This window comes from Nuphar pumila, chromosome 15 (genome assembly GCF_984573655.1).
Source record: "Nuphar pumila chromosome 15, dmNupPumi1.hap1.1, whole genome shotgun sequence".
NCBI lineage: Eukaryota > Viridiplantae > Streptophyta > Magnoliopsida > Nymphaeales > Nymphaeaceae > Nuphar > Nuphar pumila.
In genome coordinates this window covers 27,021,507-27,093,595 of record NC_143263.1, presented here as the reverse complement: position 1 = coordinate 27,093,595, position 72,089 = coordinate 27,021,507, and the positions used below count along the sequence as shown (strand labels likewise).

The 72,089-nt window shown below is 39.9% G+C and overlaps 1 protein-coding gene across 6 annotated transcripts; it reads right to left on the bottom strand.

Annotated features, from left to right (window-relative positions):
• Positions 1 to 25,360: 25,360 nt before the first annotated feature.
• Positions 25,361 to 65,197, bottom strand: LOC149814909 (uncharacterized). 6 transcript variants are annotated; one of them, XM_089989480.1, is made up of 8 exons: positions 64,959 to 65,197; positions 64,306 to 64,352; positions 63,454 to 63,483; positions 54,738 to 55,282; positions 53,531 to 54,632; positions 32,802 to 33,098; positions 27,020 to 30,121; positions 25,361 to 26,908 (listed from the first exon to the last, which is right to left on the bottom strand). In XM_089989480.1, exons 2-8 carry the CDS (start codon positions 64,348 to 64,350, stop codon positions 26,468 to 26,470), a joined length of 5,562 nt encoding a protein of 1,853 aa, XP_089845606.1. In that variant the 5' UTR covers positions 64,351 to 64,352; positions 64,959 to 65,197; the 3' UTR covers positions 25,361 to 26,467. The 6 variants fall into 6 exon arrangements, with proteins under 6 accessions (XP_089845606.1, XP_089845608.1, XP_089845609.1 ...); XM_089989482.1 differs by lacking the exon at positions 63,454 to 63,483; XM_089989483.1 differs by lacking the exon at positions 63,454 to 63,483 and having other exon boundaries at positions 64,966 to 65,197.
• Positions 65,198 to 72,089: the final 6,892 nt, after the last annotated feature.

The window sequence follows — 72,089 nt, the reverse complement described above, 5'->3', positions numbered from 1 at the left end:
CCTCTTTAATGTGTTTTCTTCAAAAAGCCCAACAGGGAGAAGGTTCGTTCATCTGAGTCTTGAAGGAATATAGCTCTTGATCATTAAATGTCCCAAGGGCCCTCAAAATGATAAGGAAAGCTACAAGGCAAATACTCAATTGTCCTAAAATCATTTGTATTATAGTATCCACACATTTCTAAAATGAATAATTGATAAAACATTTTCTATGTCGGGCCGATCTTTCGAAATGGGGCATGTACAGTACGAAGTTTTACTGAGTGAAAAATGCATCGAGTGTAGGAACACACAGTATGTGCTCGCTTGATCAGTGATGTGCGGTGGTAAAACGACATGCGATAGGCATCAGTATCATCGTTAGTACATCGTTGTATGGCGGCACAGACGTGGAGCGTTGTTGGGTTAAGCAGTGCCAGTAGATCAGAGGATGTTACCTTTGAAGATTTGGTTAAGAACCTCTCGGCTTGCAAGAGTCCCCACGCATAGCGATTGGATGAACGAGGGTGTGTATGGGTTAGCGCTAATTCTCCCAAGAATCTCCTCAGGTGATTCCAACCAAATATGGTGACTCGGGGCTAGGCGAGTGAATGCCTAGGCACCAATGAATGAGTTTGGGTGGGGCTCTTTGCTATGGTGATCAATCATCAACTGGTCTTCAGACTGGAGGCTGCAAGATCTTGTCCCTTCAGTGGCGAGGTTTTGCTATGGCATGCATATGGATCCACAATATGTTTCATGGCACATAAGGCTAAGGCAAAGTTTGTAACTCTTTCGAAAGTAATAGCTGGTATGACACAATTATTAACTAAGCGACATAGGCTACATGGAATGCGTATTTTGAAGTGTGCTTGACCAGCTTCCGCAAGGCAGCTACGCACGTGGTGGTGCGTAAGGCCAATGAAAATGATTCAGCATATGAAAATGTGTTGGTATACGATCTTTAGCCGTTAGGCTGGCCAACTTGGGTAATTTGGCGCGTCACGGGTTTGCGAAGCATTTTATGCATGTGACAGACCCATAGAAAGGCTTGTGGTTGTAAAGAAGAATCGTCGCACCGCACTGACTTATTAGAGAAAGTAAGCCCATGACAAATTATCATCAGAGTAGAAAGATTCATAGAGACATTGTTCTTCATTATGTGTGACACTGAAGATGACAACAATGATTTATCTTAGTTACATAATTTTGCGCAGCTGAAGTGTTATTGGCCGAGCAAAGAAGAAAGATGTTGGTAGGATGGTATGAGGCATCTTGTCGATGATAAGCAGAAGTGTAAGGTTATTGCTTAGTTGGCTAAGAAAACGTAGATAAGCCAAAGATTCTTAACAATCATGCATTAGGCTCACAGGTGGAGCGTGAGGTTGGTCTTGTACATGCAGAAAATACACGTTGGATTCGGCTGAATGAATTTACACATTTAGGTATGAGAAACTCAATTAAACTTCTAGATACTCTTTCAAGATTGTGGGTTAGCGAAGTGCTCACGTTGAGCAGAAGGCTCATTGTTATGGTCCCTTGAGTTGGCAAATCCTTAATGGATTATGTGTATAGCAAAAGTTGTTCGTGGCTTATTGGTTCCTGCAGAAACGTTTTGCTGACTCTGAGATAGTACATCGTGCTGGATTCGGGAGAGGGGTTTCAGCATTGAGACAAAGGTGCCCATGTAAGGATGAAAGTCGAGAAAGATGCTTTGAAGGACCACTTTGGGGTGATATGCAAGAAGGTGTCCCCTACTTGAAGACTAGTTTGAACCATTGTAAAATCACAAGTTGGTACTTTTTAGAGTTAATATCCCTGCGACACATATTAGTGATTGTCTTTCTCTATGAGAACCATAAAAGGCTTGGACTTGCCCTTGCTGGGGTTGGAAGGCACCCCATCCATGAGCATAAAGACAACAAGTTTGTCATGCGGGCGAGGATGGATTGTTTGTGTTTGAAACTGTAATGGGGTCTCATGAGTAGAGAATGCTTGATGTTGATAAAGCAGAAGACTATTGTCTAAGTGATCAAAGATGCATTAAAGGTATGTGTCTTGACGTGTTAAAGGTTGTAACAATGGTGAATGTAAATTAAAACAAGTTGAGTAGGCTAAAGCAAAAAATAAACCAAAGATAAGTACAAAGAAAAACTGACATATCAGTGAAAACTATATCCTGGGCCAATCTTTCAGAATGAGGCATGTGCAGTGCAGAGCTCTACTGAATGAAAAATGTATCGAGTATAGAAACACGCGGTATGCATTTGCTTGATCAGTGACGTGTGGTGGTAGCACGACATGCGATAGTCATCGATATCATCATTAGTGCATCGTTGTATGGTGGCACAGATGTGAAGCGTTGTTCGGTTAAGCAGTGTCAACAGATCAGAAGATGTTGTCTTAAGAGATTTGGTTAATGACCTCTCGATTTTAAAGAGTCCCTTGCATAACGGTTGGACTTATGGGGGTGTATGTGGGTTAGGGAAAATTCCCTCAGGAATCACCTTAGGCGGTTCCAACCAAGTATGGTGACTTGGGGCTAGGCGAGTGAGTACCCAGGCTCCGGCGAATGAGTTTGGGTGGTGCTCTTTGGTATGGTGTTCAATCATCAACTTGTCTTCGGAATGGGGCCGCAAGGTCTTGTTTCTTTAGTGGTGAGGTTTTGCTATGTTGTGCACATGGATCCATAATACTCTTTATGACATGAAAGGTTAAGACAATGTTTGTGCCTCTTTCAAAAGTGATGGCTAGTATGGGATGGCTATGAACTAAGCGACATGGATTACATGGAATGCACATTTGAAAGTGCGCTTGATAAGCTTCGGCTAATAAGTTGTGCATATGATGGTGCGCAGAGCCGATGAAAATGATTCAACATATGGAAACATGTTGGTACGCGGCCTTTGGCCATTATGCTATCCAACTTGGGCAGCTTGGATAGCGATGGTTTATCTTGGTTACGTAATTTTGCGCAACTGAAGTATGGTTGGCCGCGTATAGAAGCAAGATGTTGGCAGGATGGTATGAGATATCTTATCGATGATAAGCAAAAGTGTAACATTACTGTTCAGTTGGCTAAGGAAACATAGATAAGCCAAAGGCTCCTACCAGTTATGTGTTTGGCTTATAGGTGGAGCGTGACATTTGCTTTGTGCATGCAGAGAATGTATGTTGGATTTAACTAGATGGATTTGCACCTTTAGGTATAAGAGATTCAATTAAACTTCTAATTACTCTTGCAAGATTGTGGGTTATCTGAGTATCCACATTAAGCAGAAGGCTCATTATTTTGGTCCCTTAAGTTGGCAGATCATCATGAATGGATTGTGTGTGCAGAAAAAGTTATTCATTGCTCATTGGTTCCTGCGGGAACGTTTTGCTAACTCTGAGAGAGAGTACAGTGTGCTAGATTTGGGAGGAGAGTTCCAACGTTGGCTCAAAGATGTCCATCTAAGTATCAGTGCCGAGGAAGATGCTTTAAGAAACCACTTTGGAGTGGTACGCAAGAAGACATTTTCTACTTGGGGACTAGTTTCAACTATTGAAAAATCGCAAGTTGGTGCTTAAGAGAGTTGATATCGTTGTGGCATGCATTGGTGGTTGTCTTTCTCTGTGAGGACCACGAAGGGCTTGGACTTGCCCTTGCTGGGGTTGGAAGGCACCCCAGCCAATAGCATGAAAACAACAAGTTTGTCATGCGGACGAGGATGACCTGTTTGTGTTTGAGAGTGCACTGGGGTTTCACGAGTAAAGAATTCTTGATCTTGATAAAGCAAAATATCGTTGTCTAAGTGATCGGAGATGCATTAAAGGTATGAGAGTTGACGTGTTAAAGGTTGTGACGATGGTGAATGTAAATCAAAACAAGTTGAGTAGGCTCAAGAAAAAAAATAAACCAAAGATAAGTGCAAAGGAAAACTGACATATCAGTGAAAACTATGTTCTTACCTCCACCAACATTATCGAGGACGACAATGGTTTTGGGTGGAGGAAAATGTCCTGGGTTGATATTTCAAAATGGGGCATGTGCAGTGCAAAGCTCTGCAGAGTGAAAAATGCATCAAGTGTAGGAATACGCAGTATGTATTCGCTTGATCAGTGATGTGCGATGGTAGCACGGTATGCGATAGGCATCAGTATCATCGTTAGTGCATCGTTGTGTGGCGGCACAGACGTGGAGCGTTGTTCGGTTAAGCAGTGCCAGTGGATTCGAGGATATTGCATTTGGAGATTTGGTTAAGGATCTCTCGGCTTGCGAGAATCCTCGGGCATAGTGGTTGGACGCACGTGGGTGCGCATGGGTTAGGGCTAATTCCCCCAGAATTCACCTTAGGTGGTTTCAACCAAGTATGGTGACTCGGGGCTAGGCGAATGAATACCTAGGCGTTGGCGAATGACTTTGGGTGATTCTTTTCGCTATGGTGTTCAATTATCAACTGATCTTCAGAGTGGAGGCCGCAAGTTCTTGTTCTTTCAGTGGCTAGGTTTTGCTATGTCATGTACATGGAGTTGCAATATGCTTTATGGCACGCAAGGATAAGGCAAAGTTTGTGCTTCTTTTGGAAGTGATAGCTGGTATGAGAAGACTATGCACTAAGCGGCATGGACTACATGAAATGCACATTTGAAAGTGCGCATGATCAGTTGCGCACATGGTGGTATGTAGGACCAATAAAAATGATTTAACACATGGAAACATGTTGGTACATGGTCTTTGGCCGTTAGGCTGACCAACTTAACGTATATATTGTGGGTTTGTGAAGCATTCTATGCCCGTGATAGAGTGATAAAAAGGCTTGTGGCGGTAAGAAAGGATCATCACGCCGCACTAGCTTATTGAAAAAAAATAAGCCCGAGACATTTCTAATAATCCACCGAACGCCTTTGTCTTGCAAAGGTAATTACTGGATGCCATGCATCTCATCCCTTCCCCCTCCCACTCCTTTCTAGTGATTGGACACATGGCACTTGGTGATTGGAGCAAGGTACTGTGGACCTACCAATTTTTGGAGGTCGGCTTTGGTGTTGAGATTAGGTGTAATCACGTTACACAATTGCCCTGCTGCACCTGCTTGAGTTTTGTTAAGTAGAAGGGGCTTGCTTGGCCACTTGACGGGTGGTCATGGTTTCATTCCCATAAGTGTCAAACTTCTCTCATTAATGAGAACCCCTTTTCATTTCTCAGTTAACTACCTCAGGTTAAGGGGTGTGCTACTGATTTACACTATTGCATTTTTGTAATGTATTGCACCTCATCTTGCCTCTGACCTCTGCCGAAATTTGATCATATGGCACTGATTGAAACATATTTACCACAGAGGCACCTATGACAGATTACCATGAGGTAGCCCAAACAAACACTATGGTTGGATAGTTAGCCTCTCACATGAGTCCCACTCAAACTTTCAGAGTCATTCAGTCGGTAGATGAACGACATTTAAAGAATAAAAACTGAAGGGCTGAAAAACAAAGAAAATGGTGTACATTCTCAGGGGCGCAGATCAGGTCATGCTAACATGAGCATTTTTGCTCATGCTGACATCGTGGCCGTGTGTTTGCATTTTGGATGAATGCCACGTGGTTTTGTTTGACTTTTGAGCTTTTTAAAATGCAAATCGGATGGCCACGATGTCAGCATGAGCAAAAACGCTCATGTTCAGCATGACCTGATCCGCTTCCCATTCTCAGTGGTATCTACGTCATCTCATCTCATGGATGGACGGCATCTGAGGCACCATTGACGGTACAGGTGCCATTGACTTGGTAGAGATCTCTTTACCACTCTGTCCCTAATCTGCCATGCGTGTGGCTAGACATTGCTGCCTATAAATTGTTGGAGGTCCTCTAGTGTAAGTCACTCCCAGCATCCCTTTGAAAACCCTTTTTTCCTGAAGCAGGTTATATGTTCCCCCCCGAACAGGGCAGTTAGCTACATCTCATGATCGGGGGTCCCAAAGAGCACCACGTATGTAAGCATGTGCGTCTCGTATCCCCATGTTTGTCAGCATTAATTAGCGTTGGAGTTTGATGCGATTGCAAAGACTTAAGTACCCTCTCCTCCATTGGTGCAAAAAAAAATGACGGTTCTTGAAAAGGAGTGGTTGTAAAGACTTAAGTGCCCCGAAGATGATTATTTAAGACCCAGTCTCTGCACTGCAGGATTATCCGAGAAAGAAATCTCCCCTGGAGGAGGCCATGAACATCAACCCTCTTACTCTCCCTCTCTCCCTTCTATTTCTGCTTCTGTGCACATCCATTAGAAGATCATACATTTCTCCATCAAGCACCGACTGACCTGCACATTGACTGTTGTGGAGCCTGATTCAAAGTTTTACCCTTACAGGAGGAGGGTTTGGGGGCTCATCCCAGCGTGGGTAGCATCATTCAACTTGAAGACTTGTGGAGTCTGATTTAGAGTTTTTACCCTTACAGAAAGGAGGGTCTGAGAGCTCCTCCCAGTGTGGGTAGCAGCATTCAACTTAAAGAGTTATGGAGTATGATTCAGAGCTTTTACCCTTACAGAAGGGGGTCTGAGGGCTCCTCCCAGCGTGTTCATGGCCTTTTGCCCTTACAGGAGGCTCATCAACCCTCTCGCTCTCTCTCTCTTCTATTTCTGCTTCTGTGCACATCCATAAGAAGATCCTACATTGCTCCATCAAGCACCGACTGACCTGCACATTGACTATTGTGGGTCCTTACTGATGAGCTGCCTCTAAATTTATTCGACGCTGGGTCCTTACTGCACTTGAAGTTGAGTCGTTGTATTTTTTGTTATTCGGTGGGTGGTGATGCCCTCCTGTACTCTCTCAAGACTCTTAGCTTGGGCAATCTTTTTTTTGATGATTGTGGTTGTAATGTATCGTTGAAGTTAAAATGGGGAATGAAATGACAGCTTTAGTTGAATATGTTTTGATTGCAATGTTTGAAGCATCTCTTTCTTGCTTTGATTGTTTGTGTTTGTTGCTTAAGTGCTTCTCAGTAAGCAGAATCTGGCCCTCATGCTCATCTCGATTGGATTACTGAGATTCCACCAGTAAGATCCGTAGTCCTTCTTGCTGCTAACTCTTTACATTTGCAGGTTGTTTCTTCAAATGATTATAATAATGACAAATATGCGAAGGAGTTCAGTATCAGTGTTTCTAATGCGCTTGCTACTTGTCCTGCTCGGGTTTTGCCAACTCTTCGTGTGAGTTGATCATATATATGCAAGAAAGAAGAAGAAGAGGAGGAGCCTTCCATGCAAGAGAACCAGGTGTTCTTGGTGCTGTGGCTGTGCCGCAGCGTGATCTGCTGCTCGAGGGGGCAGTGGGTGAGGAGGGGAGTCTTCGAAATGGCGGTGCGCCTCTCTCTAGGCCACTCCGTAGCGCTCGCTCCGGCCGTGCTCTGCCTCATTTACGACGTTCGTGAAAATAACAAAACTGCCCTCCATCGATATCGCGTGAAAACGTTCCGCAGGTGGTTGTAATGTATCGTTGAAGTTAAAAAGGGGAATGAAATGACAATAGAAATCACTGAAAATTTACAGAAACAAATGCCCTCCTTCTAGAAAACTGAATCGTTGGTTCCTCTTTCTCGGACGGACATAAATGCCCTCCTTTTAGAAAACTGAATCGGCGGTTCGTGAAAATGACAAAACTGCCTTCCATCGATATCGCGGGAAAACGTTTCGCAGGTGGTTGTAATGTATCGTTGAAGTTAAAATGGGGAATGAAATGACAATAGAAATCGCTGAAAATTTACAGAAATAAATGTCCTCCTTCTAGAAAACTGAATCGTCGGTTCCTCTTCCTCGGACGGACATAAATGCCCTCCTTCTAGAAAACTGAATCGTCGGTTCGTGAAAATGACAAAACTGCCCTCCATCGATATCGCGGGAAAACGTGCCGCAGAGTTTGCGTATGTAGCAAGCGTTATGTTGTATGATACAAATAGTTCCAAAAAATCCTTTCTCGCTCTAAGCACTCTACCGGAGATTCTTTGCTTTCATCTCGAGTTGCCGGAGCATCCTTTCCTTTTTACTAGAGCATCTGTTTCCGTCTTACGTGCAGTCGCAACATCGTTGCCACCTTCTGTTGCGTATTAGTTGTTACTGTTGCTTACTCTACAGTTGGAATATCCAAATTCCCATCGTTTCGGTGAGTTTCGTGTAAGTTTTCTTTCTTCAATCTGAAGATTGGTTCTTATACAAGGATTTGTATTATGAATCCAAATATTCCGACGATTTCTAATGATGATGATCGTGTATTGTGTTGTGCAGGTTAGCAATGTCTGCGCCTCATCAGATTAGAGATACCCCGTCGTTCTATGGGTTGTCTATTAGAGAAGTGATCCGCCAGTCCCATCTATCTAAAGTTTTTGAAAGATACCAAAATATACTTAAGATTGAGAACGATGAAGACAGGGAAAAAGCCTTGGAATCGTATTTTGCGGAGGATTATCCATCAGATATCGAGGCTGCGGACCAAAGGAAGAACTCTGAAGAACGAAAGATGCAGAACAAGGATGACGAAGAGAAGGCAAAGGCAAGAAATATTGCTGAGAATTTGAAAAGAAGGCTGAGGATTGATGCACAGCAGATGGAAAAGAGGAAGAAGAAGGCGGATGAGTGGGAAATGGATGTTAGCAATATGATGGCGGAGGCTCAGAGGATAAACTTGGAGAGTAGAGCAATGCGACACAAGGCAAGGCTACTGAAGGAGGCGGAGGAGAGTCGAAGGCAAATGAATAAGGAGGAGGAAGAGCAGAAACAGAATATTCCTCAGTTTGAGGAAGAAAACGAAAGGCGAAGGAGGGAGTTGGAGTTCGAGGAAGCTAAGGAAATGCAAAGGCAGCAGAAGGAGAATGAGGAAAAGAAGGAAAGGCAACAGAAGGAAAAGGAGGAGGAGGTAGAAAAGGAAAGAGAAAGGAAGAAGCAGGAGGAAGAATTGCAGGAAAGAAGGAAACAGCAACTACAAGAGAAAGAAAGGCGGCGGAAGGAGGAGGAAGAAAAGGAAAGGGAAAGGAAGAAGCAGGTGGAAGAACTGCGGCAAAGAAGGAAACAAGAAATCGAAGAGAAAGAAAGGCGGTTGAAGGAGGAGGAAGAAAAGGAAAGGGAAATGAAGAAGCAGGAGGAAGAGGCGAAAAGGGAGAGACAAAGGAAGCAGAAGGAGGAGTAGATAAAGGAGAGAGAAAGGAAGGAGGAGGATGCGAAAAAGGAGAGAGAAAGGATGCAGAAGGAGAAAAGGGAGAGAGAAAGGAAGGAGAAGGAGGAGGAGAAAAGGCAGAGAGAAAGGAAGCAGAAGGAGGAGGAGGAGAAAAGGGAGAGAGAAAGGAATGAGAAGGGGGAGGAGAAAAGGCAGAGAGAAATGAAGCAGAAGGAGGAGGAGGAGAAAAGGGAGAGAGAAAGGAAGGAGAAGGAGGATGAGGAAAAAAGGGAGAGAGAAAGGAAGGAGGAGGAGGAGGAGCGCGAGCGAGAAAGGAATCAGAAGGAGCAGGCGGAAAAGGAGAGAGAAAGGAAGCAGAAGGAGGAGGAGAATAGGGAGAGAGAAAGGAAGGAGAAGGAGGAGGAGGAGAAAAGGGAGAGAGAAAGGAAGGAGAAGGAGGAGGAGGAGCGCGAGAGAGAAAGGAATCAGAAGGAGCAGGCGGAAAAGGAGAGAGAAAGGAAGCAGAAGGAGGAGGAGGAGAATAGGGACAGAGAAAGGAAGCAGAAGGAGGATAAGAAAAGGAAGGCGAGAGAAAGGAAGGCGACGGTGGAGCCGGTAGAGATGGAGATTGAAAGGCAGTTCGAGGCAGTGGACCCACCAGAAAGTCTCAGGTTGGAGCGAGAACAACAGAAAATAGCGACCAAGGTAAATATATCCGTCCTGTCTGCGAAGATTTAATAATATGTTTAGCGATATTGGTATAGCGATTACTGTGTTAGGTATTGATATTTATAGCGATTACTGCGATAGTATGTCTGCAACCGATATTATTTATAGCGGTTAGTAGAATAGTATTTATAAGTACAAATGGAAGTAATTTATAATTTGTAGGAATAATATGTTATTTTGTGTTACAGGGAGGTCACAGGAGAAGTAGAGCACCAGGTGAAAAGCTCGGAGGTCGCTGTCAATGGCCTGTAGTTTTGTCTTGGTATGGTCAACTGAGTGCATATTAGAAGGACCGACTACGAAATATGCACTTCGGTGGCCTTTTGGACCAACAATATTTTGAAACTTGTGTTCTGCATCGGTTGTGCTGGGACCCACCTCAGCTTGTGTTCTCCACAGCTGACGTCCGTACCAACCTTGAAGTCTTGAACTTTTGGTCGATTGATGTTGGATTCCATTAGCTCTTGATTTTTGTGATTGAATGAATCAAGAATTTTAATGGTTGGATGAAATCTCAATTTTTAGTGGATTTAATTGTATTTTCTGAAAAAACTGATGAACAATACCCTGAATGCAAAAAGTTTGTGATTGTGATGCTATCGGTGGGTTTTGTTTGCCCAAATCAATTGTAATCTGGTCATTTTTTGGTGTGTGATAGATTGGGACTGATTTGAAGGGCTATTTGGGTGTTTGGGTGCAATTTTGATGATAGATTTGGGTTCCTAGTTCAGGCGGTAACCCATTTTCTGTAGTTTTTCTCTGTTTCGACCAGCATATTGTGTTGGGTTGCTGGTGCTTTCGACCAACACAAGTACGACCATCATATTTTTCTCTGGCGAAAGATATTTCTAAATATCGCATTACGTGAACTTATCAATAAGAAAGGTTTGTTCTTAGAAATCGCTGTATTGATGAACCGACGGTAAATGTACACCTAAGGCGATTTCTTTAGACGTACTTGTGGATTTATTTGAGACCAAAAGATTCGGTCCAATCGCATTGACTACCATTCAGAATAGCCCTCTGGCATGACATTGTTTTCTTTAATGCGGAGTGCTTTTTTATTTAAGATTTGCTTTTGGTTTAATGAAACTGACGTATATACTCGAAAACTGACGGAGGGTGATAGGACGTTTCATTAATATTTGAATGACACAACACACAGTTCCACTTTGCTTCGCGAATAAGGAACTGACATAATCGACAATTCCTGCATACACGACTTATTCTTCAATCGAGTGCATAGGCGACTTCGACGCAGTTGTCGTATCTGTCTATACCTTTTTCATAGGTCTGTAAGATCATAATTGAAGAAACCGTCGTTTAAAATTCAAGCAATTTTCAAATGCTGGCACAGGTTTTCATGGTCGTAGCAGTGTAGTTTGACGTTAGACCACCAAGCGTATCGCTTTGTACTATTCGTAAAATAAGAACGCGACATTAAAGCGATGTTTAAGCATACAACATTTCATAGCGATGTTGAATATTATCATTTCGAACATTAGAAGTCTTTGTTCATTGCACACATCGCAGTCTCACCCTGTGACTGTCAATCACGCGGGTTAAGCGCACATCTTTTATCAATTACAAGCCTTTTAGACCTCGCCTCCGTCAGTTTCTCCTCCGAAATTAGAAAGGACGTCAACTTTTTGCAGAGTTCTTCGCGGAATCCGGGTATATTAACCTGCAAAAACAGATTGTAAACTAGAAGCAATATACATGCCCTTAATTGCCAATAACAGAGGCCAAGGAATGACATACAACGTTGAAACAGGGTTCTGCACCATTGTATATCGCTTCAATGTACTTCATTACAAATACGCCGCAATCAACGCCATTATCTTGTAAAGGAGCATGGTATGCCGTGCGAAAGATCCACTCGCTGACATCGACTCCCAAAATGGCTATGAGGAAACCGATCTGAAAATAATGCGACCGAAAGTAAATTCATGACCCCAGTACACTACACGATACTCATATAGATGGAATCTTACGAGATGAGAAATGTCTAGCCGTAAACCACTGTCAACTTCCAACGAATTGTAACACCATAGTTGTTTTTCGCGTAAATCCATCACGTATAAGACCCAATGCTTTTCAGACTGCCAGAGTGTAGGAATCAGTATCTGCAAATATATCGAAAAAATGTTGTTACCACTGTCAAGCTGTAATATTGCACTGTAGGTTTGTTTGCTTACCTTTTCACTTGTCATAAGGTCTCTGCAGTGATTACCGTTAACTCAATAAGGTTTGCCGTCTTGAAATCCACTGGAGTATGGCAAATGTCGTAATATAGTCTGTAAACCGAAAGAAACATTGCTAACACCAACGTTAACATATGAATCAATTGGACTAAATCAATAATGAAAAGCAACATAAAATACAACCGATATACCATGAAATATGGGCTGACGACGCTCACAGTCTGGCTTGGTGCGTTGCTTTTAATATAATTTACGAAATCGGATATAGTCTGTTTGCAGCAAATATGGTGTTGTATTGATCATACGTACACATGGCTTACGTTTATAGACAACTACTACTAGTTTAATACTAACAAAATTACTGATCATGTTGCATTGTGCGAATTCACTGCGCATTCGGTTGATGTCCTCCAGGAGTGATTGACTAAGTTTTCGCCCAACTTCGTCGGTGGATGTTCGACTGAAATGAATGTGGACATTGCAACGACCGATATTTAAATTACATTATATAGTACACAAAAACAAATCGCAAAAAACGCATGAAAGAGATGGATTTTGCTGAACATGTAGACTATGTGTAGACAATATACCCAGGATTCGCCATTGTTGGTCGTGTAGTTGTTTTCGTCTGCCTCACCGACTATAATTTTCTATGTTCGAGGGCGGATCTCCAGGTTTATGAAGGAACCGTCGGTTTGGTTGTTGCTGGTTCACGAAGTAGAAGACAAACACACATTCCAGTGCTTGTGCGACTATTTATGACCTAAAAGATATACTGCTCAACCAACATGATCAATGAATATTGTACGACAACTTAAACATTTATGGGTATCCGTTGGAAAATACACATTGAGTAGCCTTTTATTTATAATATATGGATACAACTTTTCACAAGATAACTGACAATAATGATTTCAAAAGGTAAGTGGAGGTGTCGAGAACGCGAAAGATTTGCTGGAGAAGAAGTTCACTGGAGGTGTATGGCGATTTGTGGTTATCGTTGAATAGCGATCTGTGGCATCATAGCACAGTGATTAACAGTCCTATGTTGCGATGCCACACATCGCAGCACACTTGAACAATCCTTCGCATCACGCTAAGATTGACAGTCCAACAATAATCAACAATGTTCTACGCTGCGATGCCACATATCGCTATCCACGTGTGATTAGACATTCGAACAATACCCAAAAATCACCATGCTGCGATGCCACGGATCGCTCTCCGACTCAAAGTACGAAGCTAATTAATTGATTGCGTTTAAAAAAAATATAAATACGGCTTTTCGCATGCCGCCTTTTTTTGATAACCGCCGCCAAATTAAATGCTTGCGTTCGAAGTATTCAAAAATACGTCTTTCCATGCCGCTTATTAAGTTTTAAATATTCAAAAATACGTTTTCCACGTGTGATTTGACATTCGAACAATACCCACAAATCACTATGCTGCGATGCCACAGATCGCTCTCCGACTCAAAGCACGAAGTATCCAGCGATGGCAACAAATCCTTTCCTTATCTATTGATTATTTGCATCGCTGTAATCAGCGATGACAAACAATCGCTGTATTTGTCTTCGCCAATACTTTGTGCGCTATTCTTTCTAGGCGAAGACAAATACAACGATTGCGAAGACAAAGATCTCTGTAATAGTAATTTCAATTGTAATCATCTCATTTTTTGGAAAAATGAGAAGCTTGACTTTTGAACAAAGATCTACGTTTACAAACAAATCTTTTGAACTTGTGCACTCGGATTTATGCTGTGATGCCACAGATCGCTCTCCGACTCAAAGCACAAAGTATCCAGCGATGGCAACAAATCCTTTCCTTATCTATTGATTATTTGCATCGCTGTAATCAGCGATGACAAACAATCGTTGTATTTGTCTTCGCCAATATTTTGCGCGCTATTCTTTCGAGGAGAAGACAAATACAGCGATTGCGAAGACAAAGATCTCTGTAATAGTAATTTCAATTGTAATCATTGCATTTTTGGAAAAATGAGAAGCTTGACTTTTGAACAAAGATCTACGTTTACAAACAAATCTTTTGAACTTGTGCACTCGGATTTATGTTGCGATGCCACAGATCGCTCTCCGACTCAAAGCACGAAGTATCCAGCGATGGCAAAAAATCCTTTCCTTATCTATGGATTATTTGCATCGCTGTAATCAGCGATGGAAAACAATCGCTGTATTTGTCTTCGCCAATACTTTGTGCGCTATTCTTTCGAGGACCGACACCCGTAGTATCTAAGGGAGGATTTGCTTACTATGTTATTTTTTTTATGATTATTCAAGATTTTGTTGGATATACTTCCTTAAACATAAGCATGAAGTCTTTGCATCGTTTAAGACATATCATATGATGATTAAAAATCAATTTAATGATAATTTAAAAATCTTTAGAGTTGATTCCGGAGGAGAGTATCTTTCAAATGATTTTAAAAACTATCTTGAAAACCATAGAATAGTTCATCATAGATCTTGTCCAAAAATACCACAACAAAACAGTTTTGCTGAAAGAAAACATAGGTATATTATTGAAACAACTAGAACAACTATAAGCAAAAACCCGCTATCTATCGATTTGAACAAATTCAACCACGAACCGCAAGTCGTCAATGAAAAACGACTATAAACTCTCCAAAAATCCGGCATTGTGGAGATCGGGTCATGCAAAGAGGCATGCCAACTAAGTTAATAGCCCACACGAGATTCCTGTGTCCCAAACCTATCTGTCGACTGCATCGTAGCCTGTCATGAAAGAGAAAATATTAGACACTGAATTAAGTTTCACAAGAAATGCCTACCTCCTCGCAACATCAATAACATACCAAAAGCCTTGTAAAACTGTAGCGATCGTTGCCGGAAATCTGGTCGGGAGGAATGTAGGTTTGAACGTTTACTGGTACTTCTGCAGGGTATTGCTGCATGATGGACATTACACGAGTTAGCTATTTGACAAGCTTCACGCAATGGGGAGAAATATAATGTTTTACATACCTGTTCATTCGAAGGGCTTTGTTGTTTTTTTATTACAGGTTGGTTGTTTCTTAGTCCTTTTTTTGCCAACCAATTCTAGTGCACCCTTTACCCTCCGACGACTGCGATCAGAGGCATGTTTTCTTTTGATACCCTTTGCTTCATGAATATGTCCATCATAATCAACAACGTTCACTACTGACTTGTTGAAGATAATGTTTACGCTTCGGCGCAACTTCTCGGGAATGTCAAGCGAGACATGATTTTGACCTACGTTGTTCGATCCCATTATCTTCGGCTGGTATTCATTCGCTGCAAAAGACTTAATGTGAATTAACTCCACGTTTTCAAGTAACTCCGTTGCAGCTTTTCTCGCACATGCATAGCCTTCTTCACTTCTCGATGCCAAATCAGCAACATGCATGAATGACCTACACAGTTGTTGGTAACGGGAGGCTATGTGGCACTTCTCGTCAACACCAGATTTACTCGCATTGTCCAAAACGAGCATTTCAATCTTCGCGCGTCTCGTCCATCTTCGCATTACGTAAGACTCAGGTATTTCTTGTATCTTCTCTTGATTGAGTGCCTTTAATGCATGACAGCATAGGTACCTTTGAATTCATACATTTTGCACGAACATTCTACCCTTCCGTTGTCGACATTGTACGTGACATGCGCTTCTTGCCTTTCCTGATGCTTTTCGCCCTGACAAAAAATATGGTATTTGTGCATATTCTCGGTTTGCACCAGTTCTTCTATTCTGCAATTCATGACATGCAACACCTCTTTCTTGATCCATTCAAATACAGTTAGTATATACAGAGCTGCAGGTCACATCAATATTTTCATGCCAAAAGTTAGAGGTCGTGTATTGAAGCATTTCACGTCTTGTTCAAGCTCATTCTGTCTTAGACCGTCTACAAATAATTCATATTGTTTCATGAAACGAAACATTGTTAAACATGAATACAGGGTTTTCTTCAGCGTGGCATGCATAGATTCGGCTCTTTGTGTGCTTATCATACCTGCACAAAAGTATTGTCTTCCATATGCCAATGCCCACTTCTCTTTTTCTGTATATAAATTTTGTAACCACAGACAATCAGCAAGGTCGTATGTCTTAATCATTTTGTCCCAATCTGACTTAAAGGTGAACTCGTCTACGCTATGAAGTACACACCTTGTAAAATGTTTGTCAAACCCTGTATTCTGATTAAATATGTGTCCTATGTTCTTTGCTGCATTTTGAAAGATATGCCACAAACACAGGCGATGATGTGCATCTGGCCACACATGAAGCACTGCAGCCGCAATTGCGTGATCACCATCTGTGAGTACAGTTTCAGGATGCTTCCCGTTCATTGCCTGTGTAAATACTCTGAACAACCACTCAAAGGTTTCCTTGGTCTGGTCATACACAAAAGCACCGCCTAATATACAACTCTGTGCGTGATGGTTCACTCTCACAAACTGCGCAAATGGCCACTGTTCAGTGTTAATCTTTACTGTAGTATCAAACACAAGCACATCATTGAAGCATTCATAATCTAATCTAGACCTTGAATCTGACCAAAACATATTCACAGCATATCCATCTGCGTTCATTTGCATTGCACTAAAGAAACCATGTTCATTGCTTGATTTATTCTGTAAGTAACGAACCAAACAACATATTTCTCCGTTCTTCATGTTATCTGTCCTCTTCCTGCTCAAGTGGTTTCTAAGATCCAAAGGTGTGAATGACACATTTTCGCGACCACCATCTATGCGGGTAAACAAATTGTATGTCTTCCTTGGTGCAATGCCGGCGCTATCGGCTATTTCAGACATTGCAGCATGAGCTACAGTTACTTTACGATGTGACCTTAGCATAGGAGTCATAAATGATGCAGATAAATCATGATTATGATCACTGATTAAAGTACGCACGACAAATTTCCCATTCGGATGTCTTCTCAAAACCAATCTCGCCTGACATCCACATCTTGATTCTGGCGTACTCCTAGTTGGATTTCCCATTGATTTCTTCCAACCTTGCTTGGAACAGACATATGTCTTTCTAACCAAGACACCCTGTGCATTTTTTGACCAAGAAAACCTTCTCACACTGAAGCCAACTTTTAAGGCATAATCATTGTAAAATTTATATGCATCTTCTTCGTTATTAAAATGCATTCCTTCTACAGGAACATAGTCAAGTGCAATTCCATGTACATTCCCAGTTCCTACGGTTTTATTAAGTGTACTGACATCAAAATCAGGATCATTATTGAATTGCATTTCTTCTCCTGGAACATTGAAGTCAGGTGTACTTCCGTGTACATTCCCGGTGCATATACTTTTATTATGTGCGCTGTCATGGTAGTCTACCTCATCATTGAATTGCATTTCTTCCACTGGAACATTCAAGTCAATAGTGGGTCTAATGCCTGCACCCTTCTTTTCATGTGCATCGTTAGTGCAGATGTTCAATTCTTCAGTTGGGTCATAAGTATAGATATTCAATTCTCCAGATCTTTCTATTGATTGAGCTACATTGTCTTTATTACAACCTGATGATAAGCTCAATAATGTTTTAAGCAATATATCAATTTGTGTTTGCAGTAACATGGCAAACAAGTCGATATTATCTCACAAAAACGAGAGTCTGTTACTAATACAGCGGTTTGAGATACAATGCATATGATGAGTGAATGTAGGATACCTGATGGGGTAGAGGCCCTTCCTAGCATCTGCAAACAAGCATTCCTGTCAACAGGTCCCAACGTCTTACAAATATCTATAAGTTTCCAACCTTCGTAAGAACAAGATCTACCTGCAATAACCAAACAAAGCCTTAATGACACACAAGACGACATGCCTTCTTCATCGATAGCATGATGCTGGGAAGCTACTCACGCTGCCTTGATGGAACTGGTTGGAATGTTTGTGCATCATTGCTTTCTTCCTTAATGCCTAACAACAACGACAAATAAAAGAAGACAGTGGAATGTTTTGTAAGCAATATATCAATTTCCGTTAGCAAGCGGCATAGGTTTACTACGATTTAATCAGGATGCATATAAGAACGGATACCACTAGGGTTACGCAAGTCAAAGCAACGATTTAATGAATGAAAGTATCAAAGCAAGTGCGGTTTGATGTTTGCTTGTGCTGAGCATCGACGTGTCGCTTACCATGCCAATAAAATAAACATGTCGTACATGTGTGTTGACGATAACGCTCTCATAATATCCACGAGGCTCTAAAGAGAGTTCAATAGAAGTCGCTGAGAGAGCAACGATATGCATGCGAAAATTGCCCCGCCATGCGTGTCAAGATGTGTTTCTGCACCCAAACGTTTTCAAAGTCTGTGTACAAATATCTTACAAATACATATTACAAAACATATAATATCTTACAAAACGATATGTATAGCGATTTGTCAGATATTGAAAATCGATACGACAGTTCAGTTTTTATAACTTATAACTCGACGATACAAAAACATACTATCTAAAAGGTCGATAAATATATCGCACAATAAATTACAAATCGATAAGGAAGAACTTGAACATAATAGCAAACAAATCGATATTAACTAACAAAAATGTATCTCACAAAAACGAGAGTCTGTTACTAATACAGCGGTTTGAGATACAATGCATATGATGAGTGACTGTAGGATACCTGATGGGGTAAAGGCCCTTCCTAGCATCTGCAAACAAGCGTTCTTGTCAACATGTCCCAGCGTCTTACAAATATCGATAAGTTTCCAACCTTCGTAATAACAAGATCTACCTGCAATAACCAAACAATCCCTTAATGGCACACAAGACGACATGCCTTCTTCATCGATAGCATGATGAGATGAAAAGCTACTCACTGTGCCTTGATGGCACTGGTTGGAATGTTTGTGAATCATTGCTTTCTTACATGATGCCTAGCGACAGCAGTAATGAAGAGAAGACACTGGAATGTTTTGTAACACTGGAACGTTGATAATGGGAGCACTGTTACAGCAGATGGCGTAGGCGAACGTCTCCACTTTAAATGGTTAACATCAAACTTTCTGGAAGGAGGACTTTTTTATCCTTTTCCCCACCCGTCGTTTCACAACTTTTGCATGGAGGATATTTTTGTCATTTCCTCGAACCGTCATTTCAGGGCAAGAAAAGCAAGTAAGGGTGATTAATTCTTTGCAATAGCACCAGAGTCCGATGCAAAGTTATGTCAACATACACGGGAATACGAGCCCCATGTGCATGAATACGTGGGGCGCTCATTCGATCCCCCGAACATGGACGTGGGATTCACTGAATCATCGGGGGCGAACATACACAACCCTCTCCTTTTTTCCCTTCAGTCCCTTTTGTTTTCCTGTGTTTGGTATCATTGAGAATGAAGCTCGCATCTTATGTCCTCTTATTCTCTATCATCATGGCTCTGCATCTGGGCAGTCTGTCTCCTTGCTTAGCTCAGCCTTGTGATTTCTCCTCACTTAACCCGTGCGAGGGTGCATACCAAGGTGCAATACCAAATACAGTTTGTTGCGCTAGGGTCAGGTCTCAGAGGCCTTGCTTTTGCATTTACGCAAGGAATCCTACTTATCGGGCCATTATCTACTCGCCCGCGGGACGAAGGATTGCTGGTTACTGCAGGATCACTATTCCAGGATGTTGATTCGTGTTTTCTACTGCAGTTGCAGTTGTAATCAATAAGGCCACCGAGATTATGCGCCAAGAAGACTGTGTTCCTACAACTTGTTGAGAGAAAGTTCTCTTTCTCTCCTAGTAGTACCATTTTCTGCTTTTCCAATAAACATTTAGTCCAGTTATGTTTGAGATAACTTTCTGCTGCATATAGCAGAATTTTCTTTTTTGTGCACAATGAAATAATATAATATTTTAAGATTGTCTCAGTCATGAAAAATAACATGGATTACAGAGTGAATATTGGTGTTGGGTCTCATTGTATAGCCAAAGTTGTTTTTTTTCTTTCTTGGAGTAAACTGCAAACTGTCTAACTTATCAGCTATTCACAAAAGGCGACGTGATCTTTTGATTATTACATTCAAACTCTCCCCTTTAGTTCCATCATTGTTACACCTCCGATGGGTATATGAAATGCATTCGGATAAAAAAATAGGGGTAAAAAAAAAAGTGCAATAACTGAAACCTGAGGTGGTCTTCTGTAAATAGATGATAATTTTTTTACTTTCATACGGGTACGCATGATAATGAGCATTGATCGTGCTATAAATTGTTCCTGGCTCCCGAAAGCATGTATTTCTGCAAAATAAGGAATGACGAACTTGTTTGCAAATCTGTGGAGGACCCTCTAACCTACCAAGAAATCTGTTTGCAAGTCTATGGAGAACCGCCTAACCTACCAAGGGAATATGTAATACTTGTATATGAACTTCATGACACCTATCATCTCTCAAGTCTCGATTAATGGCTACTTTGGTTAGATTTATGGAAAGCAATTTTTCTTCTATTAATTTACAAAAAAAAAAAATGCCCAACTTATTACAATTTACAAGAAAACTGATCAACATTTGCGTTATTACAATTGGCTACTTACTTTGATCACTGCATTTCAAATGCTGACCTGAGGTATAAAATGATATTTCTGTCCTTTTCTTTTAAAACAACTCTCATCATGTCATCTTATGGTTTTCTGTTAAATACAGAGCATTTTAGCCACTTGGTTCGACTAAACAGTGGCCAAGTAAGTGATTTTAAGACCAAGCATGCTTCTGTATAAATTAAAAAATAAGGTAGCCAAATGTAATAACTGAAATATCTGATTAATCAGCCACATCTATACTCTCAACAGGGTTCACCATTTTCTGCAAAATACAGAAGAACAAAAATCTACTGCACCGGGCTAAGCTTGTGCATTCGTGCACACGCAAACAATAAATGATGATGACGATGGTCCCTTGTTGTGAGGTAGAAGCTGGTTGTACAATTTACCTGAAGAAGTGGGAACTGTTGGGTAATGAGTACCTGAAGAAGTGGGAACTGTCAAATCTTGTATTTGGCAGCTACCTGTGAATTTCATTCTTTAGTTTAAATACAACTCAAATGTATAAACACCTATCCCAACTACCAGTTTCCAAACAACTCTCACAAGGTAATTTGATTAAGTTTTTGCCAAATGCAGTAACTCCTATCCCAAACGAAATTATGTATATTATATATAAAATATATATTATGTTTTTGCCAAATGCGGACAACGAGCTTTGTTCACTGTTTTGATCTGTGTCGTTCATGAATGAACGACATCCAAGGCTGAACGACATCCAAGGCAGGTAGGTAGTTGCCTCTGAAGTGATCCTCTCTACAATAATTGCACCTGATCTGGCCTCCAATAATTGCACCTGAAATGCATGTGCTTATATTGGATTCAGAAAAAAATATATATAATAAAAAAAATGAAAACTGATTTGAATGCAACCACGCTCGATTTTGATCTAGATCTAAACTAGATTCGGCGTAAAGTACCGACTTAAATCCAACCAAATCCTTTAGCAACCACCCAAGAATTGATCAAATCCTTTAGCAATAAGACGAGCTTTGAGTTGTTTGATGGAGCTGCCACTTTTAAGTTTGGTTTTATAGACCGACTTGCACCAAATGATATGCATGTCAGGATTCTTAGGCACAAGTCCCCATGTATCATTAAGATGAAGAGCACACATCTCCTAAGACATAGCATCATGCCACCCATTATAAGCAAGGGCAGCTATGAGACTCTTTGGTTTTAGAGGCACAGAGAGAGCAATAAAGTATTTGGGATTGGGCTTTACTATGTTGTTCTGCATACAAGTGACCATATGATGGATTCGAGTGGACTAAGTAGCAGAGGGGCCTTCAGCACTATCTTCATTGGCAACCAATTGTCTAACACCAGTAGGAGAAGAATCACAGTGCTGAGAACTCGTAGAGGTGACATTGACCAAGTCGATTTGAGTTGGCTCACATTGTGGGACACTGACATCTTGTGATGACTCACATAACACATTTCTGTGATCTTGTGAATTATGAGACCCGAAAAAGGTGGAGTCAATTTTGGTGAACCATTTATCCAAACTTATGAGCTCACTTCCGTGTTGGTTGGCAGAGAAGAGTAGTCCTGATTTATGATATGAAAGGATATTTTCATCAAAAACAACAAGTCATGATATATAAACATGCCTAGTGAGGGGAGAAAGCAATGGTAGCCCTTGTGATGATCACTATAACCTAGAAAAATACATGGTAATATTTTTGGATCAAATTTATTGGTTACATAGTCCCGAAGATATGAAAAGCATCGACATCCAAAGACTATCAAGCTTGTGTAATCTGGTTTCTTCTTAAATACTTTCTCGTAAGGAGTTTTCATAGATAAGTTTGGCATAGGTAGCCGATTAATAATCCATCCTACGATTAAAAAAGGCTTCCACCTAGAATCGACTTAGAATTTGGGCATGAAAAAGCATGGTCAACCCCAGCTCGGTGATAGACCAATGTTTTAGTTCAGCCATACCATTTTGTTTTGGAGTTTTTACACAGCTTTTATGGTGGACGATCTCATTTGACTTTAAGTAAGTCCCAAGTTCAGTACTCTCGAACTCGCCCCCTTTATCGGTTTGAAAATTCTTTATTTGTTTTTCAAACTGAGTTTGAACATACTTATAAAATTCAATAAATTTGTTACTTAATTCAGATTTATGTCTTAGGAGAAATATCAAGGAAAAATGAGAATATTCATCAATAAAGACTGTATAAAATCGGAAACTTTGATCAGAAATAACATGAGCAGGTTCTCATAGATCACAATGATTTTTTTCGAATCACTCCGTGCAATGATCATCAATAGAAAAAAGAGGAAGTCTACTTATTTTGCCCATTTGGCAGCTTACACATACAACACTTTTAATGGACTTTGATGTTATTGAAATTGATTTATTTTTTTTAAGAAAGTCAACAACTTGTGCATGCACATGCCCAAGTCATTGCTTTTTATGATCAACCTTGTTTCTTGAGTTGTCTAATTTGTATAGGTCTCCTACTCTACTCCTTGTCGCCCCTTGTTTGCTCGTCTTCTTGTCTTTGATTACAAAACCGTCATATGAGAATTCCAATAAACAGAGCATATAAGAAGTTAATTGACTTATAGACACCAAATTTTTTTTAATCTCAGAAACAACCAGGACATTGTTCAAGTGAAGAGAATAATCACCATTCTCAATTTTTGTAGATCCAACGAGTGATATCTAATCTGACGCCATTTCCAACCATAACTTTTTTTAACCCATAATACTTGGAGGAAGTTTCAAGATTACCTGGATTAACAATAATGTGTGAGGTGGATCGTGTATTAGGAAACCAATCTTGATCTTGGCTATCAGCAAGGGCCTACGAGACATCTTCATCTTGATAGGCATGATCAAAGTGGTGTCAATAGTTGATAACATTATGGTTCGTTAATTAAGGATATCAATGGGTCGGATGTAACCCGACATCTGTTATGAATCCGAATCCAATTAGATGGGTTCGGTAACCAAATATGTATCCGGGTTTGGTATTTAGTTTTGCATTCAAACCTGAACTGAATCCGACCAAAATCCGGATTAAGACTAAATACCGGATTTTAAGTTGGTCAGATCTGAGATTGGTTTTATCTTTTTCCATCCGAATCTGAATCAAATCAGATTAAGTCAGACTTGGTAATGCTTAGATATGGCCCGAGTCTGACCAGTTTACATCCCTACTTATATAATGACGTATCTGGTCCACTCGCTTATCCATAAAAATTGCGTATGGATGCTGGCATGTTTGGGTACCTGGAGTTGGTTGAACTGGGCAGTCGATGCTATTTTGTTGCCCTTGAATGGTGAAAAACTGTCACATGGATACGATCAAAGGAACATCGGACACGCCATTATTTTGCAGTCTTCTACTAGGAATAGTATACAAAAAGAGGCACAAGTTGAAGAATCCCTATGAGACATGGGTATAGCAAGTTTTTCAAAGGTGTGAGATGTAATGAAACGTTTTTTTGAAAAATATGGCTTCGGCTTCAATTTTTTTGAATATGCAAATATGAAGAAAAAGCCTATAAAAAATATACAACGATTAAAACAGATTTTTCCTTTTTTTTATAAGCAAGCTGCAGTTAGCCAGCCAGAACCTTACCGGTTATACAATTTAAACATTGGATTTTGAAGCTGCAACGTCTCAAGACAAGGTGACGTGCACCAACTGCTCCTATCAGACAAGCGGAGTCCTCGTAGGTTAAAATAGAATATTTTATTAATTATGAATCTTAAAGAACTAACAACTATTGCAAATAATCCTGAAAAAAGAAACCTAAGGAAGTTATGTCTAAATGAAATGGAGCATGTGACAAGGTTGGTAGGGAATTCGTGCACAATGAGGCTGAACCTGTACACTCAATGCTATGTAAAACAGTCATCATGCATCAAAGGAATCTGGACCGCAAGGGCTCCGCTCATCCAGTTGATGAAACTCACAGGCCGCAAGGACAAGGATGAATCTGGATGTACTCTACGGTGGGCATGGGGGTACCCCTCAAGGGTTTTACTGACTTGGGGTCAGCCAATGTGAGGTGGATGATGATGCGATTTTTCTTCCTTAAATTATAAAAAAAAAAATCTAATGAATCTGACTAAACAGATTCGGTCATATATCTAACCTGAATCCAAACCATTTACATCCCTAATTATATCTTTCTATGTTTTTTATTTTTTCAACATAGAACGCTGGGGTTAGGCCGACCCCTACCAGTTATACAACCATACCATGGGGTTCGAATTTGCAACGTCCCAACACAAGGTGGCGTGCACTAACTGCTCCTGCTAGACAAGTGGAGCCCCCCCTTTGGTTATAGTTCTCTATGTTTGGCCCAAAGCATGGTTACCACTTTCAGCTAGGGGTGTCAGCGGGTCGGGTTTACCTGGACCAAACCCTATAGGGTCTGGGTATAGTGACAAATAAAAGGACCCAATCAAGACCCATCCGGACCTGAAGGTCCGATTAATACATGGAACCGGGTATAGTTTGTAAAATTTTATATCAGACCCTGGCCCGACCAAAGTTTCGATTAAGTGCCACAAATTTTCAATGTAAAAATGATAAAAAAAACATTATTTTTTGGGGTATGGTATGGGTCTGATTCATCTAGTTATTATTGGGTCCAGGTATGGTTTCTCTTATAGTTGACCTGATTAGACCCAGGTCCGGACCTCATACCATACCTGAAAAGTCTGGTTCCACCTGAGCCTGAACCAAGCCCGACCCGTTGACACCCCTACTTTTAGCCCATTTCCATTTTTCTGATCACATAAAGAAAAGCTCACAAAGCAAGCTTTTGGTATTACATTGCGTATAATGAAGTTGGAAAATTAACATTATTTCTGATCACATAAAAATGAACTAGATGTCATCCTCTTGGAAAGTTTTGGTTTGATCAAAAAATAGATAACATGAGAAAGAGAGAGAGAGGGCATTAACTTGCCACGTTTCAGATTGAATAAAACTAAGCCAAGTCTATACATGAATAAAACTGAGGCAACTACGTGCTGGATTAAGGATGTGTGGGGATGGCTTAATACAAATGGATAACAGGTTTGTTAGATAGGCTATGGGCATGTATCCGGTACGTTCTGAACTCTTTGAGGTCTTTAAATGGATCGTAATCCAGATCCTACCTATTCCACTGAGGGCATGGGCTGTCAATGTGCCTGGTTTGTGTCACATACTAACCAACTCAAACTCAAACATCTGGGTTTGTGAATGAAAATGCTGACCCGAATATTATTGGGGTCGACTCGAACACAACCCGAGTGACAAGCGGGCAGGGTTTCAACTTTCAAGTACCTTCTAAATTACACAACTTGAGTTTGGATTTCGTTTTCTTGACCCGACATAACCTGAAGACCACTGGGGTATGGGTGAACCAAAATGGGTCTGATGCAGACCCGTTGACAGTCCAATGTGGGCGGCATGGTGAATTGGTGATGAACTAGTCCTGTCCTTTCCTGATGAACTCTTGGGAAGCACCAAATGGGGAACGTGCCCGAGTGGGCTTCGCAAGACTGCAAAAACTGATAGGATCTATGTAACCCAAGGTGGTCTAGTTTAGTCGAGTCGGATGCAATCACATTGCACACTTTAAGCATGCCACTTCTCTTGACCACCCTCCATTTCTGCGGTACAGCCTGTCAGCTGTTGGATCCAATACAGGACGGAGGACGTATCAGGTGCCGCAAAGCACACAAAAATGTGCCATGTGATTGCACCTGTTCCACCGTCAGTTTAGTCAATCAGATAAGGTTATGACGCAGACAATTCCCCCAAACGCTCGAGATGAAGGATGATAGATCGAATATCATTGCTGTCCGTATATTGTACCGAGTCCATATCTAGTAAGCCAGTAGACTACCTAGGGTTTATTTTATGAGAGTGGGCCCATTTGATTTATTTGCCTTTATAGTGTAGTCATCGCCGATATGACCTGTGCTCAACTGGTAACCATGTTGAGCAGTGGGAACCTGTACCATTACCTGGCCTTCCCTTATACGCCTCCATGTTTCCTCATCTGATTCATCTATAAACCAGTAGCAGCCCACCCCGCCTTCTTCCTCTGATGCTTTTGATGCTTGCTCTATAGATTCAGCAACGATCTCTCCATCTTTCACGACTTGGATAAACATATCAATATCTGATCTCTCCTCAAAGCTTGTGTTGGAAAGTGACTCCTCACTCAACTCAAATTCGCCTCTCATTTCATTATATGGAGAGAGGCTACTCATTTTTGGAATCCCGAATAGCAAGTGGTGACCCACACGACTTCCAGAAATGCAAAAATCACCCATTTCTTCGAATGAAGCCTGGAAGTCTCACAATTGTAATTAGAATGAATTAGTAGAGAAAAATGATATGAAATGCACTAAACCCCTCACTCTAATGAAGATACTCTTCTTGATTAACCAATAAGTTACCTGTGACAATCTCTTCATCAGATCGCCTCCTACGCTTTCGCAGCCACGCATATCTAATGTTCTCAATTGTTTGAGACTTTCAAGGCCAGGCACGTCAGTCAGATCCTTGCATTTGTAAATCTTCAATTGCAGTAAAGCCTTTAGGCTTGAAACATCTGGACTTCTTTTCAGAACGGCACAATCTAAGAGAGAGAGAGTGACAAGAGAAGAGGGAAGCTGAGGGAGAGACACCAACCAAGGGAGGCCTTGTAATCCAAGCTTTGTTAATTGGGAAAGACCATCAATGAAATCAAGATGTAGTTCCTCCTCAAGATCTTCTAAATATAGCTCATGAAGGTTCTTTAGCTTGCCTACAAAATCAAGAAGCTTCTTCGATGTAGTGCTACCACCCATTTTTAGATATTTTAGTGATTTCAAGTCCCACAGACATTCTGGAACAACAGAAATTTTTTGGCAACCATAAAGGTTGAGCACTTCTAAAAGCTGAAGTCGTCCAATAGAATCTGGTATGGCTTCTACTGATGTCCCTCCAAGGTTAAGACATTTTAGTGATTTCAAGTCCCCCAGATGTTCTGGAAGAACAAAAATCCTTTTGCAATCGTCAAGGTGGAGCTCTTCTAAAAGCTGAAGCCCTTCAATAGAATCTGGTATGGCTTCTACTGATGTCCCTCCAAGGTTAAGACATTTTAGTGATTTCAAGTCCCACAGGCATTCTGGAACAACAGAAATTTTTTGGCAACCATAAAGGTTGAGCACTTCTAAAAGCTGAAGCCGTCCAATAGAATCTGGTATGGCTTCTACTGATGTCCCTCCAAGGTTAAGACGTTTTAGTGATTTCAAGTCCCCCAGATGTTCTGGAAGAACAAAATTCCTTTTGCAATCGCCAAGGTGCAGCTCTTCTAAAAGCTGAAGCCCTCCAATAGAATCTGGTATGGCTTCTATTGATGTCCCTCCAAGGTAAAGACATTTTAGTGATTTCAAGTCCCACAGGCATTCTGGAACAACAGAAATTTTTTGGCAACCATAAAGGTTGAGCACTTCTAAAAGCTGAAGTCGTCCAATAGAATCTGGTATGACTTTTACTGATGTCCCTCCAAGGTTAAGATGTTTTAGGCATTTCAAGTCCCCTATACATTCTGGAAGAACAGAAATCCTTTTGCAATCGTCAAGGTGAAGCTCTTCTAAAAGCTGAAGCCCTCCAATAGAATCTGGTATGGCTTCTACTGATGTCCCTCCAAGGTAAAGACATTTTAGTGATTTCAAGTCCCACAGGCATTCTGGAACAAGAGAAATTTTTTGGCAACCATAGAGGTTGAGCACTTCTAAAAGCTGAAGCCGTCCAATAGAATCTGGCATGACTTCTACTGATGTCCCTCCAAGGTTAAGATGTTTTAGGCATTTCAAGTCCCCTAGGCATTCTGGAAGAACAGAAATTTTTTGGCAACCTTCAAGGTTGAGCTCTTCTAAAAGCTGAAGCCCTTCAATAGAATCTGGTATGACTTCTACTGATGTCCCTCCAAGGTAAAGACATTTTAGGCATTTCAAGTCCCCCAGATGTTTTGGAAGAACAGAAATCCTTTTGCAATCGTCAAGGTGGAGCTCTTCTAAAAGCTGAAGCCCTCCAATAGAATCTGGTATGGCTTCTACTGATGTCCCTTCAAGGTAAAGACGTTTTAGGCATTTCAAGTCCCCCAGACTTTCTGGAAGAGCAAAAATCCTTTTGCAACCTTCAAGATGGAGCTCTTCTAAAAGCTGAAGCCCTCCAATAGAATCTGGTATGGCTTCTACTGATGTCCCTCCAAGGTAAAGACGTTTTAGGCATTTCAAGTCCCCCAGATGTTCTGGAATAACAAAAATCCTTTTGCAATCGTCAAGGTGGAGCTCTTCTAAAAGCTGAAGCCCTCCAATAGAATCTGGTATGGCTTCTACTGATGTCCCTCCAAGGTAAAGACGTTTTAGGCATTTCAAGTCCCCCAGATGTTCTGGAAGAACATAAATCCTTTTGCAATCGTCAAGGTGGAGCTCTTCTAAAAGCTGAAGCCCTCCAATAGAATCTGGTATGGCTTCTACTGATGTCCCTTCAATGTAAAGACGTTTTAGGCATTTCAAGTCCCCTAGATGTTTTGGAAGAACAGAAATCTTTTCGCAATTGTCAAGGTTGAGCTCTTCTAAAAGCTGAAGCCCTCCAATAGAATCTGGTATGGCTTCTACCGATGTCCTTACAAGGTAAAGACATTTTAGGGATTTCAAGTCCCCCAGATGTTCTGGAAGAACAGAAATCTTGTTGCAACCTGCAAGATTGAGCTCTTCTAAAAGCTGAAGTCGTCCAATAGAATCTGGTATGGCTTCTACTGATGTCCCTCCAAGGTAAAGACGTTTTAGAGATTTCAAGTCCCCCAGACATTCTGGCACAACAGAAATCCTTTTGCAACCATAAAGGTTGAGCACTTCTAAAAGCTGAAGCCCTTCAATAGAATCTGGTATGGCTTCTACTGATGTCCCTCCAAGGTCAAGATATTTTAGGGATTTCAAGTCCCCCAGATGTTCTGGAAGAACAAAAATCCTTTTGCAATCGTCAAGGTGGAGCTTTTCTAAAATCTGAAGCCCTCCAATAGAATCTGGTATGGCTTCTACTGATGTCCCTCCAAGGTAAAGACGTTTTAGGCATTTCAAGTCCCCTAGATGTTCTGGAAGAACAGAAATCCTTTTGCAATCTTCAAGGTTGAGCTCTTCTAAAAGCTGAAGCCCTCCAATAGAATCTGGTATGGCTTCTACTGATGTACATCCAAGCTTAAGATGTTTTAAGAATTTCAAGTCTCCTAAACGTTTTGGCAGAGCAGAAATTCTTCGACACTCATGAAGGTTGAGGAATTCAAGTGATGTCAGCTCACAAAGACTAGGGGGCAGTCCAGTCAGTTCGTAACACTCGCCCATGCTCAAGTGAACCAGCTTCTTAAGATGTCCAATCGAATCATCAATTTTAGTCAACTTCTCACAGTAGTCGAGCAACAACTTCACCAGGCACGGGAGAAGAGTAAAATCAGGAGTCCTTATGAGCTTCTCACACCCTCGGAGATTGAGGACCTTCAGCTTTGGAAGCACCTGCACATAAATTTTTTTTTTCATTTTTAATTAGCAACGCATGCATCTAAAGTATGAGAAACAATGTGAGAATTAAAGATGACTTTGAATGTTGTTCATTCCCTAGGATGAACATCTTGTAGATACAAACAGATCCAATTAGCATAGAATATGGTTTCAGGAAAAAAAAATTTGGCACTCTCCTCTATTTACGTATAATAGAAAATATAAAAACTCTCTAATAACATAATCATATAAGAGAGTGTTGGGTTGTACCTTGAGAATCTCAAAGACAGAGATCAATTAAAATTATGGATTTTAGCCAAGAGAGAGGGAGATTAACATGTTGATTATGGATTTTAGCTTCGGATATGGATTTTGAGTTGGATCTAAAAGCTAACAAATATTTCAAATTTAGGTAATTTGAGAAAAAAATAAGAATTCATATTTTTTGGATATATAAATGTTGTAATCATTGTTATATGGGATCAAATTATGAAATTTTATCAAAAAATTATGGATTTTAGCCTTTAATATGGATCTCAAATTGGATTCAAGTACCAAAAAATATTTAAATTTTGGGTAATTTGACAAAAAAAATAAGATTTCATATTTTTATATATAAATATAAAATTCATATATAAATTACAAATAAACAAAAAAACCTTAAACTATAAGAAAAATAAACCATAAATAAATCAAAAAACACTAATATAAACCCTAATAAACAAAATCAAAGAAAAACAACCCTAATCAAATCAAGTATAAAAAAATCCTAATTAAAAATTTTGATTCAAAGTTCTAATCAAAGACAAAAATCTCTAATCGAACCAAAGAAAAACTCTAATCAAATTAAAAATCAAAACTCTGATTAAAGATATTTGATTCAAAGCCCTAATCAATGAAAATCAAACTAAAAATAACCTAATCAAATAAAAAAACCTTCATTAAAGATATTTGATTCAAAGCCCTAATAAATGAAAATCAAAGAAAAAACCCTACTCAATGAAAATCAAATGAAAAACAGCCCAATCAAATAAAAAAAACTTCATTGAAGATATTTGATTCAAAGCCGTAATCAATGAAAAAAAAAACTAATCAATGAAAAACAGCCCAATCAAATAAAAAAAACTTCATTGAAGATATTTGATTCAAAGCCCTAATCAATGAAAAAAATAACTAATCAATGAAAAACAGCCCAATCAAATAAAAAAACCTTGATTAAAGATATTTGATTCAAAGCCCTAATCAATGAAAAAAATAACTAATCAATGAAAAACAGCCCAATCAAATAAAAAAACCTTGATTAAAGATATTTGATTCAAAGCCCTAATCAATGAAAAAAATAACTAATCAATGAAAAACAGCCCAATCAAATAAAAAAACCTTGATTAAAGATATTTGATTCAAAGCCCTAATCAATGGAAATCAAAGGAAAAACTCTAATCAATGAAAATCAAACAAAAAACAGCCTATTCAAATAAAAAACCCTAATAAGACTAAATATAAAAAACCTAAGTAAATTTTTTTTATTCAAAGCCGTAATCAATGAAAAAAAAAAAACAAACAAAATAAAAAAAAACACTAATCAATTAACAAAAAACCCTAATCAGACTAAATATAAAAACCTAAGTAAAAAAGTTTGATTCAAAGTCCTAATCAATGAAATTAAAAGAAAAAAACTTAAAAAAAAAAAAATAGCCTAATCAAACTAAATATAAAAAACCTAAGAAAATGGATTCAACACCCTAGTCAAAGTTGAACAAGAACGAAGAGAGAGAAAGCATGTCTTTGAGTGGCCACTACACACACACAGAGAGAGAGAGAGAGAGGTTAGACCCATTCTGCCCTTTTGTTTTTTAAGCGATGTTCCCTCCATCACGTTCTCATCGTAACAGGAGGGTAGATAGGGGTGGCAATCGGGTCGGGTTGGCGGGTTGGCGTGTCAGCATACCTCAACCCGAACCCGACCCGTTTATTAAACGGGTCAGCTGTGTCAAACACGAACCCGACCCGTTTAATAAACGGGTAACCCGACACGACCCGCCAACCCATTTAATAAATGGGTTGGGTCGGGTAAACGGGTTTTCAGGTTGGCGGGTTGACGGATCGGGTTGGCAGGTAGTCGGGTTGGCGGGTTGACCCACCCGCCTAACCCGTTTATTAAACGGGTCAGCCGGGTTGGCGGGTTGGCATACCCCCAACCCGAACCCGACCTGTTTAATAAACGGGTTACACGGGTCGACCCGTTTATTAAACGGGTTGGCTTAAGCCCAACCTGAACCCGCCTAAGAGGCGGGTTGCCGGGTCGTGTCAGAAATTGCCACCCCTAGGTAGACACATAAGAAATAAGGAGATTGCAGGACTGCGTAAGCTGCTTTGGGTATAACGAGAGTAGGCAAGTAGTAGCCTTCACATCGCATGGAACCTCGATTAGCTCACATGGCTGCTTAGGGTATGTCAAGTCGGCTATGACCCTTACACATCTCTCACTCAAATAGCCACCCTTTCTCAGCCATTGACTAATCCAGGTACCTCATAACAAGGCAGGAGATTGCATTGGCTCAGCCTAAAGCAGCGTTTGAATGAAGGGACTCTTTTAGTTGATCCTAAACTAGGTTAGGCTAAATACCAATCGCATATGATCAATCTGCATGTTTCACATAAATTTTTTACCGCTATACATCGTTAGAGGACTAACCATGTTACCCAGCTCTTCAAATTCACCACCTTTTAGGTCGAGCACAACGAGTTGCTTAAGAGCAGAGCCATCAAACAGGGGCGTCTTCAATCTACAGTATTCCCAGCTCAAATATTTTATTTTCCTTGGGAGTTGTATGGGTCCATCTTCAATTGCGTCGCCGACCCCTCTAGAATAGTCATATATGAGAAGCATCCTGAGTTGGGGCATTGCAGAAAGCGCGCTCAAGCTCAAAAGCTCGTGTCCGTCCCGACTTAGATAGAGACTGATGCCTTGGATGACATCATTCTTAGATCCCTGCAAAAAAGTCACAAACAAAACAGACCATCAAATTTGGTGAGCACCAGCTCAAAAACCAACCAAGGCAATAGCCTAAGCAACAAATTGTCACAAGGAAGTCGATGAGAACTGAAGTCACTACACTTAATGGGCCCACCTCCTTGGGAGGTAAACCTGGGGTGGGTTTATGTGCTTCAACCGTTGAAGAGCCACACTAGCTAGCGGAATTTGATCCTGCGCACGTCTTTATGTTAATGCTCTCACGCAACTCCCACTAACCACGCAGGTGGTAACAAATATTGTTTCCCACTTATTTCTTTTTTTTTTTCTTGATAAGAGAAAATTTTCTTAAATAAGCTTGGACATTAATGTGTCTAACCTCTTTAACTAAAATTTGAAATATTTTATGAATTTATGAAACCCATCGATTTTTATGAAATATATAAAATATAAGTAGTTGACTTCTTGTCACCTACTTGTGTATTTTTGCCATCTTAGTTTTAACAGAATTTTATTTCTCTTATCCAAAAAGAAAAGTATCATCCATACCAGGATAACAACCATAGCAACATTGGAAGAAGGAGTTGAGATCAAAGGAGCCGTTAACTGGCATGGACTAAGTGTGGAATAGCCAACCGCGTGCCAGCATTTGCATGGGGGCCCACCATTATAGAGTGAAGGCCCCACATAAAATGCTGTCACCTGATTAGCTATGGCTCGGCTTAGCCTTGGCACGTAGCCGCTCCCTGAATCCCAGCTATGGTGGGCCCCACAAGATGGCATGCATAAGTTTTTCTTTTTTTTATGGTTGCTAAGACTGACAATTAAAAGCATCGTTCAGGTTGCCCCGGTGACTCGGCACGGACAGGCTTTAACAAAACTTGGATCAGTCATGGGTGAGTCATATATATATATATAGAGAGAGAGAGAGAGAGAGAGAGCCTAAAGTAATTCAACATTACCACTCATGAAGATCAACAAAATGTTGAACCCATGAACTGAACAAGAGCAAAAACCAAAAACACCATCTCAGAACACGTCAGATCGTGAGTGATCTGATGGTCACACATAGTAAAGTCACAAAATCGACTCTTAGTGGCGGCTGTGACCGCTGTTAAGGCCCCTTTTAGCCAAAAAAAAAAAAGAAAGAAAAATTACAAGAGGAAATTCATCTGCTATATATATGGTCCTACCCTTTTTTTACATTTGAACCTTTTAAAATTAGTACTTTCAAGTGCTTCATGCTTCATCTGAACTAATAGATGCGTTTTGTCATTGTAAAATCGGCAACAGAGAATATGCATTTGATTAAGATTCTTTATGCTCATATTTTTATGAAAGTAAAAAAAATGATAATAAAGTATTTACATTTTTACATCAAATCATTTTGAAAAGAAAGCATGTTTATTAGTAAATAAGCAATGATAAACACATATAATGCTTCAGTACGATTTTTAGAGGCTTCTGCCTGACCAAACGAAGCATGACTACTTTAGTGTAATGCGACTCTTAATTAAGAGCTGGGCTGTGTGTTTTACTACCATACCATGTGCTGTTATGTCCATAGGTACGTCGGATCAGAGAATTTCATCAAATGCATCAAGGCAACAAATCTGCTCGACATATGAGGGTTTCCCGCACCATAAACAAACTCATATAAATGGGTACACATTATCAGAACACGAGAGTACTTGGGATTTCACATAGATAAGGATTATTCGAATCTTGCATTCTCTACCCCAAATTCATACTCAAGAGTCAGATGAGAAAAATTAATACCAAATCCAGATCTGATTAGCTAAATAATTTTGTACATAATTATGTCAAATTACTTATCAGATTCAGATTAGGTTCGGGCTCTGGTCGGGACAAGGGTGGACCTGAGCTTTTTCCACTAAAAAAAAGAGAAAAAGAAGGGTCTCAAGGTGAGAGAGGAAGGACGAGGAAGGAGGGCATGAGTATGCAGGTTTCCACAAGAATACTTTCATGGAGGTTGGAGGGCGGGTCACCTGGCTAAGCTGGCTCAGGATAGGAGATCTGAGACTAAGGGCAGCCTGTTTGCTTGCAACAAAAGTGGGCACTTTTTGAGGACACACTTGCATTTATGTGAGGCCTAAAATGCTAAAACAAACATCTGAAAGGGAAAAAGCATGGACGGGCGTGCCAAAATACATGCTAGACCCCCCTTTTTCGTGAAAAATGTTTTCATGATGAGGTGTCTGACTCTGTTTTCGCAAAAGAGGTGTCACAGTTTCCTCTTCCATGACATGCAAATGCGCCCTAATGGTGTTAGTAAACAACAATCATATGTTAGAAAAATCATGTGGGCCTACATACGTTGAACCATACATTGTAAGTTTGTCTCAGGTTCAGGCCTGGTTTATATGACCTAATCTGGTTGGGCTCTATGATATATCTCATATGGTGTGGTACACCATGTGTAGAGATCTATTCTGTCTACAATTCTATAATAGGCTGAATGAGAGACAGACTCCTAAAAAGATACACGTTAGGTTATGGTCTCCAAACCTTATATAATGACTCTCTTTGAGGTTTTTCATAACCATCAAGTGATTCATGCCATCTCATAAGTTTTAGAGAAAAAAAAAGAGTCAGATATATAGGTTCTGAAATATCATACCCATCAACGATCTACCAGAGCACTTATGGATTTATATACGCTTCTGCATCAAGTTATGTTTCAGTTTTTTATTTCAACGGCTTAGCGAGAACATGTAAATCAGTCCTTTTGGTTATTTCGATAGATTTAAAATCCACCAATTGGTATCAGAGCTACTATTCTCGTTGAATCGTTGAAAACATGACTTTGTATGTTTTATTTTCTTTCCTGGTTTTTTGGCAATGATCCATCGTAAATGTCAGATCGCCACCATGCAGTATAGGGTTTTTTCCCTTTCTGCTTGCTGAACAAGAGGGTCATTGGGCTTTTCCTCTCTCTGTGGATCGGGTGGAAGGACCGTCTAGGCCCTTTAATTTTCTGATCGTCGATCTGTCACCGATAGTGCAAGGTTTACCCTTATTCAGACCATAAAACTCGAGGATGCCTAGTCCGATCGTCGGACCGGCATCTACATGCTTCGTTCACCGAACAACTCAGGCAACTAGATGATCAGGTTCGGTTTTGTCACCGGTCAGCCTCTTAGGCGGATGTTTTTTTTTTTGGTCTGGATCGACTATCTGCCTGCTGGACATTAGGATCTAGTACGATCGCCAACCGAGAGGGGTTCAGTGATGGTGACTATTTTGGACCGAGTGCGTTTGGCGATGGTGCGGAGAGGATCCGGTTCACCCCAGCCACCGTCACCAGGTGGTTCAAAACTAGCAATGCCCTGTTTATACCTGATGGTTGCCAAAATGAAGGGGAAGGGTCGTATTGGTCTTTCCCGTTGTTTCTTTTGCTAGATAACCATCTCTTGATATCCGATCATTCTTACTAGACACTGATCGATGCTCGACATTGACAGTTTGGGCATCTGGTTAGCCCAGACATCGTTAGGCAATCAGGGAGCGTTTCAACCTTCACCTTCGAACCATGCTCAGTCTGGGCTCCAGTTGGGGTTATGATTGCATTCATCTTTGATGGGTGGTGCCAAGCCAAATTTGGCCATCAGGATGGCGTCGGGAGGTGTTCAGGCTTCACAGGAGGTGTCAGACTCAGTTCAACCTTCTAAGTGGCGTTAGGCCAAATCCGGCCTTTTGGGCAGTGCTAGACCAAATTTCTAGCCTTTTTAGTGGTGCCAGGTCAAATTCGACCTTTTGGGCAGCGCCATACTGGATTTTTGGCCTTCTAAGTGGTGCTAGGGTGAATTCAACCTTTTTGGGCAGCGCCAAACCAAATTTTCGTTCTTCTGGGTGGTGCCACGCCAAATTAGGCCCTCCTAGAGAAGGAGGGGCTCGGGTTGTGCTTGGCATTTCAGTTGTGTTCAGGCTGAGACAACATTGGGGGACCAAACCGGTTCAATCCCTATCAGGTCGAGCAGACTAAATCGACTCAATTTAGAGTCTGACATGTCCTGGGTCAGTTTAGGCCTCGTTCTAGTTCGAGTTCAGTCGACCAAACCAGAGGCTGGTTCAGCCGCCATCTGACCAAGTCCGGATTGGTTTTATGTCTGTCTGTCGATTTAGTTAGGCGGGCAGATCAGGATGTTGGTCTCGGGTTAGGTCGGGCCTTTGGTACATGACCGATTCGGCCATCCAATTCTGGCCAATTTTTCTTTCTGTGTACATGGACCAATTCAGCCATGTGGTTCGGTGGCTTTATCCCATGTGCACACAACTGATTCGACATTTCAGTAGGTCAGGTCAGTTTTTTTTAGCAGGTCAGTTTGGCATTCAGCAGAGCCTTGATCGACTTATTTTTGGGATCGGGGTAGCTGACTCGGTTCCATCCCCATTTGGGTATGGGGACTGAACCGAGTCATGTGCGGGCTGAGCCCATTTATACCTGACTCTATGACTCAGAGCCTGCACCAGGTTATGGTGTTTTGGGTCTGACCCATGGCGAGTTAGGCCGCGTTTTGGACCGTGTACTATGCCTTATGAAAAAAATTGAGAATTTTATAAGGCTATTAGGCATGCATATGGGTCGCTTTGGTGGGCCATTTTTGGGTTACGTTTTGACTCATGTATATTGGTGTGCTTATTTTATGTTCTTATGCATGTGTTGTCATATTTGAATGTTGGTATTATTTTTTATTCTGGTTCTAATATTCTAAATTAAATTAATTGAATCAATACATTGCCAAAGTAACCTTTGTTGTATAGATTTGTTTATTTTGGAATATTGTGATGTGTATATTTTGTGATTCATGCAAATAATGATCGACTCAAAGGAAGATTGTTATTTGGCCAAACCCAAATATATACTTTCAGTAATAAATATGGGACAATTATTCAGTTTTTTTCATATGAATAATGAGTCAGTCCAAAGAAAGACTTCTTGTTTAACAAGACTAATTGTCTATGTTTGATTATTGTTTTGAGAGTACCATTTACAAGTTGACACTTTTGTCTAAAAATAAAGTATCAATGTTGTGCTAGGTATCTTGTAATGGGGTTTGTCATTTTTTAAATATGTTATTTTATTGCATGTAAAAATATATGTTAATCGTGAGCTTATTTGTTCTTTATTCAATTAATACCTTTGCTTCTACAATATCTGCAAATATTAATTTCATTCATGTTTTGAGCGATTCTAATTTTAAGAATTGTTAAGAGAATGTCATGATTGTTCTTGGATATATGAATTTAGATCTTGCACTATGAGAAGATCAACTACCTGTTGTTACGAATAGGAGTTCTGCTGAGGAGAAAAAGAACTTCGAGTAATGGGACCGATCTAATCGCAGAAGTCTCATGATCGTGAAACAAGCAATTCCTGAATCCTTCAAGGGCACCATGTCTAAAGTGGTAAATGCCAAATATTTTCTTAAAGAAATTGAAAAGCGTTTTATGAAAAACAAAAAGGCTGAAACAAGTATTTTTCTTTCGAATTTTGTCTCGATGAGGTATAAGGGCAAAGAAAACATTAGGTTGTACATTATAGACATATCTCATCTTGCTTCAAAACTCAAGGCACTAAAGTTAGAGTTGTCTGATGACTTACTCGTGCACTTGGTTTTAATATCCCTTCTTGTATAATATAGTGAATTTAAAGTCTGTTATAACTGTTAAAAGAAAAATTAAACTTTTAATGAGCTCATTTCACATTGTGGGCAAGAAGAGGACATGACGAAGCAAGAGAAAACAAAAAGTTTTCATTTGGCAGCAACCACTAAGGACAGGTTTAAGAAAAGAAAAATGACTAAAAAGCTACAATTGACCCTCAATTGCAGAAGAAACAGAAAAGACATAAGGACCTAAAGTCTATTTGTTTCTTTTGCAAATGGGAGGGTCACATGAAGAATGATTGTACCAAGTATCATGCTTGACGTGAGAAGAAAGGTACGCTCCTTACACTACAAAAAAACAGTTGATTAGCGACGGAATTTAGCGACGGAGTTATATCGTCGCTACTTAGCGACGGATTAACGAGAGAAATGAATCTGTCGCTATATTTGTAGAATTTTACGAAACTAGCGACAGATTATATTCCCTCGCAAAATCCGTCGCTACTTAGCGACGGATTGTGCGAGAGAATATTTTGTCGCAATAAATACGACAGTTAGCGACGGAATTGCGACGGCTAAAATTCCGTCGCAACATAGCGACGGCCTAGGCGACGAAATATTTTCTGTCGCCTTTTTTGTTTTTTGAATTGCGATGGCTTAGCGACAGAATTAATATGTCGCTAAGCCGTCGCTAAATGTTGCATTACCCCTAATCCCAGCCCTCTTTTTCCTTTCTCCTTTCGCTGCTCCCGCCTGCCGCCCTCTCCCTCCTGCCGCCCTCTTCCTTCGGCCGCCCTATACATCCCGTCGACCTCTCTGTCGGCCCCCACCGTTCGCCAGAAGTCGATCTCCGTCAACCTTCCGCTGCCGCTGCCGCTGCCCGGAGCAACCACAGGTACGTATTTCACCTTAAATGGATTGGGGGTCGACCCCCTGCGTTTTCCGACAGGGGGGCGACTCCGCCAGGCAGTCGACCCCCTGCCGTGTCTGGCCGGGGGTCGACCGGGGGGGGGGGGGGGGGGGGGTCGACCCCCCGCCATGTCCGGCAGGGGGTCAACCCCTTTTGATGTCCGGCAGGGGGTCAACCCCCTGCCGTGTCCGGCCGGGGTCGACCCCCTGCCGTGTCCGGCCGGGGTCGACCCCCTGCCGTGTCCGGCCGGGGTCGACCCCCTGCCGTGTCCGGCCGGGGTCGACCCCCTGCCGTGTCCGGCCAGGGGTCAACCCCCTGCCGTGTCCGCCAGGGGGTCAACCCATTTTGATGTCCGGCCGGGGGTCGACCCCCTGGTTTCTTGCTCTTTTTTTTCTTTTTTCAGAAATTAAGGTTTTTATTTTATTTTTATTGTTTAGTTTTCTTTGATTTTCATTGATTATGATTTTTTATTTTGATTTTCATTTATTAGGCAATTGAATCAAATTTCTTAAATTAAGGCTATTTGTAGTTAATTTAATTAGGGTTTTTTATTTGATTTTGTTTTATTAGGGCTTTGAATCAAAATTTTAAAATTAGGGCATTTTATAGTTAATTTGATTAGGGTTTTCTTGGATTTGATTAGAGCTTTTATTTTTATTTTCTATGATTAGGGATTTGAATCATAATTTTTTTAATTAAGGATTTTTAGTTAATTTGGTTAGGACTTTAAATCAAAATTTCTTAATTAAGGCTTTTATAATTAATTTGATTAGGGTTTTTTTTATTTATTTAGAGTTTTTATTTTTATTTTCTATAATTAGGGATTTAAATCATATTTTTTTAATTAATACTTTTTAGTTAATTTGATTAAGGATTTTTTTGTATTTGATTAGGGCAGGTTTTTTCCTTGTTTGATTAAGGTTTAAATTGTGGCTTTTTTATTTAATTTTATGGTTTATTTTTCTTATAGTTTATGATGTTTTGGTTTATTTATAATTTATTTTCTTGTATTTTAAGGTTTTATGATTTAATATGGTCGAATAATTTCATGGTGACTTTATTTTAAAACATCATTTTTTTTTTGCAGATTTCTCAACAGAACTCGCTTGTGCCCCGCCACCCGTGGTAAGTAAGTGACAAAAACAATGCAAATCGGGTAAATACCCGTGGTGAGTAAGTGATGCAAGCGCATCACATGTTATTTAATTTATTGAATATAACACTTTATTGTTCACACACTCACTTAGTTGTTGATATCTAGGACTACTTTGTTGGAGTTCGGAGATCATGCTGAGCATGATTTTAATGTATAAATATGGAAGTGTTCTTATTTTTGGAGTACGGAGTCCATGCTATGCATGGTAGTAGTTAGTGGGATATTGAAGTGTGTTTGCTGCAGGTACATGTTTGATATTTGTTTGATATGAATTATTTCGATGTATTGCAATGTTTGATGTGATTGTATCCATGCTTACATGTAGTTACTTTCAATTTGATTATGTCTTCCATGTGAAATTGTATACTGAAAGCATGCTTCAAATGAATGTATCGTGTCATGAATAGTTTGCACATGAAAATATTAAGTTATCAATGCATGCATCATAATTCTTGTGATTGTATGACATCATATATTGCATGATAAATTTGATATTTTCTTCATCATAGCATTCTGATGGTTCTCTTTTAACTGGTTAGGATACTATTCGTAACATCATACGACAGAATGACTGCAAACCGTGAATGGATGTACCGTAGGATAGTGGACAATGAGTTATCGCATGAATATATGGATGGTGTCGACAATTTTATTGAATTTGCAACGGCAAGTGTCAGTACGGTAGATCCCACAGGTCGGATTAGGTGTCCCTGCAAGATTTGTAAGAATAATCGATTTGTAGAACCTCATGGTGTTAGACATCACCTATACAGGAAGGGTTTTGTGAGTGATTATCAGAACTGGACGTTTCATGGAGAAGAATTTAGAAACGATTTTGATGCACGGGTGAATGTGGTGCACGATAATCCATATACGAATTTGATATTTGATGCTGTAGGAACAGAACTGGGTTCTGCTATGAGTTCTAGTGATGTAAGAACTGGCGTAGATGAAGAATCACCAAACTATGCAGCTAGTAGATTTTATGATTTACTTAGAGATGCTGATGAGCCACTTTGGAACGGTTGTGAGAGTCACACTATCTTGTCTGCAGTTCTTCAACTAATGAATTTGAAGTCCGAGTATAATTTGAGTCAATCATGTTTTGACCGTTTGTGCATGATTGTGAAGAGTATGTTGCCTAAAGATGAGAAATTGACATAAAATTTCTATCGTGCGAAAGTCATGGTCAACGCTCTAGGTATGGGTTACAAAAAGATTGATGCTTGTCCAAATCACTGCATGTTGTATTTTAAGGAGCAGGAAAACGACATATCATGTCCGTCATGTGGGCATCCTCGGTTCAAGCCAAAGACAAGAGGCAATGGTAGCACAAGATCAAAGGAAGTTTCATACAAGTCGCTCCGCTACTTTCCTATCACTCCTAGATTGCAGCGATTGTATATGTCTTCAAGGACAGCTAAACACATGAGATGGCATGCAAATAAAGTTCGACACAATGAAAACAAGATCACGCATCCTGTTGACGTTGAAGCTTGGAAGCACTTTGATCGTACTCATCAGAACTTCGCAATGGAAGTGCGAAATGTTAGACTCTGTTTATGTACAGATGGATTTAATCCATTTGGGGGTAGATCAACTCCATACTCATGCTGGCCAGTATTTGTAACTCCATACAACCTTCCACCAAGCTTGTGTATGAAACGTCCAAATCTTTTCTTGTCTCTATTGATCACTGGTCCGACCTCACCTGGCCAAAATCTTGATGTATATCTAAGGCCATTGATTGATGAATTAAAAGTACTGTGGGATGACGGTGTTACCACGTATGATGCCCACAAAAAACAAAATTTCAACATGAAGGCCGTTGTTCTATGGACAATCAGTGACTTCCCCGTTGTTCTATTGATACGACATAATTTGGATATGATGCATGTAGAGAAAAATGTGTTTGATAATGTGTTCAATACAGTAATGAATATTAAAGGAAAAACGAAGGATAATCCGAAAGCCCGTATGGATTTAAAATTAATATCTAAAAGACCAGAATTGAAACTCAAAGAGTATAATGGCAAAGTACTGAAACCTAAGGCGAAGTACGTGCTCGGACCTGATCAAATAAAACATGTATGTCAATGGTTGAGACAACTGAGATTTCCAGATGGATATGTCTCTAACATTGCTCGGGCTGTGAAGATTGACGATAGACAGTTATATGGGTTGAAGAGCCATGATTGTCATATCTTTATGCAACGATTGATACCCCTAGCATTCCATGATATGTTAGACAAACCTATATGGGGGGTATTGTCTCAGTTAAGCGGATTTTTCAGAACATTGTGTGCATCGGAGGTCGTTGTATCAGATGTAAAGAATCTCGAGGACTCTGTCATCACCACTGTTTGTCTGTTAGAAAAGATATTTCCGCCAGCATTTTTCGATGTTATGGAACATTTGATCATACATCTGCTATATGAACTAAGGGTTGGTGGCCCTGTGCAATATCGATGGATATACCCATTTGAAAGGTATATGTTTTTTTATATTTGTCTCTTTAATGACAGATATTTAAAATTTGAAATATATATTCTTGTCAGATGCATGTTCGACCTAAAAAAAAAGGTTCGTAATAAAGCAAGAGTAGAAGGCTCTATTTGTGAGGCGTACACTTTAGAAGAGATTTCAAATTTCTCATCTATGTACTTCGAACCTCATATTCTAACACGTTACACATGCCCGCCCAGTAACGATGATGGAGAACAAGTAACTGTAGCTGACAAGCTGTCGATATTTCAACCACTTGGGCATGCATTTGGTAGTTGCCGATCAAGGCTATTGACAGATCGAGAGCAAGATGCAGCACACATCTATATTCTTTTTAATTGCTCAGCGATCGACCCATACATCGAGTAAGTATATGTATATGCAACTCAATTATAAATCCTTTTATGTTCTATATGTGGATACATGGCTCGGTAATATAAGTATTTGTGGTTTGCAGACGATTTGATCTGGAGTTGCAAAACAAAGTTTCACATCTCACTGATGCAGAAGTACAAAAAGAACGTGAAACTAAGTTTGTGGAGTGGTTGAAACAGTTGGTAAAGAAGCTAACATAAATTTTGTACTTATAAACAACACTAAGTTACTTAATTGATCGTGATCACAATCATTGTTTATGTTTGTGCGTAGGTTCGCAATGGTGATGTTAAAGATCAAGGAATATGTGATTTAGAAAATGGTCCAACCAAAGTTGTGCAATGCTACAACGGGTATATCGTAAATGGTTATTGATTCCATACAAAAGACTACGGTATAAACAAATCAACGATAAATAGTGGCGTGTGTGTCAAGGGTAGCAGCTACGGTGAAAATGAACATGATTACTACGGTGTTATATAGGAAATAATGGAGTTGACTTACTTAGGCATGAATAACAGGGTTACGATATTCAAGTGTCATTGGTTTGATCCAACTGCAACAAGACTCGACAAAGCTTCAGGCATTGTGGAGGTGAATCATAAATCCAGGTTTGGAACATATGAACCATTCATATTAGCCTCGCAAGCTCAACAAGTTTATTATACTTCATATCCGAGTATAAAAAAGTCAGATAGAAATGAATGGTGGGCAGTTTGCAAGGTGAAATCCAAACTATACCCCGAGTATGATCAGTTACAGGAAGATGAGTTAGCTGAAGACAGTGATTACTATCAATCAGATGATGTCTGTGACTTCGCTTATGGTCACGATGTTGCGCATGATATGCATGTCATATCTCCATTGGCCGATGAAACATTCATAGAGGAATGTGATCCAAATGATGTACCAAGTGGATGGGCAAACAATGAAGAAGAAGAAGAAAGTGAAACTAGTGACGAGGAAGAATTCTCAAGCTAATGAGCAAAATCTTATACTACAAACCTCTATTTAAATGCATTGTAATACTTAATGTGAGTTGTATTGCAATACTTGGTGTGAATGATTAAAAATTTTATTTTAATGTATTGTAATACTTGATACGAATGATTCGAATGCATTGTAATACTTGATGTGAATGATTTCAATTATCTGAATGTATTATAATTTATGCAATTAACGAATGATTTGAATTAGTGCAATACTTGATGTCAATGATTTGAATTATTTGAATGCATTGCAATGCTTGATGTGAATGACTTGAATGCATTGTAATACTTGATGTGAATTATTTGAATGTATTATATGATATATGTTATTTGTTAGAATATGGTTCGTGGAGGTTATAGTGGTCGCTCATCCAGTAGTAGTCAGGCTCAACCTTCATCTTCACGGGCTCCTGTGATAGGTATATCATATAACTAATTAGATGCTTGATTAGTTCAAATGCACATTCTGAGAATTTCTAATGTATTTTTTTACAGATGATGTTGCGCCTGTACACGACCCACCTACACCAGTTGATCGCACAAGTCAACAGCCAACACAGGAAACAGGGTCTTCTCAGGCTGGCACAAGAAGACTCATTCTAATAGTGTATATCAATAATCGACCGTAAGTATTTTGTTTTCAATTATTGCATATCTTTTAAATATTTTATATTGATATTTACTGTGTAACAATTTATGTGCAGCACGAGGTTTGAGCCACAAGAAGTAGTACGGGAGATTAGGAATTCACTTCTTCAACATCTACCAGGACCAGTTGCTCAATGGAAAGAGTACCCAAAGGAGGTGTTAGACAGATTGTGGTCCTCATTCATGGTATACAGTTGTTCCTCATAGTTAATGTGTTTCATATTTAATTTATTTAAGCAATGTCTACTAACTTTCTGAAAATATTTGTAGGCTTCGAATCGCTTTGCAACTACGGTGGAAGAAAATGATGCAAGAAAGGTGTGGCAGAAGGTGGTTGCCAATCGATTTGCAGACATGCTGCACACTATGAAGACTGCAGCAAAAAAAGCATCTGGCGTAGTAGATGATCCATTACTGTGGAAGGGCCATGGTCCTATTACTATCAGGAGAGATTACTGGGATGAAATGTGCGATAAGTGGGCGGGAGATGCATTTAAAAATCGCTTTGCGAAGGCTTCACAAAATCGATCGAAGATGCCCGAAGCCCATCTACACACAGGTGGATCTAAGACATTTGGGAGTCACCTAAAGAAAATGGTAACTCATCAATATATAATATTAATTTTATAAGTATTGTTGCAAACTTGTGTACTAAATCTTTTGTCATTTAACTTCGCAGGAAGCAGAAAAAGGAGGCAGTGTACCATATAAGGATGTGTTTGTAGAAACACATAAACGGAAGACCACGGGAGTCTTCGTATCAGAGAAGGCGAGAACGACAACGGTATGTATTAATTCTATTAATAATCATTGCAATATATATGCAAGTTATCATAATGTTATCATTAATTATTAATGAATACTTTAAACATTATTTTGTAGGAGGCATATGAGCAACAGATGGTAGAGCGATATGGCGAAGACGCTACTCAGCATCCATCATTTGATCCTACAGCATGGGTGACTGCAGCAGGTGAACCCAAAAAAGGTCGCGTGTTCGGGTTTGGGAGTAATATGAACACTTTACCAGTTATTGGTTCTTCCAGTTACGGCTCACCGACTTCTTGCGCCGACATAAGCTCCAAGCAGCCGACTATTCTTTCCGGTGATGATGTACGCGAGATCATTAATGAATCACTGAATAACTACTTCCAATACACTGTCGCCCCCTTTCTCTGAAATGAGATCAAGGCCGCTGTTCAGGATAGGGGATCTTCGATTCCAGGTCCCTCTCAGGTATAATCACATATATAGTTTTTTTTACTGTCTTAAAGCACATCTTATAATCACATATTCAGGCATGATAGAATCACATATAAAGTTTTTTTGACTGCATTAGAACACATATGAGCATGCTATAATCACATATTCAGTTTTTTGACTGCCTAAGAACACATATGAGCATATTATAATCACATATTCAGTTTTTTGACTGCCTTAGCACACATATGAGCATGATAGAATCACATATGTATATATATATATATATATATATATATATATATATATATATATAACTTTTTGTTTGCCTTAGAGCACATATGAGCATGATAGAATCACATATAAAGTTTTTTTGACTGCATTAGAACACATATGAGCATGCTATAATCACATATTCAGTTTTTTGACTGCCTAAGAACACATATGAGCATATTATAATCACATATTCAGTTTTTTGACTGCCTTAGCACACATATGAGCATGCTATAATAACATATAGAGTTTTTTACTGCCTTAGAACACATATGAACATGTTATATATCATTTATGATAGAATCACATATAAAATTTTTGGCTTTGCCTGCCTTAGAGCACATATGAGCATGCTATATTCACATATTCAATTTTTTTACTGCCTTAGCACACATACGAGCATGATCGAATCACATATATAGTTTTTTGCCTGCCTTAAAGCACATCTGAGCATGGTAGAATCACATATAGAGTTTTTTTAGATGCCTTAGAACACATATGAACATGCTATAATCACATATTCAATTTTTTGACTGCCTTAGCACACATATGAGCATGATAGAATCACATATAGAGTTTTTTTATTGCCTTAGATCACACATGAGCACATGATAGAATCACATATAGTGTGTAATTTATTTCATTATATTTTGTTTATCAATACTGACTGTTCTTTTCTTATGTAGGCTGCTAGCGATAATCAGGGTAGTGGAGCTGAAGGGACAGATAAAGACAATGAACAAGAAGACGCACAAAATTTTGGCGATGATTAGAGGACTGTGTTGAAGAAGTTCTATTTTTTTTATTTTTCCTAATTGTAATTGTTGAATTGTAAATAATTAAACTTCTTAATTTTAAGGTGGAACGATTAATTGTTGTAGATACTTGTTATATAAATTTTTTTGTGTGGTTTGTTTTTTATTTACAGGAAATATAAATTGTACAGGAAATAGAAATTGTATAGTTCTCGGTAATTAATTTTCAAATAATTTTTTTTAATTTTTTTTCGTGTTTGCGACGGAATTAAATCCGTCGCCAAGCCGTGGTCGCCGTTTAGTACCGACGGATTGGCGACGGAATATAGCGCTCGTTATTCCGTCGCAATTAGCGACGGACCTGGCGACGGAATAATTCCGTCGTCAGTTAGCGTCGAAATATTCGCCACGTAAGCATACTGTCGCCTCGTTGTCGCTAATCCGTCGCTAACATGGTTAGCGACGGATTAGCTTAGCGACGGAATGTGGTCGTCGCTAATCTACTACTTTGTTGTAGTGTTACTTTGGTTTATTCTGAAGTTAATTTGACTTTTGTGATCGAACACACTTGGTGAACAGATTCTAGTACTATCACTCACATAAGGGTGTTTATGCATGGTTGCCTAAGTTTTCGACCGCCAATTGATGCTGAAAGATTCATCTATATGGGCGATGACAAAATAGTTAAAGTTGAGGCAATAGGGATATTTAAGTTGTTGTTAAAGATTAAAAATTATTTAGATTTGAAAAAAATATTTATTGTATCATCTTTTAAGTAGAATTTGGTTTTTATTTTCATTTTAGACAAATATGGTTATTCTTGTTTATTTAGAAATAATGAATTTAAATTGTTTCTTAATTTAAATCTTATTGGTACTGATTCTTTATCTACGGTTGATAACCTTTGTTTGCTTGATACTATTGCCTCATTTAATGAAACCTTGCATTTAAATTCTTGTGGCACAAAACAAAAATTAACAAATGAGAATTCTGCTTTATTATGACATAAGCACTTAGGTCATTTCTAACCAAAGAATTGAAAGACTTATATTGAGTAAAATTTTTTATTCTCCTGATTTCACTGACTTTAAGGTTTGTGTTGATTATATAAAAGAAAAATGAACAAATATAAGAAAATTTGGTATTGAAAGAAAAACAAACATCTTAAAACTAATCCATACAGATATTTGTAGACCCTTCACTACGGCTTCTTGAAATGATCAACAATATTTTATTACGTTTATAGATGACTATTCTTGTTTTAGGTACCTATATTTAATTCATGAAAAGTCTCAGTCCTTCGATATGTTCAAATCGTTTAAAACCGAAGTTAAAAACCAACTTGACAAAAGAATTAAGGTCGTCAGATCTGACCATGGTGGTGAGTAATATAGTAGATATGATGGATCAGGTGAACAACATCTAGGACTCTTTACTAAATTCCTAGAGGAATGTGGGATCGTCCCTCGGTATACCATGTCAGGCACTCCTAGCATGAATGGTGTAGTTAAGAGACGAAACAAGACTCTTAAGGATATGATAAAGAGTATAATTTCTCATTCTACTTTACCAGAATCTTTCTGGGAAGAAGCATTAAAGACTGCAACCTATGTTTTGAATAGGGTACCCTCTAAAGCAGTAACCAAAACCCCATATGAATTGTGAACAGGCAAAAATCCTATTATGAAACACTTTCATATATGGGAATGTCCAGTTGAGGCTAGGCCTTATTGGCCATATGAAAATAAACTGGATTCCAGAATGGTTAGTTGATGTTTTGTTGAGTATTCTGAAAGATTCATGGGATATAAGTTTTATGACCATGTGAATAAGTCTTTTTTTGAAACGAAAAATGCTTGTTTCTTTGAAGGTGTTGAGTTTGGGAGAGTGATAAAGTAAAAGACATTACTTTTAAAGAAGAGTTTCTTTCTCTTCTTACAATTGCGATTGTCAATGATCCGATTTTTATTCATGATATTGTCCCCACAAATCTGGATCAAGGCAATGCTTTAGTTCTCCCTATCCAAAATCAATATTTTACTCCTGAATTTCAAATTCAACAACCTCAAGAAACACCTCCAAAACTATTGTCATTAAGGAAATCCATTAGAGAGAGAAGAAGGATAATTTTAGATTATTATATTATCTTTTTATAAGAACATCAGGGTGATACTCGCTTAAGGAAAGATGATCCAATCAACTTTCATCAAGTCAAACAAAGTTATGGCATGAAGGATTGCATCAAGTCTCTTCTCGGGCTATTCTCGGATTATCGCAAAAGAGTTATATCGAAAGGATTCTCAAAAGGTATGGCATAAAGGATTGCAAACCTAGAGATACTCTTGTTGCTAAGGGAGACAAGTTTAGTCTCGCCCAGTGCCCAAACACCAGTCTAAAATTAAGATTATGAAACAAATTCTCTATGCATCTGTTGTGGAGAGTCTTATGTATACTCAAGTATGTACGCGTTTGGACTTAGCATACATTATTGAAATGTTAGGCAGATATATTAGTAACCCAGGTATGGATCATTGAAAAGCAGCCAAATGGGTTATGTGATATTTACAGAGAACAAAAAGTTACATGCTCACATACAGAAAGTCTGTATTCTGATTCTGATTTTGTGGTATGCCAAGACAGTCATAGATCCACATCAGGTTATGTTTTTCTATTGGCCTCTAGAGGACTGTCAAGTAGATGCTCATTGCTTCTTTCACTATAGCAACAGAATTCGTAGCTTTTTATGAGGCATCTAACCATGTGATATGACTATATAATTTTGTCATAGGACTACAAATTTTGGATAATGTTGAGAGACCACTAAAGTTATTTTGTGACAATAATTCAGCAGTGTTATATTCCAATAACAATAACATCTCATCAAAGTTAAAGCATATTAACATTAAGTTCCTTGTTATTAAAGAAAGAATGCAAAATAGTCAGATATCGATATAACATATTGGTACAAACCCCATGATTGTTGATCGGCTTAGTAAAGGTTTGTCACCCAAAGTCTTTAACGAGCATACTGCTCAAATAGGTGTTTTATAATTTTATGATATCATGGTTTAGTAAGAGTTTGTATTTAGATGTTCTATGATATAATAAAGTTTCTTTTATCATTTTGGTATAAAGTTAAAGTTTCAATTTTATTTTGTACTCATTATGTTGTGATCTCACTAAAGTTTTCAGGTTGAACTAGTTTGAAATAAGCATGTTTGATCACATTGCATGTAATTTACATGCTTTACATCCATACTTGATTCATGTCATTTGGTTATGCCAATATACGTTATCATTGATGGGTCCAATTACGTTATTTGTAATTAAGACCATTTTGGTTCCATGTTGACACTAGGGGTGGCAATCGTGTTGGGTTGGCGGGTCAGCATACCTCAACCCGAACCTGACCCGTTTATTAAACGGGTCGGTTGTGGCAAACATGAACCCGGCCCGTTTAATAAACGGGTAACCCGACACGACCCGCCAAGTCATTTAATAAATGGGTTGGGTCGGGTAAACGGGTTCTCAGGTTCACGGGTCGGGTTGGTGGGTCGGGTTGGCGGGTTGACCCACCCGCCTAACCCGTTTATTAAACGGGTCAGCCGGGTTGGCAGGTTGGCATAACCCTAACATGAACCCGGCCCGTTTATTAAACGGGTTTGTTTTTTTCAAACCCGAACCCGCCTAAGAGGCGGGTTGGCGGGTCGTGTCAGGTTTTGCCACCCCTAGTTGACACGATTAATATACCAGATTGGTAGAGATATCAACTGATATGACAATGAATTTGAGCTCATAAGGTTATAATGTCTGATTATAAGGTTATGTATGTGTCCCAAGTAAGAGATTGTTAGAAAAATCATGTAGGCCTACATATGTTGAACCACACATTGTAAGACTATCTTAGGTTCAGGCCCAGTTTATGTGATCTAATTTGGTTGGGCCCTATGATATCTCATATGGTATGGTACAGCATGTGGAAAGACATGTTTTGTCTACAGTTTTGTAATGGGTTGAATTGGAGACAGACTCCTAAAAGGATACATGTTAGGTTATGGTCCTCAAACCTTATATAATAACTCTCTCTTTGAGGCTTCCCATAACCATCAAAAAATTCAGCCCCTCTCATAAGTTTTAGAGAAAGGAAAATACTCAGATATACAGGTTCTGAAAGCTCATACATGTCAACGATCTAACAGAGTGCTTATGGATTCAGGTACGCTTCTGCATCAAGTTATGTTTCAGTTTTTTATTTCAACGATTTAACGAGAACATGTAAACCGATCCTTTTGGTTATTTCGGTAGATTTAAAATCCAACATCATAGTCTGGCAGCAACATATTGAAGCATAATCTCTTGATGGAGGATTAGGTGCAATGTGATTCCACACTTTTTAGTACGTTCCTTCATCATTGGGACATATCCTGCCTGTGAGGCCCAAGCAATGATGGTGGAGGGAAATTTCAAGAGACTAGTGAATTTGCTCACTTTCTCGGAAAAATTGTGTTGCGGCCTCGGACTCGAAGAAATATATACTTTCTTATTAGAGTCGATATAAATGACGATCAAAATCTTGATAAGAATGCGGTTTACACAAGTAACCGTGGACTCTTAAGAAGTTGCAAACTCTCTTCCACAAGTAACCGTGGACTCTCAAGAAGCTGTGAACTCCCTTCAGATAAACCAAATGAGGTTTCACGTATTCAGAATACACCGGAACACTGAAGAGTCCGTCAAACATCCGCACATTATCATTTTTTATTAGAACTATTAAAAATGATAATCCGATATTATCATTTTCACCAAAAACGCTAATTCTTGTTTTTCAGTTGTCTCATATTGATTGTAATTCTGTGTTATCCGAAATGTATCTATATGATTATAAATAGATTACTCGACTCTCTCGGTGTACAAGAGAGAAAAGTCGAGTTTGTCATATTGTTTAAAGTTCTTTCAAATCTATCATCAAGCCAGAAGCTTGGAAACTCCAGGACAGCTGTTGAGAGTCATCAGATATTGGTTCCTAGGTAAATTTTGGAAATTAGAAATTACCATAATAGTCAGTCTATGGGTCCTTCAGCCTAACCTATCCCTTGAGTTTTGGGCCTAAGACTCATTCCTGAGCATAGCTAAATGCCTTAAGCCCCCAAGGGGGTTGGCCTAGTGGGGTGGGGCCTAGTACTCATTCTGAGGCGTGGCTAAATGCTTGAAAGCTCAATTATCATATACAAGATTCCAAGAAATGCATAAAGTCGACGAATCTTCTCAACCTCTCTCACAGGGACATACCCCTTAAGGGCGGAATCCCGTGTCGGTACGGTATGACAAGGATTCGGATGCAGGCCGCGACATGTGCAAGACACATGTAATATTGTGTCTGACACAGTGCCTGACGCGCATGGCATGGTGTTCGAAACCTATGACACAGCATCTGACATGCATGACATGGTGTTCGACACGACAAAAATGCTTATAAATATATTGTTTTGAATTTTTTAATAGATAATATATATTTTATTATATATAAATATATAATATATTTACAATCGTGTTCCGGTATCTTAATTTTTGAAAATTATGAACCGTACCAAGCGAATCCGCATCGTACTCTCCAATTTAAGTCACTTGTGCTTAGTTCTGATCAATATTTTCCAAAATTAATAGAAATTTCTTACTCGTTTAGATATCATACCCTTGATGAATCCAATAATCTAAAAGACTAGCTCATATTATAATCTAGCTTTCTAGAGCTTGTCCGAACTAACATGACCTCTCTCGTCAGTCCATTCATGGGACATTAATGAGTGTTTTTGAAGTCTTGTAACACTTGAAGCACTCAAGTAAACAGGAATTGTATGACAACCCCAAGTGAAGTCATATGCAGACTCCACCATTTGAAGCAAGTTTTTGACTGATAAAATCAGTTTAATTAGGTTATAATCACTCTCATGTCAAAGGGCAGTGTCTAATTCTACAAAAACAAATGACAGAAACAAGTTTGGATAATACCTGTGTGTCCTCCAACACGTTCAATATTTCATCCCTGTCCCAGAGCCTGCTGCTGGCCTGAGGATTCAATTTCTCTTCTTCTTGAACTATCGCCCTTCCCATGTCTCGAACTTGGTCATGCATTATAAACCGATCAAACTTATCGATTTTAATAAGACATTTGCGTTCAAGAACTTTCAGTGTGATGGCTGGAAAATAACGGCAATCCTCCCATATATATTTCGGATATTCTATCTTTTCTCCAATAAAAAAACATGCTATGTCTAAAAATATGCACTTCTCCCATACATCTAGTGCTTCGTAACTTATTTTCAGCCTTGCAAGAATATCTTTATTTGGAACTAGTTTCAATTGGTCCAACTTTTCTTGCCATTCTTTTCTATCTCTTGTATCAAAAAAGGATGATCCTAGTACTTCAAGGGCTAGCGGTAGGCCCCCAGTTAGTTTCACAACTTTCTTAGCTAGCTCGTCAAATTCCGCTATCGGTTGGTTACTCGCAAATGCATGGCGACTGAATAGCTGAAGTGACTGCACATCGTCCAGTTCCTGAGGGAGATAAATTTCTTCCTTTTTCAATCCATACTTTACGAGTACATCCTCATCCCTTGTTGTGACAACAATCTTACTTCCTGCACCGAACCATTGTTTTTGCTTTCGATCCTTTCGGTCCGCTGTAAACGCCTGAAGTTGCGTTATGTCGTCCACATCATCAATAATCAAAAGAACTTTCTTGGATCGCATTCTTTGTTTGATCAAACTAATTCCTTGTTCAACTTTGTTTATTTGTACGTCAGTAATGAGATTCGCTTGTAAAGAGGGAAGCCCATGGTTCTTTGCATTTTCCCTGACATCTGAGAGGAACCAACAATTGCGTTCAAATTTAGGAGAGAGTTCATTATAGATGGCCATTGCAATTGTGGTCTTCCCGATCCCGCCCAGCCCACATATTCCAATCATGCAAACACTACTTGTTTCTGTCTCCAACATTTGCTTCACAACATTTATGGAAGAATCTATCCCAATGGGTTGTATGTCAAACGGGACCTTGCTCAATATAGTAGAAACATCTTTAGCTATAAGCTTGATTAGTTTTGCCTCGTTCCTGCAATAACCAAAAACAAAAGCATTATTATAATTCATGAAAACAACACGTTTATGTGTGTGTGTGTGTGTGTGTGTGAGAGAGAGAGAGAGAGAGAGATGTTACCCATTATCTATCTCAGGGAGAAAATGCCCAGAAATATCACCTGCTATTCTCAAGGCGCGCTTCCACTCATTCACCTTTTCCTTATCCAAATTTTTATTTCTTTCGTGTTTTTCGAAAGCAACTTTAAATGTTCCCCTCTGATTCCCTACATCAGAAGGATAAACATCAAAGAATACAGGAATTATTGGCCTCCCTTGCCCCTCCTCGTTGTTGATCTCCACCATCTTCGAGATCTCCTTAAGGCACCATTTAGAATCTGCGTAATTCTCTGAGAAAATGGGTATAAAAATCTTGGATCCCTCGATATATTCCAACAGCTCTTCAATTCTCTGACCCTTTTTCAAATCTTCACTGTCGATGAAGGCAGATAGACCACGTTGTTCTAGTGCTTGGTGAAGATGACCCGTGAAGCCTTTGCGGGTGTCTTTTCCCCTAAAGCTTAAAAATACGTCAAAAGGACCATGCTTTGATGGCACAGTTGATGGCCCTGGCTCATCCATCTTCCTCTTCTCCCTTGTTTCCTCAAGCAGAGCCACAGTATTTTCCTGTTAAAACAAAGCAACTGAAAACGTTTAGTAGCTTACTCAAGGGATGAACTATTCCTATTATCACTCACTCTATCCTATAGATGGTTGACTATTCATTGGTTGACAAAAGGATTGGAGGAAATGAACTGTCTTAGAAGTTTGTAAAATGGCACTTACACCCACCAAGAAAGGAGAGGATAAATGATATGGTGCACCACATACACTTACTCCCTAATCACATGTAGAGACTGGAACCTGCCCCCCTCAATCCAATTAAGATGGGTAACCATTCACTTGCTACCCTTTGGATATCAAGTTACTTGGCTTCAGTTGGGTGAAGTGGTCGAGTATACATTTAATTGACAGCAGTGTCGCTTGTGAAAAAAGTTTTCTTGAAAGAGCATACCACGAACCCTATAAATTAATTAATCAACACCTTCTAAACGTAACTTACACAATGACTAGAAGGGGATGACCTTCATAGCTGAGCCAGATTTGGACCATACTCACAAATCTCATTCTCGGCAAGGGGGATGTCTCGGGATATTTTGAGCCCTACATGAATTGAGACGTAAACAGCCTCTGTCACGGGCCTATTTCCTTCAATAGGCCAGCGCGACGCGACGGTCTTTCCTTACCGCCGCAAGCCTACTCGTCAGCTCGTTTGCCGGTCGCGGAAGCTTGTAATCAGAGTGCAAGAGAGCAAGAGAGAATAGAGGGAGAGAAATTGCAATTACAAGAAGCGATCACAACGAGGGTGAACAAAAGAAAGCTCAACGCATTTACTTCATTCACAATTTTGCCCGCAGGCTAATACAGTTCAAGTATACGGGCTGCCCCTTCGGGGTATTGATTCACCTGAACCGGGCAGCTTACATCAGACTCAACTAAAGCAAAACAGACTCTAAGCGCAACTGTACACTGTAAGTCGCAAGGGAACATGCTCCCCCCTTCAAATCATGCGCCGTCCTCGGCGCCATCTGTTTTGTGGTAAGCCCTAACTTCAGCCGAATAGCGGTTGTTCATTCGAAATGCAGGCTCCCATGTTGGTTCTGTTGTTTCCTCCCACTACACCAAGTATTTCTTCGCTTGTCCCAAGTAGTTGACCTTGTGGTGAAGGATCTGACTGAGGTGCTTCTCGGCCCGTTGTGCTGCTGGGGCCCTCTGCATGATGGGAGAGCGTTGTGGCACGCTGTGTTTCGGGTCTCCATCATATGGATGAAACTGCTTGAGGTTGCACACATGGAACACCGGGTACACCTTGAAGTCTGGGGGCAACTCCAACTTGTATGCCAGCTTGTCCACCTTCTTTGTGATGGTGAAGGGTCCCTCATACTTTCTGAGTAGTCCGCGGTGCCGCCCACGGAAGATGCCTGTGCGACCAGGATATAACTTCACCGACACTTGGTCCCCAACTTGGAACCCTGCGGGCCGACGGTGTTTGTCCGCCCACTTCTTCGTTCTCTTTGCCGCTTTGTGTAAGAATGCCTTCGCTAACTCATTTTGCCTGTGCCAGTCGAGAATAAACTGATAGGCGAATGATGGCCTTCCCTTTCCCTGTGTGGCAAGAGTGTGCGGGGTCAGTGGCTGCTGCCCCGTGGCTATCTCGAACGGACTGTGGCCTGAAGACTCGCTCTTCTGCAGATTATAAGAAAACTGTGTCACATCAAGGAGCTTCACCCAATTTTTCTGATTGGCACTAACAAAGTGCCTAAGGTACTGCTCTAGTATCTCGTTGATACGCTCTGTCTGCCCATCTGTCTGCGGATGGAAGCTTGTTGAAAACAGCAACTCAGAGCCAAGTAGCCGAAATACTTCACGCCAGAACTTGCTCGTAAAGCGAGCATCGCGATCACTCACAATGCTCTTTGGTATGCCCTAGTGCTTCACCACATGCTTTACGAACAACTTTGCAGTCTTCTCTGCAGGGCACTCCTTGGAAGCTAGGATGAAGGTGGCATACTTTGAGAAACGATTCACCACAACAAAAATAGAACTGAGGTCCTCTACCTTCGGCAGACTAACAATAAAGTTCATGGAGATGCTATCCCAAGGACGTTCTGGAATTGGTAGAGGCTCAAGGAGACCGGCAGCCTTTTGGTTTGTCCCCTTATCTTGCTGGCAGATGAGGCATGTCCGCACATACCCCTCAACGTCGTCTCTCATCTGCGGCCAATAGTAGCCGCGCTCAAGGAGTGCTAAGGTCCGCTCCTGACCAGGATGGTCGGCCCATAGTGTATCATGGCACTCCTTGAGTAGCTCTCAACGAAGGCTTCCCCACCGTGGTACAAAGATGTGTCCCCCTTTTGTAACGAGGAGTCCATCCTGTAGCCAAAATCGTTGAGTCTTCCCTGCCTGCGCCAGAGAAACAAGGTGTTGTGCGGTCGGATCCTGTTGCGTACCCTCGCGGATGCGGCTCAGCAATGCACCCTCCAAATGCACTTTAAAAGACTCCGCGGGTGCAGCTGCCAATTCAGCCCTACGGCTCAGGGCATCTGCCACAACATTGGTCTTTCCAACCTTGTAATCCAAGGCAAAGTCGAACTCAGCCAAAAACATCTGTCATCGAGCTTGTTTAGGCGTCAACTTCTTTTGTGTCTAAAAATAGCTCGTGGCCACATTGTCCATCTTGACGACGAACTCGGCACCCAAAAGGTAGTGCCGCCAAGTCCTGAGGCAATACACAATAGCGGTCATCTCACATTCGTGCACTGTGTAACGCCTCTCTGCATCCTTCAGCTTGCGACTCTCATATGCGATCGGATGACCATCTTGCATAATAACTCCGCCAATGGCAAAGTCTGAGGCATCAGTGTGGACTTCAAAGGGTGTCGAATGATCAGGCAGTCGCAACACTGGCTCCCTCACTAAGGCTTTCTTCAAGCCATCGAAGGCATCTTGGCACGCTCTTGTCCAGAGCCATACCCGATTCTTCTTTAACAAATCTGTGAGGGGCGCAACAATGAGGGAATAACCTTCAATGAAACGCCGATAATAGTTTGCCAAACCGAGAAATGACCGTAATTCTGGCACTTTGCTTGGCGGAACCCATTCCTGGATGGCCCTTATCTTTTGCCCATCCATACGCAGCACACCACGCCCCACAACGTGGCCAAGGAAGCTGATCTCCTCCTGCTCGGAGAGACACTTCTCTCGTTTGACACAGAGGTCATTCTCCTTCAGCACCTGAAACACTGTTCGCAAGTGCTCTTCATGTTGTTGTTGTAGATCATGATATCATTCAGGTAGACTACCACAAACTTGTCTAAGTAAGGGTAGAAGATCTGGTTCATTAAAGTCATGAACGTAGCTGGAGCATTTGTCAACCCGAATGGCATTACTAAAAATTCGTAAGCACCATAGTGGGTGACGCAAGTTGTTTTCGGCTCATCACCTTCGGCAATCCTCACCTGCCAATAACCTGATCGCAGATCTAGCTTCGAAAAGATACGGGCACTGCCTAGCTGATCGAACAAGTCCGCTATCAATGGCAATGGGTACTTGTTCTTCACTGTGACCTTGTTCAAGGCACGGTAATCCACACATAATTGTTTAGAGTCATCATGTTTCATCTGAAAAAGGACCGGGGCACTAAATGGGGCTTTTGATGGACGAACAATGCCTGCGTCCAACATCTCGTCTAGTTGCCTGCGCAGCTCCTTCTGCTCAACTGGCCCCATACGGTATGGAACCATTGCAGGAGGCTTCGCTCCCGGGGTCAACTCAATCTTGTGGTCGACCTCGCGTCTTCGCGAAAGACGCTTTGGCAATTCCCGGGGCATCACCCCCCGAAACTCCTCCAGTAGTAGGGCTAGGGTCAGCGGCACTGCTGCTCCTACCTTCCCTTCATCCGCACGCACTACAACTAAGAATGTTTGCTCCCCATGCTTGACACCCTTCTTCAGTTGCATTGCCGATAACACGAAAGACTTGTCTTTCTGTGTAAGGCACTGCATAGTGTGTGACAGGTCTGACCCCATGATCGTCAACGTGTTAAACTTTGAAAGCATCATAACATTCTGGCTTCGCAGAAACTCCATACCCAGAATCACCTTGAAATCGTCTAGGGGCACCACAGAGAAGTTGACTTTGCCGACCCAACTCCCCACTTGAATAGCCACATCTCTTGCTTCACCAAGGATGGGCTTGGCCTCAGAGTTTGCTGTTTTGATAGTCCTCTGCTTTGACCCAGTTTTCAAGCCCAACCGCTCTGCCTTTTCCAGCGAGACAAAGTTGTGTGTGGTTCTCAAGTCTACCATTGCTGAAGTAGACTTTTCATTCATAATGACTTCTACGTTCATAAGTTTCTTACTGACCTGCATGTTCTTAGCTGCACAACTTCTAGCTGTGTTAATCGATCGCATGACCCTCATCCTTGGTTGCATGGTCTCCATGTCACTGCATTCAGTATCGTTGCATTCTTCCCGTGCAGCATTGGCTTGCCCGTCGTCCTTTACAAGGCGCTTTGAGCACTGCCTAGCGATATGTCTATCGCCGCAGAACCAACATGTCACAACCGCACCCTTGTTGTTGTTGTTATGCTTTGTGAAGTTCTGTTTCTTTTCAGATTGATGGCGTGTCGATGCCTCACCTTTGTCATTGCGTTGCTCATCCTTCTTGCCTCTGTGGTCAGGCTTCTTCCCAACTTTGGTTGATGGGGTGAAAGGCTTGCGCTGAGTGTCAACTAAGCGCTCTGCCGCCACATATGCATATTTCAAAATACGAGGGTTGCTCCTTTCCACTTCAGACTGTGCCCATGGTTGAAGTCCCACAATGAACCAGTTGAGCATGTCGTTTTCTAGCATGTTAGGTATCTCCAGCATAAGCTTCTAGAATGTTCTGACATAGTCTTGCAACAAACCAGTGTGTTTGAGCTCATGAACCATCCGGTAAGCCTGTCTCTGCGCATTTCTTGGCATGAAGTAGTTGCGCAACTCTATTTTGAAGTCATCAAAGGTGTCTATCACACATTGACCCATCTCCATATCATTGCGCTTCCGCCTCCACCAAGCGATAGCATCCCCATCAAGTAAGGCCGCTGCAGCCCTCAGATCTTCGAGGGTCACATTCTGGATATCCAAGTAGTCTTCTACTTGGAACAAGAAGTTCTCAATGGCCTTGCTGTCGCGAGAACCATTGAATTTTGTGGGTCTAGGTACATCAATCCTTGATGGTCTCTCACCATTTCCGCCATTTAGGGTCACCGTCCGCTGCAACGTACGGTTCTTCAACTCAAGATCGGTCACTGTAGTCGTCAATGAAGTGACCTGCCCCATTAGTAAGTTCACCTGCTCTTGCAGGCTCGCCACCACATCATTCAATCCATTGAATGATTCACATGCGCATGAAATCGCTTCATCATGCGAAGTCACATCTTCCACCAGCTTGTTAACAGTTGCAACCAACTCTTCTTGGCCCTGAGGTGAACTCATCTCCTCAGCTTCGGCAACTGCCTTGCCTTTGGTGTTGCGCAAGTGTTGATAAGGCGCTATGATGTCTTACTCACAAATCGCAGCCTGTCGGCGTGTCTGTCAACACCGACTCCGGAGTCCCTTCCCCAGCACGAGAACGGGCTCTAGTACCACTTGTTACTAGCCTATTTACTTCAATGGGCCAACGTAGCGCGACGGTCCTTCCTTACCGCCGCAAGCCTACTCGTCAGCTCGTTTGCCGGTCGCGGAAGCTTGTAATCAGAGAGCAAGAGAGAATAGAGGGAGAGAAATTGCAATCACAAGAAGCGATCACAACGAGGGTGAACAAAAGAAAGCTCAACGCATTTACTTAATTCACAATTTTGCCCGCAGGCTATTACAGTTCAAGTATACGGGCTGCCCCTTCGGGGTATTAATTCACCTGAACCGGACAGTTTACATCAGACTCAACAACAGCAAAACAGACTCTAAGCGCAACTGTACACTGTAAGTCGCAAGGGAACAGCCTCTACCCTATTAATTTATTTTATTATGATTTCCTCCTTTTAAGCGGAGATGAACCATCTTCGCAAATAAGCAAATAAAATTTGGTGATATTTTGAATTCTCGTATTTAAATCATTTTCTTGTCAATGAAAGATTTTATCGCTTTTCTCAATCAACGCACCACTGATATTTGTGAATACGATTTGGAGAGATCTTAACTCAATTGGCCTCAATTTTCCATATGTTAGATGTCGTGTATATGTACATTATCCTTACGTGAGTGGCTCCAATCAAGACGGGCTTGGAATGACAGTAACAAAAATTAAGAGTTAGGATCGGTACAATCACACAGAAAACTTGATCCAAGTCCAAATCCTACGATTTAAGTTGAATTCAGAATACATCATTTACCTCCTTACGTCCCAAACCGATTATACCCAACTCAACCCGGTTTTACTAGATCCATGGGTTTGGGTTGGGTCCAAAATATGGACCCATTTAGAAAAATGGGTCCGATCCTGGATATGATGATTGTAAACCCAAACCTGTTTTAGGGCCCTGGACTTAAAGGGTCCAAAATTGCTAAGACACCAACTAATGGGTTTAGTCCATAGTCAGCAAGGGCAGTTGAGATATTTTTCAATTTTTTTTCACTTAAGGAGGGCATAAAAAAACTCCAACCCTCTCTCTCTCTGGTTTTCCCGTTTCTTCTTCTTCTTTGGCAAAGAGAAAAAACAGACATGCATATAATAAAATTGTTGTGATATATATATATATATATATATATATATATATATATATATATATATATATATATATATATATATATATATATATATATATATATATATATATATATATATATGTATATATATATATATATATATATCGCTTTTTTAATGATTAACAGATACGTTGATTTTTCTTATTAATATTTTTGTGGAAAGCTAATAAGATTATTCAGGTCATATGATCAACTATCAATTTTCATCTTGGGAATGATTTTACAGGCAAAACCTCATGATATTTTAAAAATATTGTGAAAATAAATTTCTCCTGATAATATTGGGAAAATCTCTAAAATTTATGTTTATGTGTTATGCTAATGTTTTCTTGCTTTTTTGTTTAACATATATCTTTTCTTAGTTATATTTATCTTCATGTTTTATTGCCTCTTTGCTTAACATCTACTTTTTCTTAATTTTTCCAACTTTTTTAATTTCCCATGAGATTTGCCTGATATTTATTTATCCAAAAAGGGATAATATTCGAGATTTTTCCTCACCCTGATATCGTCGAGACCGGTATTTGTGACTATGATCAAGATATACCTAATCTAGTGCCAACACATAGTCACAAATATCTGTATTGGTAAAAATTTCAAAAAAAAAATCAGAAAAACTTGTCACTAAAAAGTTTTAAAAATAAAAAAATTAACATAAATAAGTAAGAAATATATTTAGATAATAATTTTTTTATTGAAATGTATATATAAGTTATAAAAATCTTAAAATCTAAAAGAAATAAAAGAAAGACGAAAAATTTTAAATGTAGAAAGAAAATATGAAAGTAAAAGCGACTAAAACTCTGTTACATGGATACGGATGTGGGATCGGTACACGATATAGATTCGCACAGTACAATTCAATAATTATCAATAATTAGGATACAAGGATGCAACTGTACACACATAGATGTATGTATGTGTGTGCGAATGTATAAAACAACCATTCTAAATCACTATAATTAGAAACATCAAATAATGAAAGTAAAGTGAAATTGAGATGTTATGTAATTGATGACAAATTTTAAAAGAAAAAGAATTCAAGTGAATATAAAACAAGCAAATAAGATCATAAAAGGAAATAGATAAAGTTAATGATACATGCTAACAGCTGTGTGAAACTGGTTTGACTGTGCCAGGGAATTGTCATGTCGTGTCACCATAAAATGTTCAAATGTAGTATCGTGTAGACACGGGATACGCATGCTAAGTGAAGTGTCTATGTGACATAGGACTTTACAACGATCGATATCATGACCATATCATGAAAATATTGTAATAAACTTAATTTTAAAAATTCAGGCACTGTTAGTAATTTCAGAACCACTACACTGCAATTACACTAAAATTGAACCACTGAAAATGAATATTCAATAAATCGATCTACTAAAATGTTTTCAGAACCAAAATCACTTTTTCTTAATGTAACTTTAGAAGAACTGAAATGCAAATATGTTAATTTTGGATACTGAACATCAAAACTATCACCCATTTCAGCAATCTCAGAAAGTATAGTCCCTACAAAACCAATTATAGAGAATATCATAAACAAAACGAAGATAATTTTCATATACGCACCGAATATGGAAAATTACATTTGTCTCAGGTTTCAAATATTTAAGATAAAGGTACAGAACTATCGAGTAGAAATCACATTCTTTTCAAATTTTTCTCTCTTTTGTAATCGAACCCTAGGGATGTGAAGCATAAGGTTGTACCATGCAAGCAGGGTTTTTACGCCGCAGATCAGGTCATGCTAAACATGAGCGTCTTTGCTCATGCCGACATCGTGGCCGTCTGTTTGCATTTTGGATGAATGCCACGTGGTTTTGTTTGACTTTTTACCTTTTTTAAATGCAAAAACGCTCATGTTCAGTATGACCTGATCTGCTTCCGGGTTTTTTAAGGATTTCAAAAATCAACAGCCACAATCTACATAAATTTGATCACTGAAAAAATGATATTTTTAATTTTTTATGTCAAAAAAAAAACCACGAACCAAGGTTTCATCTCTAGCAAAAAAAAAAATCACTGAACGCATGTATGTGATCAGATTGAATCGATACAGCATGAACCTATGATTTTCAGCTCAACAGTTTGTTACTTTCATTAGTATCCAATATAAACCAGAAGATAAATAGTCAAGTTTTCAAGATACTGCCCACGTAATTGCTTAAGAAGTGTCAGTTTTAGTCCAAGTTTTTCAAGATATTTTTTGTTCACCATTGCTTAAAAAGTGTCAGTTTGGGCCTCCCTTTTCTTTAAATTAATGAATATCACCATTTTATCTTTCCTCCTCTTTTAGCCCAGAAAGAAATAAATAAAAACCATGGTTTTGACCTGGTTGCTCTCTCGAAACGATAGCCTCCTCCTCTTCCTCCCCATACCTGTAAACAAAACAGAGAGAGAAAAGGTTCAACACATAAATGGCATCCAACTTATTGAAGCTCAGCAACCCAAAATAACACGATAACCAACAGACCAAGCAGAACCAGGAAGCCGGAACTCCCTGATCAGGATCTCAAGTGCCTCAAAAGATTTTCGGAAGATGGATGTTTCACCAAACAAGGATCGTGAATGGATAGGTTGGCCAGTGATTTTGAAGGTGGTTAGTACTGATCTTAGTGGATCTAAGAATACCTGATCTAGCAGGCAAGATAATCATGCATGGGCTTGGAAGTAAGGGGTAAAGCAGGGGAAATCCCACATCAAGGAAAAGATAGAAATGTCTTACAGGACCCTGCAACTCTATTGTATCTCTTATAAAATCTCTTCTCTTTGTTGAATACCCTATGTTTCTGTGATCTACAGTTAGATTAGTGCTGCCTAAATAATGTGCACGGATCCGCCGTTTAGCAGTTGATTCCCGGTCGATAGAACCACCAAATTTTGCTAAAAATACTGATCACGCCTCAACAACATTGGTCTTTATTAAGATTTATTTTCAACTCCAGAATATAATCAATGTATAGATCAAGTATGAAAGAAACTACCGTTCACCAGAGATCTGCTTGCTACAAACTTGATTAATTATGCACCAGGAAACAGCTACAAGTTTAGGGCGCGCTTTCTATCCACAAACAACAATAATGGAAGCAAGTGGAATACAGGGGAGAGGGTCTGTGAGATTGAGAGGGATGATGATGATGATACCAACTCAGGTTTTAGATCCAGTGCAATGATATTGTATGAAATTGCGAGGAAGTAGAGAGCGCTTATGAGGGTCGTTGGACAGAGCAAGTGGAGGATGCTTTCTTCCAAAAACTGACAGGCTGTACCCCATTAGGGTAGTTAGGTGGAGTGGCACATTCAAAGAGTGCAATAATTTAAGAAGTGCTCTGACCATATTTCTGTCACAGCACTTCTGAATGCCGTTGATCTCAAGATGAACACATCAAAATCCTACACGTATGAGAGGCCTATTCCCACAGCTGACAGGCCCTACCCCATTAGATGCCCCCCATCACTCCTTTTTTTTTTTTGTCGTTTGTGTTTCTCATGAACCTTATGAGAATGATTTAAAATGAACGGCTTTGATCTTCATGAATGAACGCCATCCAAAGGCAGGTGGGTGCCTCTGAAGTGATCCTCTCTACAATAATTGCACCTGATCTGACCTCCAATAATTGCACCCGAAATGCATGTGGTTATATTGGATTCAGAAAAAAATATATATAATAAAAACAATGTAAACTGATTTGAATGCGACCACGCTAGATTTTGATCTAGATCTGAACTAGATTCGGCTTAAAGTACCAACTTGAATCCAACCAATTCCGAAAGCAAAATTATTTTAATAGATCCAAGGCCGAATGCATATTCGAATTTACTTAAAGGATCTTTGATTGAAAAAAGGATTTACTTAAAGGATCTTATAAATTTAAAAATAATATGTCAAATTTGGATAAAATATCTCACAATATCATATCCACGAATGATCTCATCATCTTCAGAATGGCATAGCCATCCAAAGGCTGATGAGAATGAGAGGATGAGAACGAAGAAGAGGAAAAAGACATGGAGTCTGTAACTCCCTATGCACTTTCGATCAATTTTGGGTTGGGAAAGGATGAAGGAATAATGTAAGTGCCTTTTGTTCTTTTATAATATAATATTGCATGAACTTTGACTTTTCTCTTCTGGGTTGCTCTTTGGTCCAATTCTATAGGCGATTACATTTTTTTTTCTTTTTCTTGCTTTATGTTTTCCTTTTTTATTGTGGCTTTGTGTATGCCCGTCTCTTTGTTTTTTCTTCGTCTTCAGCTCTGCATGTGGTCCGCCAAATAAGACAAGACCAAAAGCATTGGAATCTTGATAAGTGAATCTTACCCGCTAGGTAAGATATGAAGACCCCAACCCCGCTCTCCTATGTTCTCTTTTTCTATTTTCATTGAGGGTGTTTCTTATCTCAATCAACAAGTTAATCCGGCAGTCTCGCTATACTTTAAGGACTTATATTCTGCTTCGTTAACTGCGGAGGGTGTCTTTGGTAATATCCTAATTGTCTCAATTCAGCCTGAGCAAGCCAGATCTATGCAAAGAAGGTTCTCTGACGATGAGATTTTTTGCCATTAAGGATTTGTCGGGTTGAAAAGCGTCTGGCATTGACGGGTTTCATGTTGACTTTTTTAGAATCTTTTAGGACTGTGTTAAATCAGACGTGGTGAGCATGTTTGATGAGTTTCATCGTAACTCCAGACTGCCTTTTCATTTGCATGCTGCTATTATTTCGCTCATTCCGAAAGATGTTGAGGCCACTGATATTTCTCGATTCCGACTAATCTCAGTTATGAGTGCTCTCTATCGGATGTTTGTCAAGGTTTTGGTGAATAGACTGAAATCGGTGGCTAACCAGATTTTTTCATACTCTCAGTTCGCCTTTATCCGTAATAAGAGGGTCCAACACTCGTTCATCATGGCGTCCGAGGTTGTCCATTCCTTGCAGCATAGCGGTCAACCTTACTTTATCCTTAAATTAGACTTTCATAAAGCTTTTGACTCTTTGCATTGGTCATTCTTATTTCAAATGTTAACAAATTTCGGTATTGGTCATCGTTTTTCTGGTTGGGTGAGAGAGTTGGTCTCAAATGCCCAGGCCATGTTAAATATCAATGGTATTAGAGGAGACCGGCTCAAGCTAGGGCAGGGTTTACAGCAAGGGTGCCCCCTATCGCCATTGTTGTTCAATGCAGTTGCTGAGGGTCTTGTGGTCTTGCTTAAGCGTGTTGTTGTATCGGGTTTCATTGATCTTTTGCAGGTTTCTGACTTCTCGGGTCATATTCTTACTTATGCTGATGATATGATCATTTTTTGTCGTGCAAATGTTCAACAGATGCTTAGGTTCAAGCTTATAATTCAGTTCTTTCTCTTCATATCCGGGCTTTCTCTAAATGAGACCAAATGCTCTATTACTATGTTCAATGTTAATGCCAATATGCTTGCAGCTGGAAAGAGAATTTTTAATTGCACTATTTCTGACTTACCTATTATGTACCTTGGCTTGCTGTTACAAGTGAAGCACCTCTCTTCAGCTGCTTGGGCTCCGACACTTCAAAAAGTGAAGCGCAAATTGCATTCGTGGCAGTCGTCTTATCTCTCCAGCGCTGGCCGTCTAACCTTAGTCAGACATGTTCTTTCAACTATTCCAGAATTTTTCATGTCTATGTTTGTGATGTCTGTGGGAGTAGAGAAGCAGCTGACGTGCTTGCTGACAGGCTTTCTATGGTCTGGGTGTCAACTCAAGGGTAAGTGTCACTTGATTGGTTGGCGTTTGGTGGTCTTACCTCGACGTATGGCTGGTTTAGGCATTCTTGTGCCCAGACTGCGAAGCATTGTTCTTGTCGCCAAGCAATGTTGGTTGGCCCACCAACCGGATAACCCTTGTGCTAGTTTGCTTCTTGCTAAATATGGGGATCCAGCTCTTATCCTGGTTCGTCTGGGAACCCGAGGTTTGGCGCTCTCGCACTTGCGTAAATCGTGGTTGAGGGCTTTAGCCTGTTTTAGAGACCATTTTGAGGACTCCAAAAATTTTGGTCAGTGGTTGCATTGGGCGTTGGCGCCAAGCGGAAAGTTTCTCACCAAAAAAGTCTATAGATCGTTGCTCCCGTCGGGGGCTGATTGGTTGCCCGAGGATGTGCTTTGGGCGAAGGGTCCTTCCCCCCGTTCTCGAGTCCTGGCTTGGTTAATTTTGCACGATAGGATCCAGACCCACAGTAATTTAAAGAAGTGGGGCATTCAGCTCCCGAGTTGGTGCGTGCTTTGTCAAGCTGCAGAAGAATCTACGTTTCACTTGTTCTGGTCTTGCCCAATATTTGTGGAAATCTTTAGCAGGACCTGGAGGCATCCGGAAGTATTTGTTAAGGAGGAGTCCTTTGCGCTAGATCTGATCTTGGGGCCGGTTTGTATTAGGCGCAGCAAAAGGTGGAGGTTCATCTGGCATACGTGGTTGCTTACTACTTGGTGGATTGTTTGGATGGCGCGAAACGATGCACATTTTTGTCATATTTCAGTTAACATTCAAAACCTGGTGCATAAAATCTTGGTAGATGTTTATGTGATCTTGCGTATGCATCTTAGTGATCTTCCTCTCCCTCCTGCTGATGCTACCTATCCTTCGTCGCAATCTAGGCAAGCGGCTCCAGCGTGAGCCCATTTTTTCTGTCTGATGTTCTTTTTTCATGTGCTTTTTTTACTTGTTTTGGCTTTTGCTCTTGTTCAGTTAATGGGTCCAACATTTTGTTGATCTCCATGGGTGGTAATGTTGAATTACTTTTGACTCTTTTTCTTTATGGACGACCATAAAAAGAGCATTGTTTTGTGTGTCCCATTAAAAAGAAAGCGTTGTTTTGTGTGGAAGAAAATGCATGATGACTCAGAGAGAATAATGCAAGATGACTGAGAGCAAAGAAAATGCATGATGGAACAATAATGCTCTCCATCCTTATATAAAGGTGGTGACACTACAGGTCCGAGAGAAACAGAACACAATTACACAAACAAATGTTAAAATTTACAAGAAGCTGAAATTCTATATTCCCTAGGTATTTGGAATTATAACATTACTACTTAATTAGAAATGCATCATCCACTGTGGGCTTGAGTCATTCTCTAAAATAACAAGACAATATAGGGAAAAAACAAGGAGTTCATCATGGCAACAATTTCACAAACTAACATGCGCAAATTGATACACCAATCATTTGAAGTCTGTCCTTCAGATCAAATCTAGAGAACACAAGAGTTCATGAGACATAAAAATCCTATTGACAGACATTCAACAGTCATCCATGAGTCGGTCTGCATCGTTGTCGATGAGCCGAGCCTCGATCCATTCGGAGAGGGCAGCAGGGAGGAGGACGATGACCAGTTATTGGTGGATGTGGGGTTCATCTCCGACTGGCTTTTGGCCACATCTGGCGGGTTGTGATCTTTGTCATTCTCGAGCTACTGGTCACAATCTTGCCGGCAACGGTCCACGATTCTCATGGCGGTCTCCTTCTGCTGTGAGCTTCTCTCTCTCTCTCTCTCTCTCTCTCTCTCTCTCTCTCTCTCTCTCTCTCTCTGCAATTAAAGGGAAGAAAAGTTATGGGTGGTGTTTGGATGAGACTGATTGTCCGAAAAACTAGGAGAAATCTGGAATCTTTCAATATGAAGCACAATCTAACATGGAACATTACCTCTGTTGATACTATTTTTTGGGATAATTGGGTGCATCCTAGAAAAAGGCATTTGAGTGCTCATTTATCCAGAAAAATTGGTCAAAGTTGGGATCTTTTTCTTGCAAAGATTATGCTTCATAGTAGAAAATCTCAATTTGTCTCCCACTTTTTGGAATAAGTGGGTGCATCCAGATACCCCTACAGTGTGTTTGGATTAGAGGGACCAATTCATTCTTTGTTGTTGTAAAAGGAATGGGGCATTTCATTAATGATGCTAAGATCACTTTGGATATAGAGTTTAAGATGAAGGTTTTACACTGTACTCATCAAAATAGTTATCAAATATTATAATGACAATATAATGTTGAGCCAAAATAATAGTTACAAATGATTATGCAAAGCATTGGTTTAATGGCTATTCATTATTTCCTTCTAAGAAAATATGTGAAATAGGAAGAATTAGAAAAGAAACCCAAAAGATAAGAAAATTGATTTAAAGCATTTTAATAGAGGTAGTTTAAGGGAGCCTTTTTTGACTGGTTACAAATAACTGAAGATATTGATAGTCGATTATCTAGTTATGGAGCTTAAAAATATTGAGAATCTAAATCATTAATTTCAAGATAATAGTTAGAGTTTTGATAAATTTTTAAAGGTGTTGTTTCTATCTGAGGTTATTATAACAAAAAAATTGTATAAAAGATGTTATTGAAACGACCAATTTCAACTATCTTTGTAATGGTTTTGTGGTCACTGTATAACTAACTTTCATTGGCTTTTAGTTGTTGGTACGGATCCATTTGAAACATTATCCAATTTGCCATTGGATGGATTGGAGCAAGAAGTGACCCAACCCAAAACGACATTGGGCAAGTCAGGGCTTGGAGTGGAGTTGACTGGCCATAGTAGATGGGCGTGCAAGGTGTTTTGTGGAGGCTCTTAGGTGTTACCTCTTAGCCAAGGGTGGTTCTGACTATTTTTTTAAAAAGCCTCTTAGGATTTACCATTTTTATTTAATAATTTTTATATTGTGAAGGATGTTAATGTCTCTCTTGAGCAGCTCATTTTGTATTGCTGCATATGAAAAATTTATAAACAAGAGCCTCGCTCTCTCTCTCAAAATCTTCTCCCTCTCTCCTTGGGTGTGGTAATCTTCTTTCTTTTCTTCTCTTGGCTCCTAGGTCTTCATCTGATCAATTTTGTTCTTTGAATTTGTTGTGAGTCAGTATCTTTTACTTATACCAGTAGATGATCCCTAGTGGATCTGATCACTACGAGTAGATCTTAGTTGCAGCTCAAGCCCATCTTCACCAAGGTGCTCAAGAACTTACTTAGGTGGACTCATCATTCCGAAGTGTTTGTGCATTCTCACATATTGCAGACCTTCCTTAGTACCTCCCTTGAGTCCGAGTATGTCAAACCTACTTTCACCCAGGCTCAAATCAACTTCTGCACCTCATCATGCCAAACCAAATATAATTAAGCAACCCAATTTTGTATGTTGTTAACTGCGGAATTTAACCCAACTTTCCTAGGTCATATCTCTCTCATCTGACCTAATCTAACCCTACAAATTTAAATAAAGGTGTTCGAAGGTGTCCTCAACCTATTCTTCAAAAGTTAGTCCCAGACTTTAAACCAATTAGGAGAACCAACCTATTTACCGAACCCTGCCAAACCTAAAACCCAATTTAGACCTTATTTTCGATTTCCTGTTTCCGACCTCATAAATACTAAAGCCCGAGGAGTTAGACCCTTAAATTTTATCTAAAGCTTCCAAACATGTCTAGAACAATCCTTAAAGTTTAGGACTTTTTTGCTCAACCATTTAGGAGAACCGGATTTTTTAGTAAAACCTATCAGACCCAAATTGAACTTGTTTTATGTTTTTCGTATTTGGATTTATCTGAATTTTGTTTTGGATCCATCCAAACCCAATGAGCCCAGAACGTATAAGTTGGTAAAGTTTGTATATGATAGCTCATATGTGTTATAAAGCAGTAAAAAAACTTTATATGTGATTATATCATGCTCATATGTGTTCTAAGGCAGTACAAAAACTTTATATGTGATTCTATCATGCTCATATGTGTTCTAAGGCAGTTAAAAAACTTTATTTGTGATTCTATCATGCACATATGTGTTATAAAGCAGTAAAAAAACTTTATATATGATTAAATTATGCTCATATGTGTTATAAGGTAGGCAAAAAACTTTATATGTGTTCAAATCATGCTCATATGTGTTATAAGGTAGTTAAAAAACTTTATATGTGATTCAATCATGCTCATATGTGTTCTTATTTTTGGAGTACGGATTCCGTGCTAGGCATGATAGTAGTTAGTGGAATATTGAAGTGTATTTGTTGCAGGTACTTGTTTGACATTTGTTTGATATGAATGATTTTGATGTATTGCAATGTTTGATGTAATTGTATCCATCCTTGCATGTAGTTACTTTTAATTT

What these genes read in the sequence shown, in the direction of transcription:
- LOC149814909 (XM_089989480.1), bottom strand. Translation starts at nt 64,350, where the DNA reads ATGGGGAGGAAGAGGAGGAGGCTATCGTTTCGAGAGAGCAACCAG. An exon ending in CGTTTCGAGAGAGCAACCAG is followed by an intron (nt 63,484 to 64,305) that starts GTCAAAACCATG and finishes TTGGTTTTGTAG; the next exon opens with GGACTATACTTTCTGAGATT. An exon ending in CTCCCTGAGATAGATAATGG is followed by an intron (nt 54,633 to 54,737) that starts GTAACATCTCTC and finishes TGGTTATTGCAG; the next exon opens with GAACGAGGCAAAACTAATCA.